At 41.5% G+C, this 72,089-nt stretch overlaps 2 protein-coding genes and 2 long non-coding RNA genes across 7 annotated transcripts; 3 read left to right on the top strand and 1 right to left on the bottom strand.

The window, feature by feature from the left end:
* Window positions 1-15,631: 15,631 nt before the first annotated feature.
* LOC134226058 (uncharacterized) lies at window positions 15,632-17,123 on the bottom strand. Its single transcript, XM_062706571.1, has 2 exons — window positions 16,759-17,123; window positions 15,632-16,559 (listed from the first exon to the last, which is right to left on the bottom strand). The coding sequence occupies exons 1-2, from the start codon at window positions 16,935-16,937 to the stop codon at window positions 15,689-15,691; spliced, it is 1,050 nt and encodes a 349-aa protein (XP_062562555.1). The 5' UTR covers window positions 16,938-17,123; the 3' UTR covers window positions 15,632-15,688.
* Window positions 17,124-17,890: 767 nt separating this feature from the next.
* Window positions 17,891-19,117, top strand: LOC134226798 (uncharacterized). The gene is made up of 3 exons (XR_009983559.1): window positions 17,891-18,023; window positions 18,118-18,424; window positions 18,955-19,117. It is a non-coding gene; the product is annotated as an uncharacterized LOC134226798 (long non-coding RNA).
* A 10,387-nt stretch (window positions 19,118-29,504) lies between these two features.
* LOC134220314 (probable helicase with zinc finger domain) lies at window positions 29,505-50,121 on the top strand. Of its 4 annotated transcripts, XM_062699338.1 has the most exons (7): window positions 29,505-29,662; window positions 29,979-30,385; window positions 43,058-44,170; window positions 44,305-46,115; window positions 46,313-48,461; window positions 48,540-48,640; window positions 48,800-50,121. In XM_062699338.1, the coding sequence occupies exons 2-7, from the start codon at window positions 30,325-30,327 to the stop codon at window positions 49,778-49,780; spliced, it is 6,216 nt and encodes a 2,071-aa protein (XP_062555322.1). In that variant the 5' UTR covers window positions 29,505-29,662; window positions 29,979-30,324; the 3' UTR covers window positions 49,781-50,121. The 4 variants fall into 4 exon arrangements, with proteins under 4 accessions (XP_062555322.1, XP_062555321.1, XP_062555320.1 ...); XM_062699337.1 differs by having other exon boundaries at window positions 46,313-48,640; XM_062699336.1 differs by having other exon boundaries at window positions 46,313-49,815; window positions 49,890-50,121.
* Window positions 50,122-60,493: 10,372 nt separating this feature from the next.
* On the top strand, window positions 60,494-69,103 carry LOC134220312 (uncharacterized). The gene is made up of 2 exons (XR_009981856.1): window positions 60,494-60,657; window positions 61,915-69,103. It is a non-coding gene; the product is annotated as an uncharacterized LOC134220312 (long non-coding RNA).
* Window positions 69,104-72,089: the final 2,986 nt, after the last annotated feature.

The following is a 72,089-nucleotide window of genomic DNA, read 5'->3' as shown; positions in this document are numbered from 1 at the left end:
TTTCTGACACCATCTACTCGTCTCTTCCTTTGGACGATCAAGGTAGCTCCGACTCCGAGGTTGGAAATGGGGTTCCCTTTGTTTTCAATGGCTCAACGAGGAAGAGAATAAAACAGAGCCAGTGACCCTCGAAAAAGCCTAGAAAACAGCCTCAAAGGGAGCCCCAATCCAACATGGTCAAAGCGGATGGAAATACTCAAAAACGTTCAACTTTTGTGGTTTCACATCGGGATGATCGAGAGTTTCCACCGCTTCCGGGAACATCTAAAATCCCAGATGCCCCAATTTTTGCGATTTCTCAGCCAGAAAGAGAGCATAGAGAGCGAGCAGAAGAGCTCCCGAGCGCTCCAATGTTCACCCTTTCTGGCATCGTGGAGCTCATCCTCAACTTCTTTGATGCTTCCGACTCCGTGAAGAACATGGTCAAAACTGTTCGTCCTATTCTGACTCCTCTCCTGAAGCAGCTGGCTTCAAAAATGCCCCTCCTCGAGTCATTTGTATCCTTCGATGGCTAACTTAGTCAATAAGGGTAACACGATTTCGATTCTACAGTGGAACTGTCGAAGTATTCTTCCAAAATTAGATATTTTTAAATTTTTAGTTAACAAATTACAATGCGATGCTTTTGCTTTATGTGAAACATGGCTAACATCAGATGTGAACCTTCAATTTCCTGATTTCAACATAATCCGCCGCGATAGGGCAAATCGATATGGAGGGGTGCTTTTAGGGATCAAAAAACAGCACTCCTTCTATAGAGTCGATCTTGCGCCGATGTCAGGCACCGAAGCTGTCGCATGTCAGGTGACTATCCGAGGAAAAGTCCTCAGTATCGCCTCGATATATCTTCCTTCAAAAACCGCGATATCTCGTAGAGATCTCTCGCACATCTGCTCGGATATGCCCAAGCCACGGTTGCTCTTGGGAGATTTTGACACCCACGGAACAGGCTGGGGGAACTGTACCACGATAACCTCTGCGACAACTTTAACATGTCAATTTTTAATACAGGAGAAGTTACACGAGTGACTCGTCCAGCAAGAGATAGCCGTCTAGATCTTTCCATTTGTCCGAGCTCATTATCGTTGGACTGTACTTGGGAGGTGGTCCAAGATCCCCATGGTAGTGATCATTTGCCGATCGAAGTCTCGATTTCCAATGGACGTAATCAATCTGTTTCTATCGACCTCTCATATGACCTCACGAAGCACATCGATTGGGGCACATATGCGGAGGCCATCATTGATGGCGTAATGTCGATAGAAGCACTTCCACCGCGAGAAGAGTACGAGTTTCTATCCCAGTTGATCCTTGACAGTGCTCTTCAGGCACAAAGCCGGCCAGTGCCAGGAGCTTCGGTTCGTAGGAAACCACCCAGTCCGTGGTGGGATGTCGAGTGTACACAACTTTATCGCAAGAAATCCGCCGCTTTCAAAGAATTTCGGAAACACGGTTCGATCGTTCTTCACAAACGGTACATCGCGCTCGAGATCCAGTTCAAGAAACTGGTCAAAGTGAAGAAACGTGGATATTGGCGCACTTTCGTTGAAGGTTTATCGCGCGAGACTTCAATGAAAACTCTGTGGACCGTCGGGAGAAGAATGCGCAACGCGTCATCCGTAAACGAAGATCGTGAAAGCTCGTCGCGGTGGATACTTGACTTCGCAAAGAAAGTTTGTCCGGATTCGGTGCCGGTGAAACAAGAGCTACGTGATGCTTTTGCTGACACGGATGAAATGGATCGCCCCTTTCGATGATTGAATTCTCGCTTGCTCTCCTTTCATGTAACAATTCCGCTCCAGGGATGGATAGAATCAGGTTCAATTTGCTTAAAACCTCCCAGACGTCGCGAAGAGGCGCTTATTGAGCCTGTTCAACCAGTTTCTGGAGTGCAACATTGTTCCGGATGATTGGAGGCAAGTGAGGGTGATAGCCATCCAGAAGCCCGGAAAACCCGCGTCGGATTATAACTCGTATCGCCCCATCGCGATGCTGTCATGTCTTCGGAAGTTGTTGGAGAAGATGATTCTCTTCCGGCTAGACAAATGGGTTGAATCGAATAGTTTTTTGTCAGATACACAATTTGGTTTCCGCAGGGGCAAGGGAACGAACGACTGTCTTGCGTTGCTTTCTTCAGAAATTCAGCTTACTTCCGCTAAAAAAGAACAAATAGGCTCAGTTTTTTGGACATTAAGGGGGCTTTTGATTTAGTTTGCGTTGATGTCGTATCCGACAAGCTCCACTCGTGTGGACTTTCACCAATGATTTGTACAATTTGTTGTCAGAGAAGCGTATGAGTTTTTCTTATGGTGACTCGGCAACTTCACGAATTAGCTTGATTGTGTTGTATCCTTTTCGGGGCCAACCGCAGTTGATCTGCAAGGACCGTTGCAAGATACTCTGGACAATTTGTCCACTTGGGCTACGAAGCAGGGTATCGAATTCTCTCCGGAGAAAACTGAGATGGCTGTCTTTTCAAAAAAACATAAGCCGGCAAAGTTCCAGCTCCAACTGATGGGTGAGACAATCACTCATAGCATGTCTTCTAAATACCTCGGGGTCTGGTTCGACTCGAAATGTACCTTCGGGAAGCACATTGTGTATCTGACACAAAAATGCCAGAAACGGATCAACTTCATGCGATCAATAACCGGAACATGGTGGGGAGCGCATCCCGAAGATCTTATGACGTTGTATAGAACAACCACCGTTGTATAGGACCGACAAGGTTCTCGAATACGGTAGTTTCTGCTTCCAGTCCGCGGCTAAAACACACATGCTGAAGCTTCAACGGATTCAGTACCGCTGTCTTCGTATCGCGTTGGGATGTATGAATTCGACACATACGATGAGCTTGGAAGTACTTGCGGGAGTACTGCCACTAACAGATCGTTTCGCGGAATTATCGCTCCGGTTCCTCATCCGCTGTGAGGTTCTCAATCCATTGGTCATTGACAACTTCGAGAAGCTGCTCGAACAAAACCCTCAATCTCGATTCATGAGTATTTACCACTGGTACATAACGCTGGAGGTAAGCCCATCTTTGGTTGACACCAATCGTGATAACTTCTTAGACTCTTACAGTTCCTCTGTTACTTTTGATCTGTCCATGAAGCAGGAGGTTCATGGAATACCAGACTTTCTGTGTGCGGAGGTCATACCTCCATTATTTTTAAGCAAATACGGGCACGCTAGCGAGGAGAGAAGCTTTTCCACTGACGGGTAAAAAATGGATGACTCCACTGGTTTCGGTGTTTTCAACGTTTTTCATAGCGTCAAATTTAAGTTCAAAGAGCCTTGTTCCGTGTATAATGCTGAACTAGCAGATATACACTATTCACTCGAGCAAATCGCATCCCCAGCTCCTGACCACTTCTTCATCTTCACCGACAGTCTAAGTTCATTGGAGGCTGTTCGATCAATGAAACCGGTTAAGCACTCAGCGTATCTACTGAATGGGATACGGAAAGCTTTGAGTGCCTTATCACAACGGTCTTACACAATCACCATGGCTTGGGTCCCTTCTCATTGCTCGATCCCGGGAAATGAGAAAGCGGACTCTTTGGCTAAGGTGGGCGCTATGGAAGGTGATATTTACGATCGGAAAATCACCTTCGATGAATTTTTCACATTAGTTCGTCAGGAAACCTTGAACAGCTGGCAACAGAAATGGACAAATGGGGAGTTGAGTAGATGGCTGTATTCAATTCGCCCGCAGGTGTCGAAGCGTCCATGGTTCAAAAAATTGAATATGGGACGAGACTTCATTCGAACCATGTGTCGTCTAATGTCCAATCACTACACTCTAAATGCACATCTTTTCAGAGTGGGGCTCTCGGAAGGAAATCTCTGTGTTTGCGGCGAGGATTATCAGGACATCGATCATGTCGTGTGGGCGTGCGAGGAGCATCGTGGCCCCAGATCTGCGCTAACTGAACATCTCCGGGTCCGAGGAAAATAACCAAAGCCTATTAGGGAAGTGTTGTCGGGCCTTGATCTAGAGTACATGTCCCTGGTCCACCAATTTTTTAAAGTTGCTGATGTAAAACTGTAATCATTGTCTGCCCATTCCCTTGTCTGTCGTACCCCATATCGATTGTCTTCCTCTTGTTGTACATTTCCATGTCTGTCGTTAATCCCTTCCGTATGTCCTCCTCTTGTCGTTGTCTCCCAAAAAAAGTTTGTTTGTCCCGTTACAGATGTAAAAATGCGAGGAATGTCAACTTTGTGAACATCAGCATCGTAATTACTTAAGCACCCTTAAATCCTTTCCTTTCCTACTGTATTATTGTATTCCCTAACCTCGACTAAACCGCGAGTCTTTCGGTTCCCCAAAACTAACACTATGTATAAGAATCAAGAAATGTATTGTTAAACTTGATTTCGGCTCCGTAACGCTTCACGGCAAATGAGCCTTCCAAATAAACGAAAGATTAAAAAAAAAAAATGTGCCGTTCCCCAGAAAACAGAATATATTAATAAACATGATTTTATTTTTTTTGTTTTCTTACAAACATCATCGCAACCATAATTAAAATTTGTCTTGATGAGTTGAATGTGCAAGGGCCATTGTGGTAATTATTAGAAACTATAATTTCAAATACAATGTGCCTTTTGGCATAATGACCATAAGTAGGGTGACCATATGGTATCCTAAAGGAGGACATGTCCTCCTTTTTCATTAAAAATCAGATGTCCTCCTTTCGCGCTAAATTGTCCTCTTTTTTGGATATCTAAAAAAACTTAATTAACTTTTTCTGTAAAAATTCTAGTTTAACAAACAATACTGGAACAGAAATCGATTCGTTGCAGAGATTAATCGTTGCACACATTTGCGTTTTTTGATTTCTAATATAAAATATTTTCTCTTGAGCTTGCGAATAAAATCAACGTAAATATCGAAAATTAAATGCGCGATTTACAGTAACACAGTTGTCAAAGATATCAGAAGAATCGGAATTGTGAAAAATTAATTACTTTAGCAAAAATGCAAATCCTCCTCAATTTTCTACAAGTAAACATCCATCGAGTTGGCTTTGGAACGCATCGCATGGTACGTTTCTTGAATATGTGAGGCAAAGAGCAGCCGCCATGCCTTCAGAACGTCGGCTCCAGTTTTGAATTTCTTCAGTTACAAACTTGGTGATACAATTAATTGAATATTATTCGGCAACTCGACCGTTGGGGGCATAGAGTGTGATCATCTTGTTTAATAAACAATGTGCACTCGCTTGACTGTGGATATACAAAGGTAAAGCACATGTAAAGATTGGACAAATCAAGCATCCGAAAGATATTCAATTTGCGAAAAAGAGCTAACCGCGCTGGAGGTTGGTACTCGGATTTTGATGGCTTTTCCGCAAACGTGACCTTTAAGTGGTCTTGTTGTGTAGGGGTTATCACGCCTATCTAGAGAGTAAGAGGTTGAGGGTTCGAGTCCCTCCAAGACACGTTGATTCTTTTTCGCAAATTTCATACCAATTTGTCCATTTGGTGATACAGACCGTCATTATCATTTACATGCCTTAAATTGTGATTCTCAATGGCCTTCAAGAATAAAATCTTTACTGGTCTTTTAATCAATGTTCTCTATTGCTAATCAGAATTGTTTTTGATGATCTTTTCTGGTTAAAACTCTGTGGAATATCGCTGAAAGAGCCAACAAATAATATTTAACACTAGCTGACCCGACGAACTTCGTTTCGTCTAAAATTGATTAACACCCCCATTCTTGTTTACGGACGAACGAAACTTTCGAACAAATGCAGTTCGTTCGAATCGTTTCCCCATTTGATTTTGCTGGCCTAAACGAGAATGCGCAGCAGCTTTCGTTCGAAAGCGCGTTTGTACGTAAACAAGAATAAGGGTTAGGGTGTCCCAAAAAAATGGATGTTCGAAAAGTCATGGTGCCAAGTCAACCCTGAAATGAAAGATATACTTGTCTGGATAATTTTTGTAGAACAAACCGAATTTCTAAAAAAAAATTTTTTTCATATACCACACATTTTATTTAATAATTCACGAGATTTCTTGATAGATTAATACGTAACACACCTGCGTAACGCATACAAAGTGAAATTATAGACACTTCCGAAGGAAGGGTCAAAACCGTTTAGAAGTCGCGCCAGATCGATTTTCGATTTTTTCGAAAATGAGCTTTTTTTTAGGTGCAAAATCAAATATTACGCATTGCAAGAAAAATTTGGAATCCAGGAAAATTCAAAGCGCCTCCAATCAATATTCCGCTGGCAAATGATCAAAGGCAGTTTTTGTGAAATTTCCAATGTTTTGTTTACATTTATATTCATGACATTTCGCCCTGAATCGTTCGGCGCGTAAAAACAATTCCAAAATAAGAATATTTTACTGCACAAGAAACGATGCCTTGCCGAATAGAAAAGAGAAATTCAGTTATAATATTTAAAGTTACACATATTTAAAATTTGCGAGTTTTAGGGAGCAGTCGGAATGTCCAAAAGCTTAACGAACCGTCCTCTGGTTGATTGCAAGTGTGGGGATTGTTTGGGGTGGGAATGGGTTTGAAAATGAGCTATGATCAACTTTTTTCAAAACCTACATGCATCCACAAGTAGGATCTATATACTAAAGCGACCGAGTGCAGCTTAAAGTACGTTAGCCCAAATGTTGGTGTTGGGTGGGACCTGACTCGATAGCCCCTCAGCCTCGGTAAGAGGTGGCAGGTCCAGTAAGCTGCATGTAAAACCAACCGATACGAACTGAGGTACAGCAGCACCTCAAAAGCAAAACCCAATGCGTTTCGGGTTAGTTGCCTCCTCGGCCAGGTAATGATATTGTTAAATCTTTCCATGACTGTGTACATCAAATAATTGGACCTCACGGCAGCTGATTTGTTGTTATGTTTAAACTCAATTCAACGCACACTATGTGTGATTTGTTCTATGCGGGGATTTCTGCCTGCGCGTTATTTCCGCGAAGCTATCCAAATTTTTCTTTTTCTCCGTAATATTGGGGCCTTTCACAATTTTTTTTCAGGGTCACCCATTTGTTTTATCCAGCTTTCCACGCTCGCCATAATGGCGGCTGCTATAATCTTTCTGACAGTAACTGCTTCCGACGCCGAGCTGTGTTCGACGCTTTCGTATCTAGGCAACAATTTTCACTTTGTTTATTTATTCATCTCAGAGGAAGAAAATTATCCACCTACAAAAACGAGTTTAAACAATTTCTTAATTTTCAGGAAATTTCTTATTATATATTTGAGTTTTGTAGGATTTGGCGATCATTGATGTCACTTTTACGAATGCCTGGTGCAGCAATTCTCAGATTGAACGGGAAAATAATCTAATTTCATGAAAAGTTACTCAGACTGAAAAAGGCGAACAGGTGTCGATTGCAGGTGGCTGAAAACTCATACAGATACCCATCACACAAATACGTTTTGTGTCTTATTTGCTATTCAAAATAGATCCAAGTCGTGGCCATTGAGGAGAACTAGGAGAATCGCGTAAATTGCTTTAGAGACCGGCGTCAGTTTGAACGGATCTCGGTGGCCGCATAATTCTTTCTTCTGAATGTACGAGTCCAACCAAAACAGGACCATCGCCACTGACTGTGTTATCAAGGTCACGAGGGGGGGGGGGGGATTTTACTTCGACGATAACAGTGTGTCCTTTCGTAAACCGCTTAAAGTTTTTGAATTTCTATTAAATAATAGATCATCCAATGATTATTTTGATACAATAAGCCCCACCATTTTGAGAGTTTTATGTTGTTAAAATTTCTGTTTGGTTATCCTTCACTAGTTTTGTTATACTATGAGATAAGTTTAATAGAGTATGAATAATTTCTGAAGAGCTACGAATCTGCATAAAAAAGTTGTTACTTATTAAAATGACTCAAGAAATTTCCAAAAAAAACTCTAATACATATTTCCAGATTGTATTTGAAATAATTTTTTATAGCTATAAATATAAAACATTATTTTCTTTTATAACTTTATATTATTATAACAATCCCCTATGAGTAAGTCCCATGATTTTTTCCGGTAATAAATACATCAGAATATTGCATAAATTGCATTAGAAAATAATAAATTTATGCTATTTGTTTCTTCTTCTATTTAAGATTTCTCGCTTAATTTTTCAAAAGGACCTAAGTAACATTTTTTTCATGAAATAATTTGAATAGCGCAATCAACACAAAAACATTAAAGCTTTTGATTGCAGTACTCAAATTAATTCATGAAAAAATGTTACTTAGGACCTTTTGAAAAGTTAAGCGAGATTTCTCCAGAAATTACAAACCGTTCGTATCGCAAAACAGATTCTACAGATAGTTTTTCTCTGAGATTAATAAATAAACAAAGTGAAAATAGTTGCTTAGATACGAGAGCGTCGAATACAAATCGGCGTCGGAAGCAGTTACTGTCAGAAATATTTCTTGGGTACTTATTCAAAAGGACGTATGTGATTTTGTAAACAAAGATTCAAACGTCGAATTGTCCAATCTGATAGCCCTCCCACGCAAACCATCACCACAGACAGGTAGGGGAAGCCTTCGTCTATCTGTTGGTGGTGTTGGTTTGAGTGGGAGTGCCGTCAGATCGGATAAATCGACGTTTCAATCTTTGTTTACAAAATCACATACGTCCTTTTGAATAAGTACCCGAGATTTATAGCAGCCGCCATTATGGTGAGCGTGGAAAGCTGGATATTTTTTTATTTTTCTGTGGATCTTTGCCCTTATTCTCCATGAATTATTTTTTGGTATTATGCGTTTTTACAGTCTGCAAAACCTTTTAAAGCTTAGTATGCAGTTCTCAAGGAAAATGGTCAAGGAAAATTCGATCTAATTACCAAAGTAATTTTGATTAGCTAACGTAATTCATAAAGTAGGCGGAAAACAAATAGTTTTCTATCCTCTTTCGTAAGTCAATGTAGCAGAATACCACCAAGCAGATAATTGTAAATAATAAATTTACGTAATCATATACCATACATTTTTATAAATGTTTTACAGTTTGGATCGACGGTTGCATGTTTCTAAAAGCTGCAGCAAATGAAGCGGAAAAAGATGAATGTGAATGCAGATGGAATTCTGGAACATCTGATTTGCTACCGAGCCTTTGGTTAGACTTCAGCTGGAGATATTGGGATAAATGAAGAAGCTCTAATAGATCTCTTGTGAATAGCCACTAATGTATTTTTTATTTGTAGTTCGAAGATTTGGCCGAAGATTTGCAACAAACCGAACATTTCAAACACCTCCATATTCGTGACGTATCATCCAAAAATTAAAATGTATCAGAAAAGATAAATGTTTAGTTTCCTGTGTAGCGATGGTCACCGGGGTTCATATATTCTCGATACCAAAAACCTTGTAGCAATTCAAAAATTCGTTCATCCTAGAAAGATGCGATATTTTCATAACTCTTTGTTATATAAGTCTGTGCAAGGACCATTAATTGTTCCCGTGCTACCAACAAGCGGCCCAATTCTGACAATTTGACTTAGAAAACTGCAAATTTTCTCCTAAACCGTTTGTTGCTGCTGTGTGCCAGAAACCTGCCACTTTTTTTAAATAATCAATGTAATGCATTTTGCTCGACCCAATGGTCGATTTATTAAATAATACTTTTTACAATATTTTTCTCATTCATGATAGCATTAAAAACGGCCTCCATTCTAATGGAAGAAATTGTACTCCCCAACACAGTTCCACAGGTCTATTTACTATTTACGACTATTTACGATATCAGGTTTTTTTTTCAGATAATTGAATTTAATCAAAGATAGTTTATTGATATATTATATTTGATTTAATGTTATCGCATGCCGTATAAAAAAATATTTGATGAAAGATGAGACATTGATAGTTCCAGCGTTCAGAAGTCTGGTTAAGCAACCGGTGTCAGAGAAAGTTTCTCTAAATATTATGTTGGATATCCATCGATTGGAGTATTCTTCACTCTGTGTCACCACACATTTTTTTGACTAATTTTTGAAGTTACTTCATCCTCAAACAATAAATTTTTTTTTTCTCGTGCAGAAAAACTTACATACTACAAAGCGCTATTTATAAGGAGTATTTTCATAAATAAAGATCCAAGAAATGTTGCTCTGGGGCTGAGATATTGCAGTTTTAGTAAATAGTCAAAAAGTGTACAAATTCGGTACTTTTTATTTACATGTTATAATTTCATCAAGATTACACCAATATTTTTATTTAAATTAAAAACAATTCAAAAGCAAATAAATGGGAATATTTTCTAGGTAACATAGCTTTGGAGATCGCAGTAGTCAACGATCCCTAGTTGACGTGTTATTTTTTCGCTGCTGTTTTTTCTCCTTGAAGTCTTGTAAGTCTTTTTGAAGTGGTTAATACTTATCAGTGTGGGACTTTGGAAATCAAACCGGCCAAACCCCGAAGAAGAAGACGAAGAAATTGAAAAGAGGAATATTTAATCCACTCTCTTGGAACCATGGAATACGAGGGATTTTCTGGAACCAGCGAGCGGTGAACATGGTTTTGGCGAGTTTCTCCGAAGAGGAACAACGTAGTGGTTCACTGGAGACCGAAACAATTATCGTTTGAGTTTAGGATGATTACTGTTGGACGGAAAAGGTACCTATGGATGGAAAAAGGTTTGATACGAAAGGGATTTGTGAGTGACTTCTTCGGTAAGTGTTTTTTTTTTTTTTTTTTTTTTTTGGTGGTGGCTGGCCCAATTATTACTTCCGGTCTTTTACTATACTTAGTATAGTAATAGTCAAGCATTCGTTCTACATATTACTAATATGGGGGTAAGCGTGGTGAATTGTTATAGAATTTAAAAAGAAAACGAATGCTAAGACCAAGTGCCACTGGATGACTCCAAACGGGCCAGTATAATGTGGGGTAGTCAGGGTTTAACTAAATTAGCTAATAGTATAACTTATTTTTCCACGCACCAATTTCAGTATAATTTGTTTCTACGAATCAAATTCCAAGAAGTTAGGTTTTCAGCATTATTTAGCGCAAGAGAGGGTTTAAACTCTGCGTTAAACTGAATTTTATTCGCCGATTCGGGGCGTTATCATGAGTGATCAGCACTCATGGAACACATTGTTTAACGCGAATGTCAGCCGGGTTCGATCAAAAGTGTAAGATTTAGTGTAATTAGTTTAATTATTTTTATTTTTAGGCATCAAACGTTAGGAGCATGTTTTCAGCGTCGCACAGCCCAGGAGAGGGTGTAAGCTCACAACGGTATAGTGTAGGCCGTCCTCGATTGGGGTCCTGTGGGTCGCGTGTAGTGGCTGTGCTCGGGGCAGTTATGTGTTGAAAGCGGTTTCGGGGCAGTTAGGATTGAGTTTTAATATAAACAGATGTAGGATTGAACAAAGTTATAACCTTTAAGGTTCATATTGTGGAGACTATTGACAGCCAAAGCGTTGAGGATAAGCTTTTAGTTAGCAACTGAATTAATTTATCCGATTTGGAATCCTAGATTGAATAGTAGGTATATATGGACAATAATAGAAACTATATACAGTTATCATTTTATTAAGTATTGAGGATATGTTTTTGGTTAAGTTGAGTATCAGATGGGCATGTGTGATATCCATTAATAAGACAGAATTATTAGAACTGTATTTTTGTCTTTGTAGTAAGATTAATTGCTTACTAATGTTTTGCGGGCCGGCGAGTGAAAGCGGCCCAATTCTTTTATCTACCTCTTTCCAGACGACCAGTGATGAAGAAAATCTTATTGTTCCGGTATCAGCAGTGGTATTCATATTCATAACAACTACCGCCAATACAGGAAGTCTGTGTTCACAACGTGATTACTTCAAGGACAATCCCAACATCTTCTGTGAATTGCAGATAAGTATTGCGTTTATATTTCAATTCAAGACAAAATTTTCAAAACGACTTATCTGCTTTTGTAAACAAATATTCAAATGACGATTTGACGAATCTGATAACTCTCCCACGCAAATCAACACCATCAACAGGTAGCGGAATCCTTCACCTACCTATTGATGGTGTTGGTTTGCGTGGGAGAGCTATCAGATTCGTCAAATCGTCGTTTGAATCTTTGTTTACAAAAGCAGATAAGTCGTTTTGAAAATTTTGTCTTGAATTGCACTGAGCTCGTTCTAATCTGATCGATGAATGAATTTACTTGTCACTAATCAATATCATTAGTAAATTTAAATATTCCCGTAGATTAGAAAAGCAAGTGCATATATTTCTATTTTATGGCAACATATCACAACGAAACGGACCCTTGGGAGCCTTAAGTAAGATCTCGGTCCGGTTGCATCTAAGGAGATCTTAGTGCAGTGCACACCGGACGTGTTGCCCAGTAGACGTATCGCTCAGCGGTATTTAAATACAACGCAGATAGGCTATGGTCAGAGGGTGCGTTGATATTACAAGATTACAAGATTATAAGACTTCTTCGGTAAGTGTTTTCCTCCATCGAATCCTACTTTAGCAACATTTCACATCTTTTCTCTCTACCCAACTATGTGTATCGAAATTGAACAACAGTCGATCGCGTTTGAATCACAAACATGTGCTTCTGCCTGTCGTATTGAGGCGGGTTTGCTTCTGCTACGACAATAGAGGCTTGTTTGCAGCCGTTTGATCATTTATTCATCCACTTAGAATTCATTTGTTGATCAAAATCATGATAATCAGGGGGGAAGGGGAATTTAATTTCTTTTTGCTCTTTTTTCGTTTCAGAGAGCGAGCAAAGGCGCTTAAACCTAGGCTATTAGCCAGGGCAAGGCTAATACCTTCGCCCCATCCGAGGAAAATCATCGGCAAGGATAATGGAGTGACATAAATTTCTTAGCAGAGTCACTCCCAACGTATTTCCACAAATTTTCTATCATTTGCTTATAATGATACTCCTAAACCACATACCCTACCCACCATCCAATTCCTTGACATCTATGAAGGCGTCGGTGAGTCGCTGGCCTCTCGTTAAGTAGATGTCATATCATCATTTCCTTCCCTTTCCTAGTAACGGAGAAGATGGGCGTGGCCGGCAATGATAGCTTTCATGTTTTATCATTTTGGATCTCCAATTGGATTTCCTTTGAATCCCAAATGGAAATCCATAAGCAATTGGGGTAAGAAAGGTAAAAAATATACATGACAACTATCAGTATGCAATCTACGAAATACTCCGTTACAACGCAACGCAACGCAACAACGCATATTTTCTAGGTAACATAGCTTTTCTTTTCGATGGAGTTGGTTACCTGAATTACAGGATTTGGTCAGAGTGTATGGATGGAACCAGGTATGAAATGATATCACACCCATTAATTAATATGTAGCCATATACAAGTAATCAGGTTTACTATGATCTCTCTATTAGTTTTGATTCAATCATAGGATGCTTTTCACGGCATTCAGAAAACAAGGCAGGCTGAGCACGTATGTAAACATTCAGTTTGAACGTATAAACATGTGTCGTCACTACTATCTTCGCACAAGCTAAACTGAGACGATGCTTTACGGTTTCAGCATGCTTACTTTTGTACTCTAACATGTGGCGTTAAAATATGCGTCACTCTTGCTTGACGTTTCACCCATTTCGAATATACTCGGGTAGAAAGCCGATGATTCAAATAAAGAGAGAAACTGTATGTGAGAGATTATCAGATCCATATGAATAAACGTTCGAGGCACACTGCCTCCTATTCTTTGATATTCAAGCCTAACAGTTGTGTTTATTAGTTGATCCTAAAGAAAAAAACCCAAGTCTAGACATACCTAAACGCGACGTGCGATGTGACGCGACTCACGCAAAGTAATAACAATTATTATCAATGAACTGTCAAACTGCACTGTCGCGTCACGTCGCATCGCATGGTCACGTCTATGCTGGCTTAGCATAGCATAGATTATGGTCACGTCTATTCTGTCTGGATTCACCCCAAAACAGAAAAAAACCCACGCATTTGCCCGGAATAAGGCAACTAAGTAAATGATTCCTTCTTTTAAAACGCGCATTTTCTCTGTATGTGGAGTTTTTAATATGTTTGTGCCACGCACGCGTTTGTCCATAATATAAAAATGAGTAAATAATTCCTTCTTGAAAGGCACGAATTTGCCCGAAATAAGATAATGATTCCTTCTTCTAAAATGCGCATTTGCTCCGAAAAAGGCAAATGAGTGATACATTCTTTTGACTCACACATTTGCCTGACATACGCCTTCCTTCAAAAAAAAATATGAATTTACCCGCACTGATAAAAATCTACAGTTTCATTGAACAAAACTTTGAACAAAAATACAAATACTGTCGTTACACGCATAACTGTCCCATGTACATAGGAATCCCAGATTACTATAAGCATTTGCCGGGAATAAGGTGAATCATAATTGAACGCTTCTAGAAAAACACACATTTCAATATAATAAGGTCAGTTTTTTCAAACACTGATTTAGGCTTATAACGCAACTGGTGGGTGGCAACTAAAACATTGGAATGACTTCAATAGTTTTCTATCACAATAATAATGCTTTCACAGAAATATGACTTTATGTAAATGAATCCTTACAATATGCCGCCGAAACAGGAAGTATTGCGGCGCGCATGGTACACTTTATCAAGCGAACCAAGACCATGGTTAAGTACACGGTCGAACATTTGAAGCGTTTCGAAAACTGTCATAGAATTTTTTGCTCAACTAAGCTCCATTGTATGCAAAGGTGATTGTAAGGCCAGAATCACGAAGCAACTCATAAGCAGGATCAGAAGCAGTATTCCGAAAATCGATATGGCAGAGCCTTCCAGCGGTCAAGTCATACCAGCAAGACTAAGCTGCGCCGCACGGCGAACCATAGACCATATGTTATTTAATACTCATTAGTCTAAGTTTGAAGACTAAGGACAACTCGTTGTATAACATAATATATTTATATCAGTTTAAACTGTACTTATTGGTAGTTTTTTCCCGAGCCGTTCTTTTCATTCCAGTTTTTTTAGTTGCCAAAGTCTTTTTTCATCATTGCAGAAATCTTTTTAAGGGCATGAAAAAAAAATTCTGGAATATTAATTTGTAAAATTTTCACCTAAAACTAAATCCGCGCGAAGTTACAAAAACGAGATGCAAATCCGCGCTAAATCCGCAAAAACCGCGAAATTCGCGAAAATCGCAAAAATCGCGAAATCCGCGTAATCGTAACAACCCTGGAAACGGCCACGAAGCCGGAAAATTCAATATTTCCCAACCGATTTTAAGATCAACAGTGTAAGGCATCCGAGGGCTTTTAAGCAAAGATGGGACAGTTATGTTTGCAGCGGGAGTATAAGGGAATCTACGTCATAGGATAAGACATCTAAAAGTTTTTATGCAACCATCTGGTATACCAATACCACAAGGGAGGGAGTCATCAAGGATCACTATTTCTACGATGCTTGCTTGGTTATTAATAATAAAACCAGTTCAGGAGAATGTCACTTTCTCCAAATCTTTGCGATTCATCTTGTTTTGCGGTTTTGTGATTCATCATGTAAAAAGCTGCAGATAGGTCAATATCCAAGTAACTATTAGCACTATATTACACCAAACCGCCATATAGGCCAAAGGGGTAACTTTTTTTCTTGGAAGTTCAGATTGTTTTAGGAAAATATACACCGAAATTATTGATATACTAAACCATATTATTTTATGTACATACCTTTGGTGCAAGCTCAAGTTTATCGCCGGAAAACTTGCAAGCTATCTTCGCATTTAAAAACACAGAGTCTTAAGAACGACAGACCCAATAACATCGATTGTCCTAAAAATTCCCGTTCAGCACTATCGTTCTCTTCATAAACCACTTTCAAACCGGATGGAATATCTACTTTTGACTGTTCGTGTCGAACGCTTTCTTCATTAGGACCAATCTGTCGTTCCATCAAGGATCGAACCACACTATCGGCAGATACTCGTTCATTGCCGACGAAGATTCCAAACAGACGCGCCGACGTATACTGTTTCAAGAAGTATACACTGGGCACGATATCCGGACATTCCGGAACGCGATTAGCCAACATCAGCATAATCATGGCAATCAGTTGAGACTTTTGGACATTTATGTTGGTTTGCACTGCACTTCCCATGGCCACCATCTGCGCCACAGCCGGATTTTCTACTACGTACACATCTGCCTCCGGAATCAACTGGTTGATCTGAGTCACATTGTGGATCAGTTCGCTCACGTGCAACTTGCGGTCGCTTATCTGGAAACTGCTCCACCCGGTCAAAACTGTTGGTTGATCTTTTGCTACCTTAAACTTGGCCCAAGTTACGAAGTCTAAGCCCACGTACAGGGAAACGCAGCTCTGAACCTTCGGGATAGCAGTAACCGGAAAGATAGGGGTGGTAAATTTAGGATCCTTCTTTATGGCTTTCTGTGCAACCGCTTCTTCATTTTTGGGGCTCTGTACTATGGAGTCGTAAAATTTGCGTAGAACCGTTATTCCAAACCCGTCTAGTTCGAGGACTTGTTCAAGGGAGATAAATGAGCCAAACTTGTTCCGCCATCCTTCTATTTTCTTAAGGCGATACTTTGATATATTATACCTGTGGAAAAAATAGACGCAAACATTTTAGGTTGATTGTAATTGTATTGTCTTATTAAATTAACGTAAGCCTGTCGGTAACAATCATTGTTCAGGATAAGAAAACTGAGAAAAACTAAACAAAATCAAATTTAGAATCTCAGTGGACCAATCTGTAGATGGGATCCCAGATCTGTAGTATTGAAGGCCAATGTACTCACTTATAGAGTTGTTCCACGTCCTCCTCGTTGAGCGTGTTGAGAATTTTCTGAGTTTCTTCCTCGGAGTATGTGCAAGGAAACCCAAGGCGTGGAGTACTTTTCACATTGAAATTACGTAACCCAGCTACTCTAAAACTTTTTCGCTGCAGTAAACCGAAGTAAAAACGCGGCAGCGACATGGTAATACACTAATTAATATACTTTTTGGACAAAATGAAGCAGCTCTGAAAAATCAATTACCGAACCAGGCCGAAGAAAACTCCAAATAAAATCTAGTTTTAGACTGAGAAGAACTCATTAACGAAGGTAAGTACGATTATTGATATGCAAAATTTTATCAAGATAGACCAATCACAGTTAACAAGCCCGTAGCCTAAACACAGTATTAACTACAGAAAATCGAAACAAAACAAAATATTAAAAACAAACTTTTTTGTTGTGGTCGTTTTGACAGTTGGATGAAATAAAAAAAGACAAAAACCAGCATAACCCCTGGAACTGACATTTCTAGTGTGATCTACCGATTTGACGAATCTGATACCACTCCCATGGTCAATATTTAAATAAATTAAATATTGCGCACTTCCCACCTCGTTGGACTCCGCACTTCAGAAGTGCGAGATATTCATAAGTGCGATATGTCAAAATCCTTTGTTCTCCCGGTTGGCGGGCTGATGAACCGGGTGAATCGGGTTGGCGCCAACGAAAGTTGTTTATGTTTTCGAATGAACACGTGGGTTCAGCAGGGTTGCCGGTATACACAGCAAAAAAAAATGTAATGTCCATCAACGTAATTTGAGCAATGTACCAAAAATTCGATGTAAAGACAAAATTCGAATGTATAATGACATCCATTCGGATGTAATCCTACGTCTCCTTCAAATTACACAGGTTTAAACTATCAGTTACCATTTACGTTGCAAGTGCGTGATATTCGCATGTCAATTCGATGAATATTACACTCAATCATATGCAACCCATTAATTCAAAAGTTGTTGTGCGAAATTACACAACTCTGTATGTGATATCACAATCATTTACTACTCAATATTGCATATTGGCAACACTGACCTTTCTCTTTTCGGCATCGATTGTCATCAATGCGCCATTTTTGTTTTTGGTGTTTGCTGCGGCCGCTGCGGCTTGATTTTTTTTATTAAAACAGGATAGATATCCGTGTAAATTAATTATAAATAAAATAAACTGGGGCATGACCAGATAGTGAAAACTCCCTTGTGTATATGGACAAACGGTACCCCGCAAGTGTAAGTATTACAATCATCCGGTCTGCAATATCGTGCGAAATGTATACATCGGAATTCCATTCAATTTCACTCCAAAAGAATTTTCAAATTTCAGCGCGATCACGGAATTCCGGAACATCGATAGATGACACGCCGCCCAGCCAGGAGTGGAATAAAATAAAATGTTCAATACTCGCAATGAGCAGCTTCATCGTTTGGAATTCCCGATATGATAATCCGATTTACAAAAAAGCCCATCAGATAAAAAACCGGATGTCGATCCGGGTTTTGACTCAACGATGGGAACATATTTGCCGAGGACTCTCATAGGGATGGAACAAAAACAGGATAGTCGAAACGGAATAAAAACAACGAGCGGTTGTTTTGCAGCAGAAAGGAACGCTAAATGTAACGAAAAGTTGGTGAGTACTTACGGAAGCTGGTCTGGAAACAGTTTGTATGGTTGCTATACTCATTTCTTGATTTCGACCTTGGGCCCATCCACAAAGCACGTCACGCTCTTAGGGAGAGGGGGATTCCGAGCAGCGTGACGATCATATAAAAATTCTAGAGGTTTAATACCAAAAGTGTGACGAAGGGGGTAGAGGGTCTAAAATCGCCAATTTATGCGCTACCGTCATGTTTGTCCCATGTTTGCTTGGATTTCCTATGTACATGGGACAGTTTTGCGTATAACGGCAGTGCGTGACGTACCTACTTTAGGTGAAGATCCATCTTATTTGTGGGTATTAAATAATCGTATATCAAGCTTTCAAGTGAGTTCTATTGATTAATCGATTTTCTGAGCCCTGTTCGAAAATATCTTTGAAATAACTATACTGCGGTTATACGCATAACTGTCCCATGTATATAGGGAATCCCAGCAAACATGGGACAAATATGCGTATGACGGCAGTATAGCACTTCCTAAAACTGGAACTCTTTTTTTCAGACGAGAAAGCGGTTCAACTCGATCAGCTAGTCCAGTCAAACTTTCAGCTATGCGAGATTCTCACGTACAAGAATAATTTGTGGCTCGCTGTCAGACGATCGGTTACTGTAATTAGTTACTATAGATGTCCAAGCATAAGGAGCTGTAGATGTAGTTGTCGACTAGTTTGGTGAGTTAATGATTATCTTAAGTATGTACATAATACATATAGTATATACGTAATCTATCGGAGTATCATACTTCTGATAAGTCCTTGGGGGATTCTCAATTGAATCCTTCGGTGATATTCGAGGGAGCCCTTTGGGGGATTCTCAACGGAATTCTTTAATGATATTCAAAAGTCATTCGGGAATTTTCAAAGCAGTCTTTCGGAGATTCTATTCTATCGCCATCGACGATCCTCAATGTAATGTAATAAAGATTCTCAAGGGAGTCATTCAGTAATATTCAATGAAGTCTTTCAGCGACTCCTAAAGAATCGTTCGGCTTTTATTAATGAAATCCTTCAGATTCCGATTCGGTATATGTTGGCGATGCTCAAATGAAATCCTTCGGTAAGAGTCAATGGAGTTCCGGGCTAAGGTCAAAACTACGTCACAGAAGGTATTATTTTAAATTCAATCGTTTTGTTGCTATTCTTGGATAATCTATGCAAGGCTATTTTATATTTGAGATTTTTAAGACCAAGCTGTTGGTTCCGGGCACCTAGTTGTTTGAAATAGTTTTCGGTATAGGGACCTAAAGTGGACACTTAAAAAAAATGGACATATTAGGGCCGTTCAGATTCATAAACACCTTGGGGGCCGTACACTAATTAGGTAAGCAATTTTTCTGGGTTTCTCAATACAATTTTTGTTTATTTATATGAAGCGTGAGAAATTTACAGACTCCCCCTCCCCCCATAAGTGCTTACGTAATTAGTGAACGACCCTCTTACATTCACTCAAAAAAGTAAATAAAACTTATATCGAATTCTTCCAAGTGTATTCGGTCACTTTTATGTGGCCAACCTGGAGCAATCCTCCAATGAGGATGAGTAATGAGATTGAGCATATCCATGCATTGCGATGGCTAAAAAATCGAGATTTTCCACTCAGATGTGATTGCAGCACTTGATGTATACTTCAAGTGTGTCTGGTCACCTTCAGGTGGCCAAACTAGAACTGGTTCCGGTGAGAACTCAACGAGATTGAGCGTATGTATGCCATTCGAAAGTCGCATACTTCCAAATGTGTATGGTCACTTTCAGGTGGCCAACCTGTAGCAGGTTCTGAAAGGAACCCAAAGAGGACATTTTTGCAATATTGTCTATCCGGAATACATTTATAACGCTTTTTCTACCGAAGTTGGATTTTTCTCCAGATACAGGCAAATTTCCCAACTTCAGAAGTAGTGCGCTGGATTCGCCTAAAGATGCGCTAAACAACGCATCAATTAGTTTGACAAATAAAACTTCGAAAGAAAGTTCGGTTCGGAAGTCCCGACGTAGCACCACGCCGACAATAACAATAATTCTTTGAAGCGAATGAAACTCATGCCGCATATAAATACTTTGATGTAAGTTCAGTCATCTGGTAAAACTGTACGCCGATAGAAATTTTATCGGCGATGGCGGGATAGATAATGGAATCGCTTTTTTAGCGATCGGCAATTTGGGTCCGCGTGAACATATTTGATGCAGAAAAAGTTCTCTGAGTTTGATGTGTAATAAGTTTTCCGGTAGCTCCTTCAGCCTTCAGGAACATATTAAAAAAATCTCCAATAGTTCTCCTGGAACTTCCTCTGAATGTTCCTAGAAAAAATTCCTCTGGAAGTACTTCCAGAAATATCTACGGAAGTCCCTCCAAATATTCTTTTGGAAGTTCCTCTAGGAATTCCTTTGAAAGTCCCTTCAAGAATTCCTCCGATGTTTCATACAGATATTCCTAAATTACCTAGAGAAAATGCTTCGGAAGATCCTCCAGAAAATTCGCCTAGAATTTCTTCAGAAATTCCACGTGATGTTCCTCCAGGAATTTGTCCGGAAGTTCCTCCAGGAATTCCTCCGGAAGTTCCTCCAGGAATTCCTCCGGAAGTTCCTCCAGGAATTCCTCCGCAAGTTCCTCCAGGAATTCCTCCGGAAGTTCCTCCAGGAATTCCTCCGGAAGTTCCTCCAGGAATTCCTCCGGAAGTTCCTCCAGGAATTCCTCCGGAAGTTCCTCCAGAAATTCCTCGGAAGTTCCTCCAGGAATTCCTCCGGAAGTTCCTCCAGGAATTCCTCCGGAAGTTCCTCCAGGAATTCCTCCGGAAGTTCCTCCAGGGATTCCTCCGGAAGTTCCTCCAGGAATTCCTCCGGAAGTTCCTCCAGAATTCCTCGGAAGTTCCTCCAGGAATTCCTCCGGAAGTTCCTCCAGAATTCCTCGGAAGTTCCTCCAGGAATTCCTCCGGAAGTTCCTCCAGGAATTCCTCGGAAGTTCCTCCAGGAATTCCTCGGAAGTTCCTCCAGGAATTCCTCCGGAAGTTCCTCAGGAATTCCTCCGGAAGTTCCTCCAGGAATTCCTCCGGAAGTTCCTCCAGGAATTCCTCGGAAGTTCCTCCAGGAATTCCTCCGGAAGTTCCTCCAGGAATTCCTCCGGAAGTTCCTCCAGGAATTCCTCCGGAAGTTCCTCCAGGAATTCCTCCGGAAGTTCCTCCAGGAATTCCTCCGGAAGTTCCTCCAGGAATTCCTCCGGAAGTTCCTCCAGGAATTCCTCCGGAAGTTCCTCCAGGAATTCCTCCGGAAGTTCCTCCAGGAATTCCTCCGGAAGTTCCTCCAGGAATTCCTCCGGAAGTTCCTCCAGGAATTCCTCGGAAGTTCCTCCAGGAATTCCTCCGGAAGTTGCTCCAGGAATTCCTCCGAGTTGCTCAGGAATTCCTCCGGAAGTTCCTCCAGGAATTCCTCCGGAAGTTCCTCCAGGAATTCCTGGAGCAGTTCCTCAGGAATTCCTCCGGAACTTCCGATGGAATTTCTGGAGGATTTTCTGAAGAAATTCCTGGAAGATTTTCGAGGAATTCCTCCGGAGGATTTTCCGGAGAATTTCCTGGAGGACCTTCCGGAGGAATTCCTCAGACTTCTGGAGGAATTCCTGGAGGGATTTCTGGAGGAATTCCTGGAGGGAATTCCTGGAGGGATTTCTGGAGGAATTCCTGGAGCAACTTCCGGAGGAACTCCTGGAGCAACTTCCGGAAGAATTCCTGGAGCAACTTTCGAAGGAATTCCTGGAGCAACTTCCGGAGGAATTCCTGGAGCAACTTCCAGAGGAACTCCTAGAGCAACTTTCGGAGAAATTCCTGGAGCAACTTTCGGAGGAATTCCTGGAGCAACTTTCGGAGAAATTCCTGGAGCAACTTCCGGAGGAATTCCTGGAGGAACTTCCGGAGAAATTCCTCGAGCAATTTCTGGAGAAATTCCTGGAGCAACTTTCGGTGGAATTCCTGGAGCAACTTCCAGAGGAATTCCTGGAGCAACTTCATGAAGAATTCCTGGAGCAACTTCCGGAGGAATTCCTGGAGCAACTTCCGGAGGAACTCCTGGAGCTACTTCCGGAAGAATTCCTGGAGCAACTTTCATAGGAACTCCTGGAGCAACTTTCGGAGGAATTCCTGGAGCAACTTCCGGAGGAATGCCTGGAGGAACTTCCGAGGAATTCCTGGAGGAACTTCCGGAGGAATTCCTGGAGGAACTTCGGAGGAATTCCTGGAGGAACTTCCGGAGGAATTCCTGGAGGAACTTCCGGAGGAATTCCTGGAGGAACTTCCGGAGGAATTCCTGGAGGAACTTCCGGAGGAATTCCTGGAGGAACTTCCGGAGGAATTCCTGGAGGAACTTCCGGAGGAATTCCTGGAGGAACTTCCGGAGGAATTCCTGGAGGAACTTCCGGAGGAATTCCTGGAGGAACTTCCGGAGGAATTCCTGGAGGAACTTCCGGAGGAATTCCTGGAGGAACTTCCGGAGGAATTCCTGGAGGAACTTCCGGAGGAATTCCTGGAGGAACTTCCGGAGGAATTCCTGGAGGAACTTCCGGAGGAATTCCTGGAGGAACTTCCGGAGGAATTCCTGGAGGAACTTCCGGAGGAATTCCTGGAGGAACTTCCGGAGGAATTCCTGGAGGAACTTCCGGAGGAATTCCTGGAGGAACTTCCGGAGGAATTCCTGGAAGAACTTCCGGAGGAATTCCTGGAGGAACTTCCGGAGGAATTCCTGGAGGAACTTCCGTAGGAATTCCTGGAGGAACTTCCGGAGGAATTCCTGGAGGAACTTCCGGAGGAATTCCTGGAGGAACTTCCGGAGGAATTCCTGGAGGAACTTCCGGAGGAATTCCTGGAGGAACTTCCGGAGGAATTCCTGGAGGAACTTCCGGAGGAATTCCTGGAGGAACTTCCGGAGGAATTCCTGGAGGAACTTCCGGAGGAATTCCTGGAGGAACTTCCGGAGGAATTCCTGGAGGAACTTCCGGAGCAATTCCTGGAGGAACTTCCGGAGCAATTCCTGGAGCAACTTCCGGAGGAATTCCTGGAGGAACTTCCGGGGGAATTCCTGGAGGAACTTCCGGACGAATTCCTGGAGGAACTTCCGGACGAATTCCTGGAGGAACTTCCGGACGAATTCCTGGAGCAACTTCCGGAGGAATTCCTGGAGCAACTTCCGGAGGAATTCCTGAAGGAACTTCCGGAGGAATTCCTGAAGGAACTTCCGGAGGAATTCCTGGATGTTTCTGATGGAATTCCTCCGAATTCCTGGATGTTTCTGATGGAATTCCTTCGGAAGTTCCTGATGGAACTTCTTCGAAAGTTCCTGATGGAACTCCTTCGGAAGGATATCCTGGAGGATTTTCCGGAGGAATTCCTGGAGGAACTTCCGGAGGAATTCCTGTAGACTTCTGGAGGAATTCCTGGAGGGACTTCCAACTTCCGGAGGAATTCCTGGAGCAACTTCCGGAGGAATTCCTGGAGCAACTTCCGGAGGAATTCCTGGAGCAACTTCCGGAAGAATTCCTGGAGCAACTTTCGGAGGAATTCCTGGAGCAACTTCCGGAGGAATTCCTGGAGCAACTTCCGGAGGAATTCCTGGAGCAACTTCCGGAGGAATTCCTGGAGCAACTTCCGGAGGAATTCCTGGAGCAACTTTCGGAGGAATTCCTGGAGCAACTTCCGGAGGAATTCCTGGAGCAACTTGCGGAGGAATTCCTAGAGCAACTTTCAGAGGAACTCCTGGAGTAACTTCCGGAGGAATTCCTGGAGCAACTTCCGGAGGAATTCCTGGAGCAACTTCCGGAGGAATTCCTAGAGGAACTTCCGGAGGAATTCCTGGAGGAACTTCCGGACGAATTCATGGAGGGACTTCCGGACGAATTCCTGGAGGAACTTCCGGACGAATTCCTGGAGGAATTCCTGGAGCAACTTCCGGAGGTATTCCTGGAGCATCTTCCGGAGGAATTCCTGGAGGAACTTCCGGGGGAATTCCTGGAGGAACTTCCGGATGAATTCCTGGAGTAACTTCCGGACGAATTCCTGGAGGAACTTCCGGACGAATTCCTGGAGGAACTCCCGGACGAATTCCTGGAGGAACTTCCGGACGAATTCCTGGAGGAACTTCCGGACGAATTCCTGGAGGAATTCCTGGAGCAACTTCCGGAGGAATTCCTGGAGCAACTTCCGGAGGAATTCCTGGAGCAACTTCCGGAGGAATTCCTGGATGTTTCTGATGGAATTCCTTCGGAAGCTCCTGATGGAACTTCTTCGAAAGTTCCTGATGGAACTCCTTCAGAAGTTCCTGATGGAATTCCTTCTGAAGTTCCTGATGGAACTCCTTCGGAAGTTCCTGATGGAACTCCTTCGGAAGTTCCTGATGGAACTCCTTCGGAAGTTCCTGATGGAACTCCTTCGGAAGTTCCCAATGGAATTCCTTTGGTAGCTCCTCTTGGAATTCATCTGGAAGTTCCTCCAGGAATTCCTCCGAAGAACTTCAGGAATTCTTGCAGAAGGTTCTGTAGGAATTCCTCTGAAGAACTTCCAGGAGTTTGTCCGGAAGTTCCTCTAGAAATTTCTAAAGAAATTCCCTCGGAAGTCACATAAGAATTTCTTCAGAAGTTCCTCCAGAGGTTCCGCCATGAATCCCTCCGGCTGCTCCTTAATAAATTCCTGAAATAGTTACTCCATTTTTTCCTCCGGAACTTCTGGAGGAATATATGAGGGAATTCCTGGAGCAGCTTCTGGAGGAATTCTTAGTGAACTTTCGGAGGAATTCCTGAAGAAACTTACGGGGAAATTCCTGGAGGATCTTTCAGAGGAATTTCTAGAGAAACTTCCGGAGAAATTCCTAAAGAGCCTTCTAGAGAAATTTCTAGATGACCTTCCGGAAGAATTCCTAGAGAAACTCCCGGAGGAATTTCTAGAGAAACTTTCGGAGCAATTCCTGAAGGAACTACTTAAGGAATTCCTGGAGGAACTTCCGGAGGAATTGCTAGAGGAACTTCCAGACAAATTCATTGAGGAACTTCCGGAGGAATTTCTGGAGTAACTTTCAGAGGAACTTCAGAAGGAATTCTTAACAAACTCTAGAAAATTAATAATGTTTTATACTGAAAGTTAATCCTTTCGCTACTTTTTAATGAGTTATAATTTGAGTTAATTGCGGAAACATATTATGATGATTGCAGTAGTGGTTCAACAGAAGGTTTTACCAATTTTCTTACATTTAGCTTAAACTTGGAACAGTAATAAATTATGAAAATCATTTGACATCACTGCTCAAAGTGCGATCTATAATATTCCCAAAAATCCATCGAGAGCTGGAATTGGCAATACTTTAAATAACTCCAAAATGAGCAGCTGAATTCGGGTATACCACCCAGAAACTGGGTACCAAAAACAGAAGTACCAAAAACAATGTTGAGTAGAGTGCCATTGTACCGCGGATATCGCTCGACGTAAACTATATACGTAAAACCAAATATAGTACACTGAACCAAGTATACAGTCGGGATTCGCTGGTTGGAATTTTAATACTTGGGTCACTTTTTAGTTGGGCCTCCCCTGGTTGGGTCATGGCCCAACTAAAAAGCAACCGTACGTCAAAATTCAATGTAAACATGGAAAACGGAAATGGGCGTCACTGGACATCATTTTGTATTCCGTGTATAGTAGAAAATCGAAAATTTGTTTTCAATAAAATGAAATATCTGCAGTTATCAGACGTCGCAACTCATTTCTGATTAGTGCGCATGATAGTACATCCATGCGTGCATGATGCGCACTACTAATGAAATATTTCAAATTGTCGCGACTCGCGTCGCAGCGCGAGTGCTGAATCGCGCGGTCCGGTTTGGTGGCGGCCCGACAATAATGTTCAAGTCGAAATACACGTGTTCAAATGGCTGTCAGTTGGCCCAACTAAAAAACCGAATTCGTTAGTTGGGTCGAGGTCGTGGCCCAACCAGCGAATCGTGACTGTATTCCGCCCTATGTAGATAAGAAGAAACTATCCCGCCGACACTACTACCCAGCTTTAGCAGCATCTCCCACTCCGTGAGGGAGTAGGGACCCCACTTTCTAGCAGCTGGGCCACCCCATTCATACACCCCAGTTCAACAATTGTTATTACCCTAGAAGTAGGCAATCACCAAGAATTGGAACGCGCTGCATAGAAGATACTTGATGCATGAAAGAACTAAAATTTTTAATAGTTTAGCGTTGATACTAAAATGTTTCAATACTACTAGCAAATTGGTGGAGAGTTTGCAAGTCGATTGATATATAAATCTTTCAGATCCATTGAAAGATAAAGGACCTATTAATGTTACAAATCTTACATGATTTCGTGACGGTCCCCAATTTTGAAATTTTCATTTTACACCCTGTATCCGCGTCTTCCCCTTAAGCCCCAAACGCAATACAACGGAACGGCGACGGAAACGGAAAATTTGACAGTTAGCCCATATATTTTCTGTCAAATTTGCCGTTTCCGTCGCCGTTCCGTTGTATTGCGTTTGGGGCTTTAGGGTGCGGCCAGAGTAGACGCGAAGTGCGAAGCGAAGCGAAGCGTCCATACGATTTGACAGCTCCTTATTATTGATTGTTATTCCTTCGCGTGTAGTTTTCGCGCGACGTCGCGTAGACGCGCAAAACATGCAAAAGATCTTGCATACAGTGTTGCTGATTAATTTATCTTTCAAGAGGATTATGTTATAATCGAAGTCGCAATGATTTGTCATTCTATTTAAGCAATACAGTGGACGTTCGCTAATTGGGGTTATTTCTAGTTGGGGCGCTTTTTAGTTGGGGGTTCGCTAATTGGGGCGAAACCCAATTATTCTCAATCCAGTTGAAACCCGGAATTTGGGGGATAGCGAAGTTGGATATTTATCACAATCCGTACGTTAAACCTAACTTCGGAAGTGGTGCGCTGTTTTCATATCGCGAAGCGCTATTCAGCGCACCACTTCCGAAGTTAGGTTTAACGTACGGATTGTGAGAAAAATCCAACTTCGCTAGCACCCAATTTCGGGTTTCAACTGGATTGAGTATAAAAAGCAGCTAAACGTCAGAATGTGATGTCAAAAACGCGTTGACGTTTTGTTTCCGTGTTTGGCGGGATCGATATTTTCTGGCGCGTAAAATTTTCCTTTGTTCAATGCAAAAAGTAAACAACATTGACGCTCGTCAAAACGCCCCAATTAGCGAACGGCATTCGCTAGTTGGGGTGAGGTCGTGCTCCAATTAGCGAACGCTCACTGTATATAATGAGCTCTTACTCCACATTTAAAATATTGTGATAGAAAGTTATTTTTTTACAGGAAACTATGATAAAACTAATAAACAAAGTGCCAATGTTTGACATACTTCCCCTGAAAAGTAAGTAAAACATGTTAGCACCACTGCTCCGATGTACACATCAAACTAAAACTAACGTAAATCCAATGAATACCACGCCTAAAATAGACGAATCAGCATGAATTTTGACAGCTCGTTCCTGTGCAAGTTGTTTGCAGGTTGTCTGCAATGCTAATTTTATTTGCAAATCGCAATAAAGAGACGGCAATCCAGATTTCCTCGCTCGGTAATGGGGATTTTTCGGTGTGTAAAAATCAATCGGTCACTGTACTGTTTGAGACTATATACAGTATCCCCCCGCTTATCCGGACCTCGCTAGTCCGACGACTCGTTAGTCCAGATCTCGCTAATTCGGAATTTTCCGGATTAAAAAGTATCAACACCCATTTAAACACATTATGCTGTCAGTTTTCAGATTTCTGCTGTGATTTTGTTTTGGTTCATTTGTATGGATTTGACAGTCGGATTAACGAGAGAAACCCCGATAATCCGGCCATACATTTGTCAGATCAGCGGGGGTATACTGTATAGCTGGAGGAAAGCTCACTGGTGAAAAGGCCTTTTTTCCCTTCCCCTCATCCAAGAATGCCTCCAGCTAGTGTCAAACAGTACAGTGACCGATTAATGTTTACACACCGAAAAGCCGCCATTACCGAGCGTGGAAAGCTGGATATACCTAATTTTCCCACACGCAAAAAAATGTTGCGGTCGAAACTACCATTCCGAGGGTTAATTTAAGAATACGCACCGACGATTTTCAGCAGACAACAAACCCGTTTGATTTTACCATGCGCGCAGTAAAAATCAACTGTGGTCCTGGTGGAATGTTGTTGCATGAACTGAATCAGTGGTGAATTTGTCCGAATTCGTGGTTAATTTAACTGAAAATTTGTGGTTGTTTTAAAAACATGGCGTAGTCTACAAAATAGTAACCGTTACCATGGAATTTTTTTCTGTGCAAGAATTTTACTCGGTCGTTGATTTATGATTTGAATAAAACGGGCGTGGAAAAGCCATAGAAGAAGAAAAGGCCTGTTTGAAGGAAATCAAGCATAATTTTTCATAACGACGTATGTAACAAATATGAGGATTCGAGAAATCCTTTGCTGAAAGTTGGCAAAACTTTTTCTAAAACTGTTTTAAAACTAAATCTTTTTTCAATACTTTTTTCCGCTGGCATGCATCATTACAAGACACGTAATAAGCGTGCTTCACAGTAAAGCTCAGTTCATTCAAATTCATTGTGAAAAACGATAAAATTATACATACACCGGTATGCTACACGTACGTCGGTGTACATTGGTCAGTTTTCCATAGTGCACAATTGACGCAACTGCAGTTTTGTTTTGTTTTGATTTTTTGTTACATAGGTCGCTCTTAGTTCCCATATGTTAAAGCGACGTATGTAACAGTGAGACTTCAAAAATAGAAATTTTTACATACGTCGATTCGCAAAAAGTTTAAATTAAAGAATTTTAAGATCTGAAATCAGTAAAATCGATGCGTATTATATAAAGCCGCGTGTGATTGTCACGTTGTATTAAAAACCCCGTTTTGTTTACTTTTGTTACATACGTCGTTATGAAAAATTATGCTTGAAATATTGACAGTAAAATTATCAATATTATGCCGTGTTTCTTTCAATATTAATTTCTGTCACAGGGGCAAAGCAGAACACCGCCAAATGCCAAAATCCATCCGCGGTGGTGTGCGTGTTTCCTTTTCTGTCTCTCGCCATCAAGTCGTCCATTGTCAAAGGTGTAAAAAACGACGTCTTTTCAATTTCGCGTAGAATATTGGGTTGCACAAAATGTAACTTTTCTCGGCAAAAATCTATTTTTTAGTTGCTTTTCGAACGGTAAGTACATTGCTCCCGGTATGTGGTTCACGATGCGCACATTTTTTGGTAAAGGGAAGCGATTTCCACGCGAAAAACTCGAATTCTTCGAGGTGACCATATTTTCCTCTATCGTCACCATTGCTGTCATGAAAAAGCAATGAAGAAAGTGCAAATTCCCTGTCGGTCCCGTTGCAGTGCCGATTGCCAAAATCACAGATTATTTCCTTGTTTAGTTTTTATTACAGAGCTTAATAGAAAAATTGAGTTGCATTTTATACCCTTCATAGATAGTAATTTCTCTCCCTTCCTAATAGTTTGTTGTCCATCTCCACAGGAATCGCTCAAAGAGTTTCCGGTTCAAGAAATTAACATCCCGCATACAAACTGTGAATTATATCGGACAATCTGTGTTTTCTTGAACAAATTAGAACGGAACGCCTGTGGCGTTGGATTTTAGGTGGCAGTGATATTAACCAAATCAAAAACTTGCCCAAAAAGTGCCATCAAACGGTGAAAATAATTGGAACAGGATTCTGCCGGGAGATTGTTTCCGGAGGGACCCTAATACTGGTAATACCGGATGTGTATAAAACAAGAAGCACTGGCCAACGCACGTTTCCAACGTTTTCGTGGTCGCAGTCGCCGCGAGAAAACTAACCAACATTTGCGGCAGCTTTACAATGACCGAGGAGAGCCTGGCCAGTGAGCATCTTCGAAACCGGCAGTGGCAGAAAGCAAAAGGTATGCAAGAATTCTTATACTTTCTGCTGTAGAATAGACGGATAAATATGGTTCAAGCCAATTTATTTTTGTGCCTGAAGGATTGTACTAGGGAATTATTCCGTGTACTATGTTTTTTCCCGGCATGGACACTGGATGATATTTCAAACAGCGAACTCATCGACCACCTCGATTTTGTATCGATACATACTCGTGGTGGGCGGTTCACCTCAATTATCAAAAAATGTGTCAAAACCAAATTAAGCGTTGATGGTCATATGGCTACCGCTTCTGCTTCATACGCAGGAAGCCGTGGGTTCAGTTCGTTCCATTCTCCTGCTTTGTATGTTTCCCTTTTATACTACATATCATGTTCTAGCAATCGTTACAACTGGAAGAGTCCATACCGTTTCAATCTTCTTTCAATATTCTACTAACTTGGTCCCAGACATGGCGTCTGGGGAAATGAACATTTCCTTCGTTCGTTATGCTCAGCTCTACTAGCTGCTCTTCACAGAGTCGTCCTATTGTCAAAAAAAAATCAATCGGCCAGGTCCAGCGACCGATAAAACGGGGTTTCGACAATGAACTGGATCAGTGGCGTAGCCACGGGGGTGGTTTTGGGCGTAAAACCCTCCCAGAGACAACATTTTTGGAAGAAATTTTTCTTTTCGAAAAAAAAATGTTCAAAAAACCCCCGCCAGACCAATTTTCTGGCTACGCCACTGAACTGGATAATAGTATACCGCTTGACTGATTTGATGACACACCCCTGAAGAGATGGTTTAGGGTAGGTGCTTCTGCCTCGTTGTTCTGTTGCGACACGTAAGTGAGGAGACGTGAAATGACGAATCTCGTCTGCAGAATCTCTTCCGTCAATCGTCTTTCATCGGCCCTGATAATCGATTCGGTGTGATGCGCTGCCTTGGTAGTGGAGCCTTCCGCGGAGGAGGTGGAATACAGCGATACACCTGCGATACACCACTGCATTTACGTGCGGAATGTAGTATAGCTGCGGAAGGCGTTTTGTACCTCCTGGCGGCACCTCGTGAACTCCAGAACTTCTGTAGCGCGTTTTTCGGTTCGAGAATAGCTCTTCTCATCTAGCACATACTGCTCATTCATTGAACCATGGAGTTCCTGATTGCTCACCGACGCGAAAGAGTGAAGATTCAGCTGGGAGCATCCATAAATTACTTAACGCTTAGAGGGAGAGGGGGATTGATTTATGACCGCTGGCCCTCTGTCTCTCGGACCAATATATCGCCCAGTCCATCTACGGTCGCACGGCTATCGATTCGTTTGGTCTGCCAACACGCAACTCCAGCGGCGCTAATAGTTGCAGGTCATCCAAACCGACTAGGATGGTAGGCAATCCGGACGGAAAATCCTTCACTGGTACGTCCGCAATATGCATATACCGCTTTCAGGATTTGCAGAAATCGTTCTCAATAGATAACGAACAACGATAAAAGAGAGAGGCAAAAACTGTTCCGAATCATAACAAGCCATGATAACAAATTTATCAAACTTGTATACAAGTGCGAAAGAACAGAATCGGATAGGCAGCCCCCACAGAAAAATGGTGATTCTCGGTTTGTTTTCACTCATTTCGTGTTGGTTACTGCACCGCCGTGTAGAACAAGTTGAAATGCATCATCAGAGCCAGTGCTCCCCGCATTTGGAGCTTTCTAAAAGAAATTTATTATGGGGTATAGCCTCCCGAATCAGTTCTCTATCATGACAGCTTGCGAAAAAGTTTCTCGCGGTATGTTACATATCGTATATGTATACAGAGCTGATAAGTGAGAGACTTGTTCATTCTCTTTAGGATTCAATCCCTGACCGCTTTACTACCTCCGCGCATCGACCATTCTGTTTGGGTAGCTGCAACTTCGATACAGTCCAAGTGTTGAACAGCGGAAACTTTTCCTTTGTGCCCTTTGCTAACATCAACATCTTTACGCAACGAGACTCGGAGCGGTTGATGCTCCAGGTCCACGTTATTATCAACGGCTCCAGTGAGCCTTCAACCGTTTGGCTACCACATCACCAATCGAAGTCGCAGACGACCCTTCGCCCAGGAACGCGACGGTGCACAGTGATGCCAAGGCGGAAAAAAGTGAAGAAAATTGAGTTGAGCGTGCAGCTTCGAAAGTATTTTTATAATTTTTCATAATGTTTGAAATGTCTTTACTCAAAATTTCACGAAGATTGGATGAAAATTGCACGGGGTGCATCATGTAGATCCAATGGTAAATCAAAGATGTTTTTTAACATTGCTTGTAACATGTATGGCGAAGACATGATGTTGTTCAACTTGATTTTTAACTATGAGCACGCAATCGCACGCATGCCGAATAGGGCTTATTTCAAAGCTTATTTATTCAGCTTTTCGGGGATACGATGATTGTTTTTCTTGATTCTTGAAGTAAACATAAGCATTAACACGCTGAATACAGTGATCAGAAAATCGTGGGAACTAAATTTTCAAACAGTTGTATCTCAAGCGTCTTTCGACCGATTTTCACAATTCTTTCACGGATGTCTTACCTATCTCATCTAGATTCTTCATACTGTTGAGATATGTTTCTAGGGATGCTCAATTTGTCCCTAGAAGGGCGTGAGTAAGGATGTTTTTAATTCAAAATATAGTAAATTTCGATTTACATGGCATTCTTCAGTGTTCTTCAGGTTCAAAAAATGTTTTATAACACTATTCTAGCATCGACTAAACTATGTGTCAACAAAATGTTTCTTCTGTACATCCCTAGCGACTCCAAAATGACCTCTATAGTAATGAAAGATTATATGCAAATATTGACAATGAAAACTACGAAAACCCGAGCTAATAGGAACCCATCATGTCCATGTAGGTCAATAGTGGCCAGGATGTTCAGATGTTCTAGGATCTCCAAACTGTTTAGGAGTTTGGATCAATTGGTTTACCAAGTCAACTGAGCTCGATAGCTATCTGAAATCGACTAATCATGTCCATACAAGTCCTTAGAGCCCACCCATATGATTTACAGCACAGTCATACTATGACTGTGCTGTAAATCATATGTGTGGGCTCTAAGGACTGTGTATGATGTTTCAGGTTCTACAAACTGTTCTTGAGTTTGGATAAATCGGTCTACCTGGTCAACTGCGCTCGATAGCTATCTGAAATTGACAAGTCGTGTCTACACACATCCGAAGAGCCCACGTGTATAGTTTTCAATTCAGTTATACCCCAATCAGATGTTCTAGGTTCTCCAAACTGTTCTGGAGTTTGGATCAATTGGTCTACCAGGTCAACTGCGCTCGGTACAAATCTGACAGCAATAAGATGTCCATACAAATCAGTAGAGCCCATGCATACGATTTGGAACTCAGTTATACCAATATCATATGTTCGAAGTACTCCATACTGCTCTGGAGTCTATCAAGTCTATATGTGTGATTTGCAACTCTGTTATATCCAAACCAGATGCTATGAGCTACCCAAAATGTTCTGGAATCAATCGGTCTACAAGGTCAACTGCGCTCGATACAAACATGATATCATACATTCTTCAGATTTTCCGAAGCAACTTCCGCAGGAATTAAAAAAAAAACTTCCGGATGAGTTCTAGAAAGAACTTTCGGAGGAGTTCCAAGAGGAACTTTCAGATGAATTCCAGAAGGAACTTCCAAAGATATTCCAGAAATAACTGCCAAAGCTTTCCAAAAAGCAACTTCCGGAGGAATTTCATAAGGAACCTCCTGAGGAATTCCAAAAGAAACCTTCGGAGGAATTCCGAAATGAACTTTCGCAAGAATTTTAAAATAAACTTCCGTAGAAATTCTGGAAAGAACTTCCGGCGGAATTTCAGAAGGAGTTTCCGGGGAAATTCCAGAAGAAACTTCCGTAGGAATTCCATCAGAAACTTTCGGAGAAATTCCAGAAGGAACTTCCGGAGGAAATCCAGAAGGAACTTCCGGAGGAAATTCAGAATGCATCTCCAGAAGAACTTCAGAAGGAACCTGGAGAATTCCTGGAAGTGTTTTCGGAGGAATTATTCCAAATATTCCTCCAAGAACTCCTCCGGATATTCCTCTAGGAATTTTTCCGGATATTCCTCCAAATCTTGCTCTGGGATTCTTCCAGAACTACAGGAACTCCTCCGGATAGTCCTCCAGGAATTCCTCCATGCATTCTTCTTAATATTTCCACAGAAACTCATCAGGAACTTATCAGGAATTCCTCCAGAGGAACTTCCAGAGCAATTCCTGGAGAAACTAATTTTATTTGTCTTATTTATTATGGCTACCTTATTTGTCTTATTTGTCTCATTTGTCTTGTTTGTCTTATTTTTCTTATTTACATCAGCACTACTGTTATTACACAACTCCTTTTCATGGCTTATGTTTTCATGCTCCAAAACCAGCTGGAGCTTGATTATTTTGATCTGCTCATTGCGTGATTAGTCGGCGTTGCTGCTGTTCTCTCGCCGAACCACTGGATGCATGCATGCATGAGTAATAAATTTCTTCCCCATAGTTGCCAATTCCTTTTGTTCTCCGTTCATGGCAAATTCAAAAGCAATTGTAAACTGCATAATGATGAAATAATTTTGGCGACACTGACAACGTCATTCTGGCGGGCTGAATTGGGCAATTTTCTCTCTCAGAGAGGCATGCCACGTGCTTTTTTAACGGAAAACCCTTTCCTCAGACCTTAAGGCTTATTTCATGGTAATAAAATCGTCATATGTGTATGATAAGTTTTATATAGGGGGAATGACGGCTTTGGCAGGTTTTGTTCTATTATTGGCAGGGGGGTTTTTTAGGACTGACTAGGCTCAAATTTGGCCTATTCATTCTTTGCATATCAAAGAATATTGTGGCCAAATTTAATAAAATTTGGTCGACAAAAACCCCCTGCCAATAATAGAACAAAACCTGCAAAAGCCGTCTTTCCCCCTATCACTGTCTTAAAAAAGCTTCTTAGCAATCTCAAGCACTAAAACCCTAAATAATCCACCTATCGGTGATGGTGCCTTTCTCGTTCGTTCAAAAGAATTAAGAAATATGTAAGAAAAGGTAAAAATACCAAAAATATGTGGATAGGTCTTATTTTTCATATTTGTTGATATTATTTTATTCTATATATATAAAAACCAATCTATGTATGTATGTTCGCTAACTACTTCTGAACCACTTGGCCGATTTCAACCAAATTTGGTACAGACATTCTCTATCCTCAGAGGAAGTTAACAAAGGGGTGGGATGGTCATGTAGAAAAGGGGAGGGTGGTGGGAGGGGTTTTGTTCAGAAAACGAACAATTCTGTGTAACTTTCAACTCCCAGGACCGATTTCAACCAAATTTGGTACAGACATTCTCTATCCTCAGAGGAAGTTAACAAAGGGGTGGGATGGTCATGTAGAAAAGGGGAGGGTGGTGGGAGGGGTTTTGTTCAGAAAACGAACAATTCTGCGTAACTTCCAACCCAGGACCGATATCAACCAAATTTGGTACAGAAATTCTCTATCGTCAGAGGAAGTTAACAAAGGGGTGGGATGGTCATGTAGAAAAGGGGAGGGGTGGTGGGAGGGTTTTGTTCAGAGAACGAACAATTCTGTGTAACTTTCAGCTCCCAGGACCGATTTCAACCAAATTTGGTACAGACATTCTCTATCCTCAGAGGAAGTTAACAAAGGGGTGGGATGGTCATGTAGAAAAGGGGAGGGTGGTGGGAGGGGTTTTGTTCAGAAAACGAACAATTCTGTGTAACTTTCAACTCCCAGGACCGATTTCAACCAAATTTTGTACACATATTCACTACGAGGAGGTAATCATATGGGAGGGATTTGGGAAAGGGGAGGGTCTGGAGGAGGGGTTTTGTTTAGAAAACGGGCAATTCAAAGTAAATCATGAACCCCTGTACCGATTTCAACCAAATTTGGTACACACATTCTACATCATAAGGAATAGATAACCAAAGGGATGGGATGGTCATGGGACAAAAGGGGAGGGTATAGGGGGAGGTGTTGTCTTTGGAAAACGAGCAACTCAGTGTAACTCCCAACCCCCAGGACCGATTTCAATCAAATTTTGTACACATATTCACTATGAGGAGCCGATCGTATGGGAGGGTAATTTGGACAAGGGGGGAGGGGTATTGTTCAGAAAGCGGACAATTTAGTGTAACTTCTGAGCTCTGGAGCGATTTCAACCAAATTTGGTACACATTTTCTATCCCTAGGAGAAGATAACAAAGGGGTGAAATGGCCGTTGAGAAAAGAGGAAGGGTAAAGGGAAAGCGGTTGTCTTTAGAAAACGGGCAATTCAGTGTAACTCCTGACCCCCAGGACCAATTCTAAGCAGATTAAATGATTAAATCATTCAACTCTATGATTAAAGATTATGATTAATGAATTATAATTTTTGAAAATGATGACTGATAATGATTAATGATTAAATTCATTTTTGACAATAATTAACGATTATGAATAATAGATGAAAAAACCGTTGGATTATGATTAACGATTACCGATCGTGATTAAATGTTGACACACTATGTGTATGGTTAATGATTAACGATCGATATGATTAATGATTGATGATTATGAATGATCAAATTGCATAGTGATCCATAATCGAGTAACCTTTATTCCAAATTTTAAAAGGTATGATAATTATATGATAATGATTCAAGATTAATAAATAAAAGCAAGGTATGCAATGATCCAATGTTCCAGCATAACTTCTGTACCCTTGCCCGATTTCAACCAAATTTGGAACAAACATTCTTTTCTTAAGAAGGCGAAGATGACAGGGATCGATCAACTCAACACTTCATCGAAATCATGGTTTGCCCAGAGAAAAGCAATGATTAAAGTGTTTCCTTCTGGACGGTAAATGTGATCATTTCTTTAAAAATAGACGTTTTTCCGGAATAAGGCATCGGTGTATGTTTTTCCTTCTTTAGAAATAGACGTTTGCCCGGAATAAAGCGATTTTGGGTTTGATCCCATTTTCAAAATCAGTCAATGTTTTCAAATGTAATCTACCTTCTTTTAATCAAATGATGAAATATCAATAAGAAAACACAATTATCCTTTTGACCTATTCCAATTCCGATGGTGAAAAAAACTGCGAATTAAACTGGCAACTCCGAGCAAGGCCGGGTACATAAAGCTAGTACATTATACAATTTCTCGCCGAACGCAACTTTTTGCAAGCAAATCGAATGGACATAAGCAGGCTACTGTCATGCTATTGTTTAGCCCATCGCCAAATCGTAGCCAGGATGTCCCGGGCACAATTTTTTTTTCATACTACTTTTCAATGATGACAGCGGTCTATGTCTATTGATGATGATGACACCGCGCTTGTCACAGGGTCGGACATAAGTGCCAAAACAAAGTGATTTTGTATTGTAAAAATGAAATTAGTGATCCCATTGTTCGATCTGACCAAATTTTCAATAAGAAACAATGGAACAGGATTCTGCTTTGAATGCAGTTTGTTGCGAGCGAATCGGTTGAGGATAAGCGCAAAAAAAAATGAGTGATGGTGTTTTGCCCGTTTTTTGTGTGAAAAAAAAATGTATTTTGGCCACAGCTTTTTAGCCCATAGTCCTATCCGGCCAATTTTCAATAGGAAACAATGGGACAATATTCCGCATCGAATGCAACCTGTTGCGACAAAATCGGTTGACAAAAAGTGATTGAAAAGACTTTTTTCCGTGTTTTGTATGGAGTGGCATCACTGTGCGGTGTAGTATCTGACGCTAGCCAACGTGTAGCGTTACCGGCATCATCTGGGAAGTTACCGTGCGGTCAGATGTCGTATTTTACAATTCCACAGATCCGCCCTCGTGATTTAATAGAAGATGATGGTTTCCTAGTCGTTCCATGTACCGGATCTTCGACGAGTAGCAACTACTGCCGTGTTTGTTTAGTCTGCCTAACACAGTTTCTGCCTCTCTATCTCTTTAAGCCAGAGGTTTTTAATCTTTTTGAATATGCGACCCACCTAGCAGAGTCTCATGTTGCTCGCGACCCACCAGGTACAATATAAATTTGATTTTTAGAAATTGTATAAAAATGAGTTTACTTTAGATTGAGCAAACTGTAATCATTGCTTTATACTCCTTCATTGTAATTGCAAAAATCTCAGAAATATTTTGATACTTTTTCGATTGGATTTGTAATGGATTTAGATTAGATTGGATTTAGATTAAATTTGAATTGGATTCGAATTGGATAGGATTTAGATTGACTTTGAATTATATTTAAAATTAATTTGGATTAGAATTGGATTGGATTTGGATTAAATTTGAATTGGATTTAGATTAGCTTTGGATCTGATTAGAATTAGGGACGGACTGGGCTTCAGGTTCTTACTGGCGTGGGAGACGAGACATGAGGAAATTGGAGGAAGACTGTGACTGCTACAGACTTCGAAGAACGATTGGAGCTCTCAAGATTGCGAGAGACGATTCGATGCGGACGTGGCAGTTGGATTGGAACAGTAGTTTGAGTAAAAACGCCGCAATGTTATCTCCCCATAAGAATCGAGTATACGGGCAGCAAAAAACGCGGTGCGTCTTTTCCTTTAGGGAGCGCCGCATGTACTTTTGGGCAAATGCGTTAATATAAGTACCATTTACATTGAACACATTTTCTCTCTTATTATAGCACCAATGATACAGCGCAATGTCGCTATAAATGAACTAACGCACCTTTTACACAACTTCTGTATCCTTGAGAGTTGCATAACGTTTAAATAAACCTTATCTTCTTCTTATTACTATTATATCCCCCACTGGGACATTGTCGCCTCGCAGCTAAGTGTTCATTAAGCACTTTCACAGTTATAAACTGCGAGCTTTTTTAAGCCAAGTTACCATTTTTGCATTTGTATATCATAAATAGGGAAGTAGAGACAATTTGCAATCCGAACTGGACCGGGAATTGAACCTAGCTACCCTCAGTATGGTCTTGCTTTGTAGCCGCGCGTCTTACCACACGGCTAAGGAGGAAACCTTATACTGCTTCTTTTGGAACGTCAAAACCGCAATGTTTCCATTTGATTTTTGTTGCCGGACCTGTGTACGAGCTATTGATTTCTGTAAAGCAGTAAATGGCAAAATACTGTCATTGATGCTAACAGATAGTGTAAGAAAACAAGCCATTTGGAAGCAATATTTCTGTTGGCAAATACTTTTAAACAGTTAGCAGCGGATGCTACTGATATGCAGGTCGAAAAAATGTTGCCTAAAAACAATTTCAGTGATTGATTATGGGTCTCCAGTAGCCTTGCGAGCAAAGGCGTAGGATTGCCAATACGAAGATGGCGAGTTCGCTTCTCGGTCCGGTCTAGGGTGTTTTGGGGCCATTCACAAAGTACGTCACGCCTCTAGGGGCAGGGGGATTCCGAGCAGCGTTACGATCCGTGACGGGGTTTGAAAATTGCCAATTTGTGCGTGACGTACTTTATGGATCTTCCCTTTCTTTACTCTCCGGAGGTGCAAATCTTACTGAGCGTCTGTTCCCATGTCATGATCGGCTCACAACAGAGTCTGTTCTCCATGTTAGGGGCGGCTGATCATCGTCCGAATGCCAGCGAGGAATTCTAAGTGAAACTGTGCACCATGGTCCACCGGAAACAAGGAGGAATGGTCCTACGGAAATTTAGGTGATTTGGTGTCAGGCCCTGCAAGCCTGCCAAAACAAAACTCACGCAACGAACAATCAACAAGAGAGTACGGACCGGAACCATCGTCGAAGACCAATGCAACGAAAAGGGACTAGCGATTGGAAACTCGGTTCGTGGAACTGCAAATCTCTCAACTTCATCGGGACCACACGCATACTCGCCGATGTGCTCAAGGACCGTGGATTCGGCATCGTAGCGCTGCAGTAGGTTTGTTGGAAGGGATCAATGGTACGAACGTTTAGAGGTAACCATACCATCTACCAGAGCTGCGGCAACACACACGAGCTGGGTTGTGGGCGATCTATGAGAGAATGTGCAGGTTGAGGATCAAAGGCCGCTTCTTCAACGTCCGTAGCCCACGCTCCGGAAGCACTGATGATGATAAGGACGTATTCTACGCGCACCTGGAACGTGAGTACGATAGCTGCCCAAGCCACTACGTCAAAATCAGCATAGGAGATTTGAACGCTCAGGTTGGCCAAGAGGAGGAGTTTAAACCGACTATTGAGAAGTTCAGCGCTCACCGGCTGACGAACGAAAACGGCCTACGACAAATTGATTTCGCTGCCTCCAAGAATATGGCCATTCGCAGTACCTACTTCCAACACAGCCTCCCGTATCGGTACACCTGGAGATCACCACTGCATGCAGACAGAATCACAAATCGACCACGTTCTGATTGATGGACGGCACTTTTCCGACATTATCGACGTCAGGACATATCGTCAAAGTCAAAGGTCCTGGAGCGAGGGAACCCCATCAAGCATACTCCAGCTGCCTTCAGTCGAGAGGTGCTATCGATGTTTAGAGTTCAGGCATAAGTCCTGGGAATGGAGGAGCCCAGATCGTAGCAATATGTATCTTCGCTGTGGTGAGAAAGGGAACAAGGCATATAAGTGCCTCATCTGTGCTAGCAAGAAGTGATCCCGGAATCACGTTATGGGTGGACCTTCGTGTCCTATCAGAGAAGTCAATGAAAGGAAGCCTTTCAAGTAACATAGCTGAATCTTAGTCACTGTGCATCTGCCCAGCAGCTTCTGTGGCAGTCGGTTTCGGAGTCGAGAATCGATGTCGCTCTCCTGGCCGATTCGTACAACGTCCCTGCCGATAAGCACAACTGGGTGGCGGACGAGCCTAGTATGGCGGCTGTTGTATTTTCTTCGCTCTGAATAAATGCTTTTCACATTAGAATTTAACAATCAACTCAACTTTATTCTACTCTCGTGTACAGTCAATCAGAAGGTGGTACACTCCTCTGCTGAGGGTGCTCGGAAACCGGTCGTCATAGCGGGAGATATCAACGCTTGGGCAGTGGAGTGGAACAGCTGCTGTACAAATCTCAGGGGTCACGCGTTGCTAGATGCGCTAGCGAAGCTTGATGCTGTGCTAATCAATGATGGTTTCACTAGCACATTTCGTAGGAATGGGGTCGAGTTTGAGGGATCCCTGTCAGGTCCGTGGGTGCAAGACCAATCACTTTGACAGCGAAGTTTTCACCGATGCCCTTAGACACTGACAGTCTAAGCGGGGATGCACTGATAGCCTTCCCACCACGCTCGTGCGACGCCGCCATGCCTAGAAATGGCAGACGCCTGGTATACTGCTGGAGTGGCAAGATTGCAGCCCTTCAATCAACCTGCCTTAAGGGGCCTTTCACAAATTACGTAACGCTGTAGGGGGAGGGAGGGGGTCAAGTCGAGTGTTACGATCCATACAAAAAAATAAACCTTTCATACAAAAAGTGTTACGAGGGGGAGGGTGGGGGTCCAAAATCACCAAATTTAGCGTTACGTAATTTTAATGTCAAGTGTTTCGAGCTGCAAAACTGATTCTTAATAAGGCAATTAAAAAACAGCATTGCATCTTTACAAATACGTAAATGGAATAGTACCAAACTCGTCTTAGCGATAAGTGAGTTCAAAGGTTTACGCCAGTAGACGTAGGCGTTGCCGAAGGCGTGGCCGTATCTATCCTCAGTGCGCTGGGGGTCGCCAGTTATCTGCGGAAGCTGGAGAGCACGCACCGCTTGATGTGTCTCAGAGTGATATTTGCCAACTGCACGGTATCACGTGATGCATCAGGCGTGATAGCGAGCTAGATGCCAGTCGGGCTGGTCATCCGGGAAGACGAAGAGTGTTTCGAGCTACGTGGCACCAGATGGCTACGCGAGTGGGATAACTCCTCGAAAGGGTGGGGAGACCCATGGGGAAGTTCACTTCCATCTGACACAATTCCTGTCAGGCCGTGGCTGCTTCCGACAGTACCTTCACAGGTTGCCTGACTACCCAGGTGTTAACGAGACTACAGAGCACATACTGTTCGTATGCTCTCGGTTCGACGTCGAAAGAAAAGCAATGCTAGACGTTTGCGGTCGGGAACAACCCCGGACACCCTTATCCAGAGGGATCAAGCGGTTGAGGAGTGAAACGCAGTTTTCACTGCCATCACTCAGATTGCCTGCAGTATGCGTGCCGAGCAGCAGTTGACAAGCATGACTAACTTGACTTGAGTGAGTGCGTAAGTTTGAGTTCGGACTGCTCATGTCGTGGCAGGAGGGTCGAATCGAAGCGTAGAATTGTTGGTACTTAACGCTATTGACACCTCGAGGCATGGCAGTGCAGTGTCAGAGTGAGCATCCAAGTATTGTATTGTAAGCATTCTCTCTTGTTAATAAAGCACAGTATGTTGGCAACTATCGTGCGTGAATGAGTCAGCGCGTAAATGCATTCCACCTTGTAAGAAATACAAGCAGACGTTACCCAAACTTGTCGAACTAAATCATTTGTTGATTAACACTAATGGGTTTCTGGCTTTTTATGAAAAGTTTGCTTTGGGAACGAACATTTACTGCCCATAAATGCATAACTGTCTCATATAAATAGAAAATAAAGTAAAGAGAGGATTGTTATGCTTGCAGCGGTAGTGTATTAGTCTTCTCATAAAAACAATTAATATTATGTGTTTTATTTAATTAATCCTATTTTTTGTAATTTGTCTACAGATATATATGATCAAATCCTGAATACACCCCCAAATGACTCAAGACTATCGAAGGAGCGCATCATCGCGTGTCTCTATGGAAGAACTGAATGTTGTCTAGAACTTAAGCAGTACGACATCGTCGCGGAAGATTGCCATCGTCTACTAAGACTGCTGAATAGTTCAGATCGTGTCACCGATTCGGCGAGTCCGATCCCGTCATCGGCATCGTCGTCTTCCTCGACTTCGTCTAGTTCTTCAACGCAAAACAATGCAACCGCTACAACAGAATCAAAAGTAAGGAAACGGCTTATCCACTCTTTGTTTAAACAGCAAAAGTTTGTTGAAGCCGAGAGCATCCTTAAGGAATGGTCTGACAACACCACCCACCACCAGGACATCAATCGGTATCTGGAGCGTCTGAAGTCGGTGCTGAAGATGGCATCCGCTAATTCTTCACCCACTCCAGCGGCAGGCGGAGTAGATCAAGCATCAAACTCCTCTGTGCAGCCGACGACAACAGACGGGACAACACCCGATTCGCCGGTAGATTCCTCCACTACACCAACTTCAACCATTTCCTCGCTTTCATCCATAAACGATGAATATGAGCAGATAGAAACCAAATTAGAGCACCTTATCATCAATAACCTCCCTCCAGATCGGTACACCAAACAGTTGGATCAGATCGAAAGTAATCTACGCGCAACGTTTGGAAACCACGAACAATCTAATGGCGACAGTAATGGGGACAGTGGCAGAATTGACTCATCTGGGTCTAGGGACGTCCACTCCAGCGAGAAAGAATCTGCATCTGAGGATGGCAATGACATGGTGGACAACAAGTCCACCTATAATGGCAGCGACGAAATCAACAACAGCGCCCAAAGTAACCGAAGCGACAATGAAGACACGTCAAAGGAATCCAGCGGAAGTGAAAATCTATCGTCGAATATGACTGCTAATTCGAAGTCATCGCCAACAAGCTCGTCCAGCGTGAACAGCTTCCAAAAACAGCTCGATAAGATCACCAACATCAGCTGCGTTTACTGTACGCTCACCTTCGCGGACCGTTCGGAGCTGCGAGCACATTGTCAAACGGAAAGCCATCAGAACATTATTATGTCGGATGAAGGTACGTTAATTAAAATTTGATTTTTTTTTTATTTTGGATGTTGTGCCTTCGAAAATTGTTGAATTGTGACAGTTTATTACGGATAGATTTCACTCTAAAATACCAATTATTAATCGTTGCTTTTCTATCGACAGGACGTGACTGGAAATGGCGTCCACCTCCACGAGGCTACACAGCGGAATCATACGCATTGTGTGAAAATTATCTGGAAAACCAAATTTGCCACTACGGCAATCAGTGCGTCGAAGCGCATGGAACAGACGAACTGAATGAGTGGAAGGAACGTTTCCAGTATCGCACGAAAAAACTGGAAAGAGCGCGTGACAAAGAACTGTATGGGAAAAGTTACACCGAACAGCTGCTGGAACGGTGGGTTCAGGCACCTAGTCCCGATAAAGTGATGAAAGAGAGAATAGAAGGCGTGGATGAGTCTTGCTCCCAGGATCTCGTAACCACGGTGAGCTCTAAAGTGAGCAAACGGGAGTGGACATTTGTGTTGAAAACACGGAAGTTGTTGAAAGCGGTAGCACTGCTCCAAGATGCTCACCGGAATCACTTTATTATCAAGCAGATTTATCCCGGCGTGAGTAAGAAGATGGGTCAATCCTCTCCTAGTAATAGGGTGATTGAAGCAGAACTGACGTCCGATCAAGAATGGGTTGCAGCTTTGGAAAACAAACTCAGCGATCAAACGAACGAGAGCGGTGTCATGTTGGAACATAGAGTGAAAGTTGTCTTCAGCACGGATATCTACGGAACGTTCCGACAGGCGGTAGTATTCGATTTGGGAAGTGAGCCGGTACTTGTGAAACACCTGTGCGTGGACGTGGTTCCTGTTACAGAGGTAGACAAGATACAAGAAATCCGGAAAGATATTGTAATGTCTACTTCGGAACGATGGGACGAGACCAATTCGGAGATGATAGAGTTCACAACAACCATCATCCCTCATATGTATACTCCGGCCTATGCTGCGGATGCTGAACGTGAGAAGGACTTGCTGGCAAGGTATCCTCTGCCGAAGGCAACATCTTTTGTACTGACGCAATCTACCATCACAGAGAAAAAGCTGACTAAGAACAACTACAGAAACCGCATTCATGAGCTTTTGTACGTGGAAGAAATCGCCCGGTATGAACAAATAGCTCGGTACAATCTCACCACTAGATTAACAATAGCAACTAACTATCTGTTGACACCGAGTGGCATGGCCACCAGCACAGCCAAATATTCCCATTCGGGTGAATTATTCGCGCTCATGAAACTCGGAAAAGATGTGTCGGAAGACACCTCCGCTGGCCGTTTGATTTTGAACAATTGCCAGGCTGTACTGATCGCGTCGAAAGACCCCGTTCCTTCAGGAGAGAAGCGCAAAGTTTATGAAGCCGTTATTGAGGACAAGGGCAAAAATATGATTTACCTTAAAGTATCGGCTAAAGCTGTTGCAGGTCTCGGACTGAAAGCGGACACCGAATTCGTAGCCGATATTCAGTTTCAGCCCAATCGTCTCACATACTGTGAGTGGCATCATGCGATTGACAAAATTGCCGATTTCCGAATAATTTTTCCGGACATCTACCTTGAACCGAGTATTCCCTGGACACCGCAGCGCCAATGGGACGCATCTTTGGATCCGAAGCTGAACTCCAAACAAAAAGAAGCTGTAGTTGCAGTGACAACACCCATCAATATCGCCTTACCGCCGATTCTGCTGATTGGGCCTTTCGGAACTGGTAAAACGTACACACTGGCACAGGCAATCAAACAGCTGCTGCTGCAGCCGGAGTCGAAGATTCTCATCTGCACCCACTCCAACTCGGCAGCGGATTTGTACATCAAGGATTATCTGCATCCGTGGGTTGAGGAAGGCATGGAAGAGGCCAAACCGTTGCGGGTCTACTACCACAAACGATGGGTTGCTACGGTCAACAGCATTGTGCAGAAGGTATGTTTTTGACTTATTTTGAAAAGCTTATTGTTAAAAGGTCTATTTGCTCAAATGTGGTCTAAATTTTTTTCCATATGTTTGTGCATCTTATAGCAAAATATCAAAGAGTTTGATTAATAGAAGGCCCTACCAAATCCTATGTTACTTTAACCGGTATCAATTAAAATTTCTTTCTTTTTTTTGTCCAACTACAGTATTGCCTAATAGACCTGAACATCAATGTGCGCAACTTTCGCCGACCAACGGTGGAGGATATTCTGAAACATCGCATCGTCGTTGTAACGTTGAACATTTCGATGGAACTGGCGTCCCTGGATTTGCCGAAGGGACATTTTACCCACATATTCCTCGATGAAGCCGCACAGGCGATGGAGTGTGAAGCGATCATGCCGCTGGCGCTTGCCACCGAAAAAACTCGCATCGTTCTCGCTGGCGACCACATGCAGATGTCACCGGAACTGTTTTCCAACTTTGCCAAAGAGCGAAAGTTGCACATTTCTCTGTTGGAGCGTCTGTACGATCACTATCCGAATGATTTTCCTTGCAAGATCCTGCTGTGCGAAAACTATCGAGCACACGAAGCTATTACCAAGTTTACGTCGGAACTGTTCTATGAACAGAAGCTGATTGCATCGGGTAAGCAACCGCGGCATGAGAAGTTTTATCCACTGACATTTTTCACAACGCGCGGTGAGGATGTGCAGGACAAGAACTCGACGGCTTTTTACAATAACTCGGAAGTGTACGAGGTAGTCGAGAGGGTTTGCGAGTTACGTAAAAAATGGCCGAGCTCGTGGGGGAAAATCAACGATCAAAGCATAGGCATAATGACACCATATGCAGATCAAGTTTTTCGTATTCGTTCGGAGTTGAGAAAGCGTAGAATGGGAGGGATAAGCGTGGAACGTGTTTTGAACGTTCAGGGTAAACAGTTCCGAGCGATATTTTTGTCCACCGTGAGAACGAGAAGAACTTGCAATACTTCTTCTAATGAGGGCAGCAAATCCTCCGAGGACGTTGATTATGGATTTCTGAGCAATTCGAAACTGTTAAATACAGCGATAACGCGTGCCCAGAGTTTGGTAGCCGTGGTTGGAGATCCGGTAGCGCTGTGCTCGATAGGACGCTGTAGGAAGGTTTGGGAACGTTTTATAGAGATATGCTATCAAAATAAGAGTTTATTTGGAATTACTTGGTCCTTGTTGCGCTCGCAGTTGGATGGGGTAGAGTTGAAGAAAACTTATGTTCTGAATCCACTTGCACCAGAATTCATACCGCGTGCATTGCAGGCCGAAGCATACCTACGAGAACAGGCAGCTAATGTAACTGGACAGTTTCATCAGCAATCAACACACCATGCCCAGCATGCCAATAACTACCATACGCAAGTGAATCAAAATTTCCCGGCCGGACATAGTGCTGGTAGTGGAGGGGGAGGAGGCGGTCCAACCAACAGCATGATGCGACAGATCGTTCCACAACAACCATTACAACAACCGCAACCTCCTTACATAGGTCACGGTCCAACTCACGGAGGACATCCACCTATTCAGCAGCAAAACCAGCAGCAGTTTTCATATCAGAATCCAATGTTCTTCTACCAACAACAGCAGCAACAACCGCAACAACAGCCACTGCGAGGTCCACCACCTCATCCTAATTCTCTGGGACCTCCTGTGCCACCCAATATCCCCCAAGGACCTGCCGCATTTCAGCCAAACACTCCCGCAAATCTGTGGAGTGCCCCTGGGTCTGGTGGACATTTTCCGATGGTACCTTCCCCTGGTGGTCGTAATACCCCGCCTGGCTGGCGAATGCAACAAAAAAATTCTGCTCAACCGATTCGCCCACAGTTGGCCCATAATCAGCACATGCAACTAACGGCAAGCGGCAGGCCACTTATTCAACCGCCATTAAGGAGTCCTGTATCTCAACAGCAACCGCTACCTGCTGTTCCACAGATGCCTTATCTTCAGCAACCTCAAAACAAAAATTTGCAGAACTTTGCTCCATTTACCCATCATCAGGCTCACCCCTCTACTCTTGGCCACCATCAACAACAGCAGCAGCAGCAGCAACAACAACAACAGGTCCAACAACAACAGCAACCCCATCAACTGCATCAAAATCACATACGACCTATCCTTGGCGGTCCCATAAGCCCTAGTTCCTACCAACAACAGCAGCAGCAACAACAACAAACCCATCAGGCATCTATCTACACTCAGCAAGATCCATATCTGTCGAATCTTTCGAATGATCTGATGGCTTCAATAACAGCGAGAGCCACCCAGCTACAAATACCTTCGGCACACGCTCCGCAAAGTTTGCTACATCAACAAGGTCAGAAATTAAACCCACTGCGGATAGATGACCGCCTCGACAAAGACATACAATTTCTTCAGAATGTACATTTTCCAGAAAAGTACGGTCAGACGTCTCAATCTTTGCAACAACAACAACAACAGCTTCAGTCCCAACAACACCACATTCAACAGCAACATCAATCTCATTCTAATGTGGTAAGTTCAGGTTCAGATTTTAATCATTTGCTACCGCCCAACATGAGCTTCCTGGATGTAGCTCTCCAGAGCAAAGAATACCAATACATCTGGTTTATCAAGCTGACAGAAACCCATGGGCTTGATGCTGCAAACAAGTTTATCGACATCCTTCGACAGGTTCCAACAATGGCATCTACATCAGGGCACCCCAACCAACAACCGCAGAAGAAGCTCAACACGATGGTACCATCCCAAGCTGACCAGTTTCTCGATAACTTATTGAACCCCAACAAAGACGTACTGGCACCGACGAACCTTCAACAGCCGACCATTCTGCACCAACCCCAGAACGCGTCCATTACAAATGGAAATGCTCTGCTAGCAGGAACAGGCGGCACCGGGAAAAGCTTGCTCGAGAACGTGGACTTGTTTGGAAATCTTTCATCGTCGTTGCAGAACGACATCCCACTGATTGGTTCAAACTCGTCGGCGTCGTCTTCGCAGCAGTCCGTTCCCTTGTACCGTCGACAAGCCGGTCAAAACTACCAGAACAGCACCGCATCTTCGTCCAACAACCAATCAATAGCATCATCTACACCGGATCTGTTGGATAATCATCTGCAACAGTCCCTTTTCGAAGCTTTGGATACCAAGCTACATTCTAATAATGGCAGTATGATGTTCAACAATCAAAATCCGTCTCAATATGGAGTCGGGGATCAAACAAGTGGTTTCCAGGGGTTTCCATCAATACATAATCTGGCGGCAGGACTGATGCAGCATCAGCACCAACAACAGCAACAGCAGCAGCAACAACAGCACAGCCTCAGCAGCCGTGAGTTCTGGCATCAACTACAACAACAGCAGCAGCAGCAACAACAGCAACAACAACATCACCATCAACAGCAGCAGCAGCAGCATTTGCTTGACAATCGCGGCGCTTCTGTCGCCAGCACGGTTGAAGAGCTGTTGAACCGTCAAAATCAAACGTACGCTAGTGTGCTGAGCCAGGCTGCAGGTGGAGGCAAACAGCTGTCGGGTCTCCCGAAAGATGGTAACGGAGCGAGCGACGGCAGCGGCGGATCGGGTCCTGTCCCGTTCGCCGCCCTGCGAGATCTAGGCCGGAAGAGCAACGGTTTTTACAACTACTTTCAGTAGGATGGTCAGAGCGCGGTACGACGGCGACACTCGAGGTAAGTGATATTTTTTTTGCGACAGATGTGAAGCGTGTGGTCGCAAGGTATGATGATTCTCTTTTAAACTATAGACGATGTAATTTGAATCGAACGGGGTGATAAATGCGAAGGAGAGTATATTGTAGGAATACAAACAACAATGATTGTTGAAATAGGAGGTAATCATCAAAATCAAGACTGGAGAGAAAACCGGACAAGTCTGGTAGTATTGAATAACAAATTTCATTTAATTTTATCATTTTGAGTTAGGATTAAATTATATTGTAAGAAAAAATTAAAACTTGTATACCTACTAATTAACAATTGCGACTTTTGATTGCTTAAGCATAAAGCTTTAAAGAAATTTAAGCAGTTGTCGTAAACTTTGAAGTCCATCAAATGGGTAATTTATTTTCGTATTTTCTTTCCAACCGATTAGGCGCACATAGGCCGAGAATGGCAAATTTTACTTGGAATCTTGTTTGTGATGATTTCCTCTAAGTTTCGAATTCTGTCAGCGTGATGTGTTTGAAGTGATGTAATGATCGTTGAAACACGATTAGAGGACAATTCTTTGGTTTAGAAAACGAGAATTGCAAGTTCTTAAAATAAAATAAAAAGAAAAACACAAATGTTACAAAAAAATTAAAAAATAATACAAAAATCCAAAAAGTTTCGTCTACTTATATATACACTTATATAACACATTAAATATTGGTAAAATCTAATAAAATTATAACAAAAAAACAATTCTGATAATGCATCCGTTCCGATATTTAGTCATATTTTAGTTTGTTTCGTGGAGTGTTTCGTTTGATTTCTACAAAAATCTACTAGTTTGAGTCTACTTATATATTTGAACCCAACCCGATTTGATTATGTCCGTTGCTTAACCTCAGATTTGCCTTTGAGCAAACATTGAATGCCAAGGGCTTCGCAATATTCCTGCTCCGAACGTTTGATCGTTCAGCTAACAAACAAGAGATATGCATATAAGAATTTCTTTTATATTTGTATTTGTCTTCGATATAAAAATTTCACAATAATGCTGCAGTTTTCGAAGCTACGAAATTCACGGATTATGTATTCTCTATTGTGATAAGCAGCTCTTTTAGTTTGTAGAAGTAGGGCATAACTTTATGAGAGAGAAAAAGCCAATAAAAGTGGTCTCAAAAGCCGCTGTTAATAAGCAAAAACAGATTCCTACGCTGCTGTAGAACAGAGACAGACGTATACGTATAGAGGCGCTTTTCAAGCAACTTAGGCGTGTAGCCGCTGCGCAGAAGCAGTAAGAAGGCGTGCAGCTGCTGCATTGAGCAGGAAAAAAAGCTTATCTACTGCGAGATAACATTCCGGACAACTAGTAAGGTAAAACTAGGTGTTTGGTACAATTCCATTTGGAATAACGAGTTGAATAACCAGGGGCCATTTGGCATAATAAAAAAAATAGTCATAATGATTTTAGGGCCATTTGGCATAAAAATCAAAAGAATTATAAAAACTCTAGGCAGAAGCTCGCTTTACAAGAGTCATCTGTATTATTGCCTTATTCTGGGCATATGCGTGTTTTAAGGAGTGATTTACTTTTTCGCCTAATTCCGGGTAAATTTTAATTTAAATGGATTTAAATGAAGAAATAATGTACTAATTTGCCTTATTCCTGAAAAATGTGATTTTTTTAAGATTTTTTTTCAAATGCGTGCTTTGAATGGAGGAATGATCTACTCATTAGAATTCTTCCAGGCAAATGCATGCATGCTTTCTCGATATAAGGAGCAATCGTGTGCTTTAAAAGATGGAATCATCTGCTCATTCGTCTTATTCCGATCGTATGCGCTTCGACTTTTCCGGATGAATGCGTTCTTTTGAAGAATAAGAAATCTAGTCTTTTGCCTTCTTCCGGAAAAAGGCGTACTTTTGAAGACGGGGCCATCTACTCGTTTGCCTTTTTCCCGTCAAATGCATACTTTTAAAGAAGGAGTCATTTACTCTTTTGCCTTATTCCGGGCAAATGCATACTTCTAAAAATGGAAATCATATATTCATGCGATTAACTTTTGTTTTGTTTTGGGCATTGTGCCAAATGGTCATTATGCCAAACGGCCCATTGTATTTGATACATCTTTTCAACGATTATGCCAAATGGTCGTTATGTCAAATGGCCTCGAGGTATCCAATAAATTATGACAAATGGTCGTTACTATAAATGTTCTTTATGCCATATGTGCTTCCCCCGTGCCCATGTGGGTACGTCAACATGTGTTTCAGCTGTCGTCAAAGTCAGTTTCTTTTCTACTAAGAATGAAAAAAATGGAGCATCTGTTTTTTCAAATTTAACGATCTTCTTGAAACTGTTGCGTACGTTGCGTTGGAACAGAAACTTCGAAGTGATCGTTGCTGTCAGTGAGGAGAAAAACACTACAAAATTGAGAAACATTCTACTGACAAAGGGTGGTCTGGAGCTTCAAGACCTGTTCTATTCGATAGAGGTAGCAGATTTTCAAGAATAATAGCTTATAGAGATTGATTCCTACAAAACAGCAATCGACAAATTAAACAATCATGTTTGCCCGAAGCGGCACGATTCTCTGCTGGCTTTGTTAACGGATGTGCAGCAAATAGCCGAGATTTCAGAATCATTGAATAAATAATATATTATGCTTCTACCGAGTTGGGGGAAAACTACTACACATAGAAGCACAAAAACTACCACAAGTAACACGCATGGTTTACTAATTCGATTTCATAAAGCACCAGGTCCAAGTAATTGCAGGAAATGTAAATTCTTTTGATTTGAAAGGCAACGGTAATTGTTTGGATAGTAGCAAATGCGGAAGCGGTTCTCGCTACAGATGTGGACAAACGACTCATTATGGAAATAATTGTCAGTGTGAGAAATGCAAGAAAGTTCGGTGACTTTGCGCGCGTTTGTCGATCTATGACAAAACGCAAATATGGCGAAAATTCTTTATTCTCATTTATAGTTGAGAATAAAGAATTTTCGCCAAAGGCAAAAGTGGACCACGTGAGGAAGGTTATCTCCTAAAATCTACAGTATCGGGAAAAGTCACAAATCGCAACATAGGCGATGACGACGAAATACTTTGGGCCGAAGTAGGAAACGTCCTAATTCAAATGCGGATTAATTCTGGTAGCTGCAAGAATAGGTGTCCAATGCTGACAACCAAGCAAGGTCCCGAATACCGTCTTGCGAGGTTATGGTCAAGAATCTTAACAAGACGGTAAAATGTCATTTGCATTCGTTTGTATAATTTTCCCAGAACTTTTTTCTGAAGGTAGCCATCATTCCTGAGGTATGACGAACTTATAGCGCTTAAATGTGCCTACAACTTTGTCTAACAGGACATTGCTGTAAATATGTAATCTGAGGCGTGGGAGGCAAAATGTCATTCAAATGACATTATGTCAAATGACACGTGACATTTTGGAGAGTTTTCACTATCCAGTCTCATATGTTATATTTAGAGCAATGTACCCTTGGACAAAAATATAGCCCTACTCAAGCGTTATGAGTACATCTAAAATTATGGAATAAATTTGACTTCTGAAGAAAGTTATGAACAAATTAGTCAAATGACATGCATATGACATTTTACAAGCCTGGTCAAGATGCGAAGCCGTTGGACGTGTCTGATATTTTGAATCAGTGATCGCTGTTGGCGATGGAGGAGTTCGGAAGCATTTTTTATGTCGTCGAAGGGGGTTTTAACCATTATATGGGATTGATACTGCGAAGCTCTTGGGTGTGTTGAAAATTGGATTTATTGCTGTGGACACATCGATCAACCTTATCCCAAGATCAACAAGTTAGACGTCCGCCAATTGCACTCCTTACCCGAATTGAAGTGTAATTGGAACCAGTTCTGATTTCTGATATCATCTAACCTGTTTCATGAACAGCAGTATGAGTTTTTCCATTGGTAATCACTGCCGAAGATAATGAAGATCTGCGTTTTGTGTGTCGATATGCGACACTCTTATCAGGCCATCATAAGAGAACTTCATATGATGCCAACCTTCGAGAATTTTCTTCCAGGGCTAAGGGCTAAGGACTAAGTTTTCAGTCGTCTGGATATTAAATACGCGTTCCATCAGGCTTCAAACAAAGTTCTTTCAACACTAGAAGACCGTAATATACTTCTTAACCAAGAGAAATGCATCTTCAAAGCACTACAGTTAGAATTTTTGGGACATATTCTCTCTTCGGACGGAATTCGGACTATATCTCCCTTAACCTCCACGTATTGTTATCGATCAGCGCATCAAACTCCTCCTGCATCGCTTGTTTCTAGCAGTCTCTATCATTCCGTCGCAGCTCTTCATGATGCGTTGATGGGTCCTCTCCATATTTGTCCTTCACGCTAGACGGTCACCACTGGACAAGTATTGGAAGCTTGAATCATAAGAGATATCCTGTGTAATTTTATTACCAGGATGGCCAAATCGATCAAGGAAATTCTTTATGCTTGCCTGGCAGAGCGTGCCTACGTTCACTTTGCTTCAACACCTGCGACCAAGGTGGTTCTGAAACTGTTCGCGGTATGGCCTCTAGGTAACTACCGCAGTGACGCTCCACCAAATGTTGTGCCTTACATCTATCATCACGAACAGCGTGACAAAAAAAGCTCAAACAGATGTCATCTACACAGATCTGTCAGCTGCTTTTGATAAGTTAAACCACTGTATCACTTTCGCCAAATTAGACAAGTTGGGAGTGAATGGCACTCCATTGGAATGGTTCCGATCATATCTCTCCGGTCGCCAACTAACGGTTGCTATCGGCGACTGCCAGTGGCGTAGCCACGGGGGTGGTTTTGGGTATAAAACACCCCCCCCCCTCAAAGACAAAATTTTTGGAAGAAAGTTTTTTTTCGAAAAAATAAATGTTCAGAAAACCCCCCCCCCAGAACAATTTTCTGGCTACGCCACTGGCGACTGCAAATCGGGAATATCCCAAGAAAGTCATTTGGGTCCCGTTAGTCTTCCTATATTTCAATGATGTGAATTTTGTACTCGAAGTACTACCGTATGCTGATAACCTGAATATTTTCATGCAAATACAATCCATCGAAGATTGCTATTTCCTCCAACGTCAGTTAGAATCCTTTACCAATTGGTGCAACATCAACTGTATGATAGTCAATCTGGCCAAATGCTCGGTGATCACTTTTTCTCGGATTAAAAATATCGTTAGATTCGACTACCTACAAGCTTTTGAATACCAGCATAGAACGTCTGACTCATGTCAAAAACTTGGGCGCAATTTTCAATTCCCAGCTGACGTACAAGATGCATATTTCGTACGTTGCAGGTAAGGCTTCCAAAACCCTGGGCATTATCCTCCGGAAGGCTAAATAATTTTCTGACATTTACTGTCTGAAGTCTTTGTATTGCTCACTGGTGCGGTCGATAAATATTGGAGTAATGCTCCGCCGTTTGGAGTCCAAATTATATGAACGGTGCCGAACGAATTGAGTCCGTACAACGACGCTTCCTACGATTTACACTGCGTAGACTACCGTGGAAAGATCCATTACCCCTGCCAAGTTATGAAAGCCGCTGTCGGCTTATCGATCTGGAGCCGCTAAGAGAACGCCGTAACACCGCTCGGGCTGTACTTGTTGCAGACGTTTTGCAAGGCCGAATAGATTGTAGTGACATTTTGGAACAGATTATTATTAATGTACAGCCGAGAGCACTTCGAAATAACGCTATGTTAAGAATGCCATTTCGTCGGACTAACTACAGTATTAACGGTAGTATTGAAGGATTACAGCGTATATTCGACAGGGATTCTACAATATTCGACTTCAACCTGCCTCGTCAGACGCTGCGTCGAAGATTCAAAGAATTTTTCACATCGCAATAGATAGCTGTTTTAGTGTTTGTGTCCATTTTTCAAAAGTTTTCTTGCGATATTCTAACTTATATTTTTTTACCATCATTAGGACATAAGTAGTCTGTTGATGTAGACCTTAAATAAATAAATAAATAAGCCAGATGCTTTCAAGCGCCATGATAATTGGCCGGTATTCGTCATGATCCGACCCAAAGATGAGGGAAGCTTGAATCCAACGTCAGTCAATGCGATGTTTGGCCAATCAGTCTTTCAATCGACTGCATACTTAAGAACCCAAATCGAGGATTTTCAGCACTTCTACCCCCATAATCTAACAGCAGAGCTAAATAAGTACGTCTGTTCTAAACAGTGATTGAAAACAAATTGAATTATATGAATCGGTTGATTCCACGATTGATTCATAATTCATCTTATCAAGGCTTACTGTGACTTTTTTGTTGATATTGGCACAGCATACAACATGGCAGGTCTAAAAATTTGTTTGTAAATCAAAAGTTTGTTCTTAAGACAAAGTTTTGATTTTCTGTTTATAAGTGAATATAGGCACTTAATATATTTGTTACATTTGGCTTGAAGGCCTTCAATGTGATTTTTAAAAGTTAATTTTTGATCTAGCAGAAGTCCTAAATATTTAGCTTCGCTAGACCAATTAATTGGAACCCCATTCATAGTGACAATATGTCTGCTAGAAGGTTTCAAATAAGAAGCTCTCGGCTTATGTGGGAAAATTATAAGCTGAGTTTTGGAAGCATTCGGGGAAATTTTCCATTTTGCAAGTAAGTGGAGAAAATATCCAAACTTTTTTGCAATCTACTACAAATGACACGAAGGCTTCGCCCTTTGGCTGAAAGGCCCGTGTCATCTGCAAACAAAGATTTTTGACACCCTGGTGGTAAATCAGGTAAGTCAGAAGTAAAAATGTTATACAATATGGGCCCCAGTATGCTGCCTTGCGGGACACCAGCCCTTACAGGTAATCTATCAGATTTAGTATTCTGATAGTTTACCTGCAGTGAGCGATCTGATAAATAATTTTGGATCAGTTTAATGATGTACAGAGGAAAATTAAAATTCATCAATTTTACAATCAAACCTTCATGCCAAACACTGTCAAATGCTTTCTCTATATCAAGAAGAGCAACTCCAGTCGAATATCCTTCAGATTTGTTGAGCCGAATTAAGTTCGTAACTCTTAATAACTGATGGGTGGTTGAATGCCCATGGCGAAAACCAAATTGCTCATCAGCAAAAATAGAATTGTCATTAATATGAACCATCATTCTATTTAAAATAATCATGTCAAACAGTCTGCTCATTGAAGAAAGCAAACTGATTGAGCGATAACTAGAAGCCTCAGCTGGATTTTTCCGGCTTCAAAATAGGAACAACTTTGGCGTTTTTCCAATTATCTGAGAAGTATGCCAATTGAAAACTTTTTAAATAAATTAACCAAAAAGGATAAAGAGCTCTCAGGAAGTTTTTGATAAGTATGTAGAAAATACCATCATCACCCGGGGCTTTCATATTTTTAAATATTCTAGTAATAGATCTCACTTCATCCAAATTAGTTCCCAACGAAAATATTCTCTTGATTGAGAATGTCTTCGAAGCTCCGTGTAACCTGATCCTCAATTGGACTAGTGAGACCTAGACTAAAATTATGGGCACTCTCGAACTGCTGAGAAAGTTTTTGAGCCTTTTCGCCATTTGGTAATAACATTTTATTTCCTTTTTATGCGCTGGAGTTGGCTTTTGAGCTTTTTAAGATTTGTTGTTAATTTCCAAAAGGGTTTCGAACTGGGATCCAACTTTGAGACATTATTCTCAAAGTTGGTATTTCTCAGAATAGCGAAACGTTTTTTAATTTCATTTTGCAAATCTCGCCAAATAACTTTCAACGCGGGATCGCGAGTTCTTTGGTATTGCCTTCTTCTCAAATTTTTAAGACGGATCAGTAGCTGAAGATCGTCGTCAATAATAATGGAGTTGAATTTAATTTCACATTAAGGAATTGCAATGCCTCTGGCTTCGACAATTAAATTTGTCAAAGATACGAGAGCATTATCAATATCACTTTTGGTATCGAGAGGAATATCAACATCAAAATTCCTATCGATATACGTTTTGAGAGAATCCCAATCAGCTCTATGATAATTAAAAGTAGAGCTGATTGGATTATAAATGGCTTCTTGTAAGATTTCAAATGTCACAGGAAGATGATCAGAGTCAAAGTCAGCATGAGTTACCAATTGGCCACACAGCTGACTTGAATCCGTTAAAACTAAATCAATTGTAGAAGGATTTCGACTGGAAGAAAAACAAGTTGGTCCATTGGGATATTGAATAGTATAATATCCCGCAGAACAATCTTCAAATAAAATTTTACCATTGGAATTGCTTTGAGCATTATTCCATGAACGGTGTTTGGCATTGAAGTCACCAATTACGAAGAATTTTGATTTGTTGCGAGTCAGAATTTGAAGATCAGCTTTCAACAATTTCTTTTGCTGCCCATTGCATTGAAAAGGCAAGTAGGTTGCAATGAAGGAAAATTGTCCAAAATTTGTTTCAACAGAAACTCCCAAGGTTTCAAAAACTTTGGTTTCAAACGAAGAAAATAATTTATGTTTGATACGTCTATTAATGACAATGGCGACCCCACCACAGGCGCTGTCAAGACGATCATTTCTGTAGATAAAATAGTTTGGATTTCTTTTAATGGAGAGTCCTGGTTTTAAATACGTTTCAGTTATAATGGCAATATGCACATTATGAACTGAGAGGAAGTTGAATAATTCATCTTCCTTACCCTTTAGAGAGCGGGCATTCCAATTTAGAATTTTCACACAATTATTTGGATCCATTGAAACGGAGTCCGATAACAATTTTTGTGTGTACTTTATACCAACCTGAACAGCTTCAGGAATGGTATTTGCTTTGAACATTGCATCAATCATGTGATGCAATTGTTCAGTTAAAAAATCAAAATCGGAAGCAGTCATGTACCTGAATCGGCAACATGACCATTATTTTCCGTTGGGACATGGGTATAAACCTCATTTTGAGAAGAGAAATTTTGTCTACCAGCAGCGATGTTTGCATACGTAGGTACATTGGAAAAATTGGAATTTACTGAAGTGCTTGCTACCCGTTGACGAACGGCAAAATTTGTTTGTGAATTGTGGTGGGTATGAATTGCTCGACCGGTAACCGGTTTCGAAATTTGAGCGTTTGAAAAATTTCTACCCGTCGAATCTGGGATCCGATTGGAATTTCCCGTCATCAATTTTGCACGGGAATTCAAAACTTTTTGCGTGAAGGGCATTCCCAGAAATTGGATTTATGATTGCCCCCACAATTTGCACATTTAAATTTATTGAATCTTCTCTCACAGGACATGCGTCCTTGGCGTGAGAAGCTCCACCACAAATCATGCATTTAGCATCCATGTGACAATGTTTGGTTCCATGACCCCACTTTTGGCACTTACGGCACTGGGTGGGTTTTGTAATTTCCCCAGGCCTGCGGAAATGTTCCCATGTATCACGGACATGAGACATAATACAGGCCTTTTCCAAACTTTTCATATTATTTAGTTCACTTTTGTTAAAATGAACTAAATAAAATTCTTGAGAAATGCCCCTCTGGGAAGTACCAGGGTGGGATTTCTTTTTCATCTTAATTACTTGGACTGGTGAAAATCCAAGTAATTGAGAAATTTCATTTTTAATCTCATCCAGTGTCTTCCATCTCTGGGAAGACCTTTCAAGACGACTTTGAACAATCGCTCGGTTTTGTCTTCGTATGTGAAGAATTTATGGCGCTTCTCAGTTAAATACTGAAGAAGACGTTTGCGATCGTCAAAGGATCCCGGCAAAACGCGGCAGTCACCCTTCCTAGCAATCTGAAATGAAACCTTGATCCCCTGAAGGTTACTCAAGATCTCATTCTTAAAGCCAGAAAACTCGGCAACAGATACCACAATCGGCGGAATCCTTTGCTTTTTCGCATGAATCGAATCACCTGGGCTAGATTCGATTTGCTCAATATCATCATTAATCAAATCGAACTGATTGCTCAGTTCGATAGGAGAAAAATTATTTCCGACATTAGAGTTTGAAGGAATATCTGAATTCTCCAGCTTCCTTCTATTTTTTCCGCGCTTTGGCAGGACGGTCTTGAAACCTTGTTTCTTTGAAGGAAGTGGAGAATTCAAAGACTCCCCCTTCCTCTTGTTTTTATTAATACTCATTGCTGAGCGTGGAGACGTGACCTTCTAAGAGGTTTTTTCCCAGAACGGTGTCCCTGCAGGATTACCACCGCTTGTCGGAATTTTACTTCCGCAAACGGGTCCAACGTAAAACGAAGGCACGGGTCCTTGCAAAGATCGTAACGGGATCAGTGGGTACAAATTGCGCTGAGAAGCACTGTTGAAATTAAAATAGCTTCGGGTAGTATTAAAACCTTCCTTCCGCAAAGAGAGAAAGAACCGCACAGCACGAAAGCACGATGCGGTCTGAGCTTAATTTCAGTTTTTTTTTTTACGATTACTCAACCTAACTCGTGATTTTCGCATGAGAAAATATAAAAGGAACAAGGAAATATAAACGATAAAGAACATAAATCTGCTGAAGGAATGAAGATAATCCATCCAGACGTTTTCGAGCTGAGCTGAGATTTATTTTTATATAGATAGATACTAGATACTGTTCAAATTTACCGATCAATAATAAGGTTTACATTGAAATTGTCCGTAATTATTATGGGATAAACATCCCGTTCAACACGAGAGTCATATAATTATTATATGGCATTACACCACCGACGAACCGACGTTTTAACTTAACGGAAAATAATTCAAATTTGCTGCCCACGACACCATGACGAAAAATCATCGAACACTACCGCTACCTCCATAATGGCTCGCGAAGTTTTCATAGCTCAGGCACCAACCTACGTGTATTAACATTGCAGCGGAGGTGTTTTTTTTTTACAAGGGAGAATGCATTTACACACTAACCCAGTACACGTGCATTGTAGTTGCCAAACTACCCCACGGAAGTGTACTGGAGTGTCGGACTCGACCATACCGGTAATACCGACTAAACTCCCTTGTGCTCCACCATCGTTTCCCCCAGGAACTACCTCGCAGTACTACTTCTGGGGGGATGGCGGTACTAAGCGTACTCGCTCATTATCGCTCACACAGGCACTCGTTCCATGCGAGACTGACTTGGGTGCTCGCACACCATTCACTCCATTTGAGTCTTACTTGGATGCTCTCCCGGGCGCTCCGCTGCCATGCCTCGAGGTGTCAATAGCGGTAACTGCCTGGGCCTACAGATATTACGCTACGACACTCCTGCCTCAGCACGAGCAGATCAATCACACCACTGCCGAAGCAGGCCACACGCTACCTGCCAGGGACACTCCCCATGCACCACATGTGCACCACTGTAGGTGTGTGGGTACAACCCACTGCTACCCTGCCGCCGAAGCAGCTTCTCCGAAGACCATTCGCTCCATGTGACCCTTTTTCGGGTGCTCACTCTAACACTCCACTGCAATGCCTCGAGGTGTCGATGGATACCTCGACTCCTACCTCAGCATGTGCAGTCCATACACAGACTTCTGCTGCGCTTCGAGGTGACAATAGCGGCGACACGCTATGACACTCCTGCCTCAGCACAACCAGATCACTCACTCCCTGCCGAAGCATCTCACGCGCTACCCTACCGAAGTAGGGACACTCCCCAACTCACTCTAACACTCCACTGCCATGCCTCGAGATGTCGATAGCGGTATGTAGGGACAAATCAACGATACAACGCTACGACACTCCTACCTTAGCATGTGCAGTCCATACTCAGACTTCTGCTGCGCTTCGAGCTGACAATAGCGGTGACGCGCTATGACACTCCTGCCTCAGCACAAACAGATCACTCACTCCCTGCCGAAGCAGCTCACGCGCTACCCTACCGAAGTAGGGACACTCCCCATGCCAATTGGCACTCCCTGGGCTTGTGCTTTTGAAGCGGCACACAGTCGCTTTGATAGAGTCTGATTACGGGCACTTGTGGTTTTTTGGGATGGATTTTAGCAGAGCCCACTGCTAAATCCCACCACGCCCTAGGCAGTTCTCCCTGACTCGCAGACAGCTGGGGAGGGGTCGTCAAGCCCTTGGACATGGTCCATGCTGTCCCTGCTGTCCCTGCTGCCCCCGAGGTGCAGCGGAGTTGTGTCTTAGCTCATTTGACAGGAGTGTTCGCCCGCAAAAGCGAATGACCGTTAAAAAGTGTGATCAAACAATCAGAGAGCGCAGGTGACACGTCGGTTCGTCGGTGATTACACCGTGTCCTTAGCTTCCATTGTTTGAAATACAGAGATCACAGAGCAGCAAACCTTGATCGATTTTTTAAACTTCAAGAGATCTTTTCATCTGTGGTACAATAAGTCCCATTTTTTATCCAGGAAGCGAAAGCTATATAATACGCAGCGCAGAACTTGATTTTTTGATGACTGAATAGCTTACATCAGTAGTCAATTGATTATGCCCAGCTTTCTATTGGATTAAACACTGTCAAATGTATGAAATTTTGAATCATCTGGAGCGATGTTCGCAAATATCTCCGGTAAAATACAAACTTTTGAGACTGTTGAACATAAATTGGTATATCCAGCCAGGGACGGAGACTGTGGGTGCCCAACATTTGAAAACCAATAAAACAGTTGCATAAATTGTTAAGACATGCATGGAAGAATTCGCTCAACACCAAAAACTCGTCCTCGGTCGATTGGGGTAGTGAACATCTAAAAAGATGTGGTAAGCAATTCTTAGTTTTTATATATTTAAACAGGCCGGAACAAATTTTATCTGCTTCTTCTTCTGTCTTCTCAAATATTCGTGGCTAAATTTAATTATTTGAAAAATAATGAAAGTTTGAGCTTTCATATAAAATGCTTTAAGAAAACTGATAAGTTTTTTATTTCTAGATTGCTTTGAGAATAGGTCGTATGTGCAAAAGAGAGATTCTCTTTGATCACGCTCTCTTTCGCTAATATATCGGCTAGTTTGGCATGTTTTGCTACATTTCCACTTCAGCATGATAGACAAAGCTATTGTCTTTGTATACATGCCAAGAAATTCGAAGTAAACTGTTGTATAGTTTCGTAATAATCGAAAGAGAATAGATCCAAAGAGAGACTCTCTTTTGCACATACGACCTATTTTCAAAGCACTCTAGATTTCAGCAATTTATGGCTTATTTTTTTTTTATTTCCTAGCCACTTCATTACTGGAAGACCGGCCTAATTGGAGACTTCATAAAATATAAGCTCAGTGGGAAAGTTTAAAGCTCACTCGCCGCATCCAGCTTAACAGAGCCGATGTTCATCTAATACTACTTAGTATTACAACCCTTCCCATTTTTATTTCCCAAATTTTTTTTAACCTTCTCAAAAATTTCCATCTGATTCGCGTTGAGGAAACACTGATCCGTACAAGCTTTTTTTGCATCCATCTCTCTACTTCGCTTTGACTGACTGACGGTGTTTTTTCGTTACTTCATTATATTCGGACGATGAATTAGATACATTAATGCTGTCCAATGAGCAGCTCGAAGTAGCTCGAAGTTGTTCCCGTCCTGCTCGTTCTTTTTTGTCAACAAATGGGCATGAGCAGGACAGAGAGAAACTTCGAGCTACTTCAAGCTCTCATTGGACAGCACTATTGTCTTCGATGTCAATCCACTCGTCATCGTTTTGCGGTCGTTCTTCTGCTGCTGATTTAGGAGGCGTTGATGGTTTTTAATTTGTGTTTAACGTTGGGAATTCGGCCTGGTCGAACACCTCGTCTTGTGAGGAAATTGTTGATGAAATTGCCGCAATATTTCTATTTGACTGTTCACAGGTTTTGTTTGGATGCGCTGGTTTATCACACCGGCGACATATTTTCGGCTGGTTACAGTAAGGTACCATACAGGTGTACTCGCCAGTTGATATGAAAGACGGAATGTGTTGGAGTAAGTTCATACGCAGAACTAGTACACCGTTCGGAATCCCCGGAAAGTTATGCTTCCATGACTCGTTCCGAATAGAAATAACTTCTCCATAAGCATATGCTCGCGTAAAGTAGCATGGCTTATCGAACCGGGTAAGTCGTGAACTCTAACGATTACCGCATCCCTATCCATATAAATTGGTATCTTGTATGACTTTCCTTCACACACAATTGATCGCTTGCAATTGTGTTCTGATTGATAGCGCAAAGCGACTTCTTTGTCTATCAACCCTATAAGAACACAATTGCGGGTGTTATGCAATTGGATGCTTTTGACATCCGCATATTCGATCTTTAGCTGATCATCCAGAAAACGCTTCACTTTTCCGGCATATGGACGAATTGGGAGGACACCGAAATCCACTACTATTGTTGATTCCTGCGTATTGTTCATTGTTTTCACGTTAGCGAGAGACAACAAACCAGAACGCGTCCGCCGTGTGCGATAGCAGAATAAAAACTGAAACATCTTATGATGTTTTTACATAAAAATCCGGGTTCTTATGATCTACTGCCAAAAATTTGTGATTAGTATGTGACAGTAATTTGATAAAACTTTACTCTAAACACTTCAAAGTTTGAGATTCTGAACCACAAGTTTTAATGTGAAATATTTAAATATAAAATGCACTAATTTCAGCAAATCTCATATTTCAACTATTGTCCATCTGGCGGTCACAAATTCATTTTATCTCTAATGCAACATTTCATCGCAAGTGAAGAAAATCTAATATATATTTTTCATACATTTCGTTATGATAGGATAAAAGCGTATGCAATTCCACCCCGGGCCCCCTAATTTACGCCAATGGACATATAGCGTCGTAAAAATGATTAAGCGAGATATTTCCTCAATTTTAGAAGAGGGAATAGAAAATACGGGCAAAGGATATAAAAGCCAGTAATATTCTATAGCACCAGTGGATGATACACGCTCTGATACACGGCTCCAACGTGCCAGCAGAGAAAGCACCATCTTGGTCAGTAGTTTTACGTGTCACAGTCTTTCTTATTGATGCGGAATTGAAGCAATTCCTTGACCTTTTTTGATCCTCAGAATACCTAAAATGCAGTTTTCCTACCTACCTACATTGAGCATAAACGTTCACATTTACCCACTGCGGCTGAAGATAGCTTTATATTTAGAAGCCACTGCCGTTCTACGCATGTTGTATATAATCTTTTTTTTAACCAAAAAGAAGTAATGCTATGGCTTGCAGGGAAACGTCTACATAAAGTATGACCATGTAGTATGTTCTAAGGAATTATTGTCTGCTCTCACAGGATTAAAAAAAAACAATGGAAACATTTTCAAATCATTTTTTTAATAAAATGACAAAATTATTCGAGTTTGGATTTTTGACAAAGGTTGCATTATCAACCGAAAAATATTGAAAAATACTATTGTGGATTGCTAAATGACAACCTCACACAACCGGTCCTGGATTTAACTAAAGAAAGTCAATACAAAGCCTTCAGATACAATTCGAGAAAGTAGTTAACACAAATATTGAATTGTATCGCCAGTTTCTTTATACAGTCAAACCTCCATGAGTCTATATTGAAGGGACCGTCGACTAATAAAAATATCAAGATGTGGAACAAAAAATCGTTGGGAAACTGTTTGAAGGGATCATCCCAGCTTCCATCAGTCTATACCGAGTCATAGAATATCGACTCATGGACGTTTGACTGTAATTAGAACAACATTCATGATCTGATATTTAGTTCCGCATCTTCCATCTTATGGTACCGTGACCTGCCCTAATTCCGCGCATCGCCTAATACCGTGGTTTTCATCAAAAATCAGAACCTGGCTATCATGGACATCGTATTATTTGGTGAAATGTTCAAACATATTATTTGTGAACATTTCACCAAATAATGTGATGTCCATGATAGCCAGGTTCTGACTTTTTATGAAAACCACGGTATTAGGCGATGCGCGGAATTAGGGCAGGTCACGGTAGTATATTATGCTGGTAGTAATGTCTAAATATGCAGAAATCTATGAAAAACATCATTGCAAATGTTTATTGTTCAAGTCCTCTCGAAACAACCCGAATTCTTTATGCATATCTCAACGTAAAAGAACAAAATGTCATCCTAAAGAAGCAAAAAGAAAAGACGATCAAATCGTCACAAAAAAATGCCCCAACTATTTTTTTATTACTAGGCCTTATTATCCAGTGTCAATTCGTTAATCAATTATTATGATTATACTATTTTGCTTAGTTAGAAGTAAACGATTGTGAAAACAGCTCTCATTTTTATAACAAAATTAAGATTTATTATGGTAATATTGGAATATGTAAAAATATTTTAAAAATACAAAAAAAAACAAAAAAAAAGAAAACTACAAAAAATTTGAATGTAACACATAGAAAATATTACGAGCAGCGTTATTTGTTTCATTATTGTTTCACAATGTAGACATTTTAGAACCATTGTGGCGCCATAGTGAAACGTTCAGCGCAGCGATTATACGTAGACATTAACATGTATTAATAATTTATATTGTGAGAAAACAAAAAAAAACAAAAGAAACAAAAAAAATTAAAAAATCAAAAAGCCGAAAAAACTATTATTGATGAAACCTAGTGATTAATGTTTAACTATATATGTATGATATAAAAATATAAACTATTACACAAAAACTGAAAGGAAATAATAGAAGCAAAGCATATATTTAAAAAAAGAACTTATGTGGAAAATCTATAAATGTACTTTTTACTAGAACAAAAATAAAAGAAAACACATGATAAGAAGTGAAACAACATAGTGGTATGCCTACACAACTAAATTGGTTTTGCTGATATTAGCAATCAGTTATGTCGGAAAACTTGAATCAGCATAAATTCAACTAGAAACTAAGGCAATGAAGAATTTTGCTTTCCTCAATGCTTTATTTCCTGTTCCGTATTAGGATTTGCACTTGATCAACTTACTGATTGCTAACTCTCGTAAAACATGACTGGAACAGCGAATCCACTGTGACCGCATCTAATTCTGCGCATATTTTGTAAACTGAAATATTCTTGAAATATATAATTCTTGCTTGATATAGTGATATTTACTCACCTATGGCGGCTGTTTGAATTTTTGAATTACCTATGTCTAACTTTTGTGAAGACATAAAATGTACACATTATTGTGCGCAGAATGTAATATTCCTAAATTTAAATTTCTTTTTTTTATGTCAGTGGAATCAGGCTTCAGAGTTTAAATAATCTTCAAATAAATGTCTGTGATTTTGATACACATGCCAAATTTTGTTTCAGTATCTTTTACAATCCATAAACTGTGAACCACAAAATGTTTTGATATTGTTATGTAACCAGAGTTTCCATTCTACATCAGAAGTATACAGGAGTGTACAATGAACCATGTTGAAACAAAAAGTAGAAGGTGGATTCTAATCAAAATTTCCGTTACGGTATCTGGATGGTAATTTTCAGGCATGAATTTAGTTAGTCTCCCATTAAAACATATTATAGACACGAGTCTTGGATAAAAAAGAAGTTTCACTCGATGTTACTTAAATATTGAAGTGTGTTGCATTCTCAAATTCGCAAGAAGTTGTTTTCTCTATTTCTACTTTCGTTGAATGTATGTTGTAGCTAGCGATTGTAATGTAATACGTTTTATTAAAAGTTATTTTTGGCGGTCTATCGAAACGTTGGTTTAGAATTACCGTTGCTTTCAATTTCGTTAGGTTGTTTCATATTCTGCATCATTTATTTGACGAAAAAATAACTAGGAAAGAAAAGCATGGAAAATTGAATAAATTTTAGGTTGCTAAGCCTTTGAAAAATCATCTGAAGCAATTTTTTATAAGAAACTATTCTGATGGAATTTGATTCAGGTGCCAACATGCTGAACTCTGACCGAATTTCTAAAAGATTCCATTCTTTGGCGGAGTTCATTGAAACGATTAAGAAAAATACGGATTGTTTGGAGGAGTTCTGCTACATTATGATGCAACTTATGAACGACTACATTGAGCAACTCCTGATAATATCTATGAAAATCTTTTAGATAGTTCTTCAAAAACCTCTTGTGGGTGTTTCTAGGGAAACACTTTCGTGAGAAGTCTGCAAATTATTGTGTAGGATTTTTAGAAGTTTTGGAAGTATTTTCTGATAAATGTGATGAAATTTAAAAAAAAATCTATACGGAATATAAGAACAAAGCCTTGAATTCCTAGGGTATAGACATATGCCTACACGAAATTACTATTTTAAAATAAATGCCCATAATTTTTCCATAAAACACGTAGTTCATAGAGGGACTTCTGGAAAAAAAATCCTCTGCATACAACTAGAGAAACGTTTGAAAAAATATCTGATAAAGAAATCTCACGGAAAAAAAATCTAAAAACATTTTTTTAGGGTTTTAGAAAACAAATCTATAAAAAAAAATGATTAGAAATGAAAATTGGGCACCAACACACAGCGAATTTTGAGGGATAATAAAAAAGACAAACTGCAGATACTGATTTATTGAGAATGCTTTTTCTCTCGTTATTTTTTTCTTGCAGCTATGCGGTTTATTGAATACCTAAAATCGTATATCTACACCATAACAACCTAATTTAGCTTTGAGTTGTATATGAGCTTTGAGTAATTAAACTTTAAAGTTTAAGATGTTAGCATTGCATGATATTACAGTACACATTGCTTTATGTGGCCATAATTGTATCGAATTGATCAACATTTAAACAATCATTGTAAAATGTTTTTCGTTATATTACTACCAACTATGTTGTTTCCTCCACTCATTTGTTGCACTATTGCTGACAAAACATGGGTCTTAGTAAAAAAAAACTATGGATGGATACTGAGAAAACGTAAAAATCAATGATAATGTTTGATGGTTTATGAACTGCAGAGCTTGTTTGACTTAACTCCAGCACTACTTGGCTCAATGGCTCAATCATCGCAGAAAGAACTAAAGCAGTATTAATCGATATGGACAAGATTAGGAAACCACTGAAGGAATATCACGGTAAGAAAAAATCGATTAAATACAACTAATTTTTTTTCGAATCTAACCCAAAAAATTAAGCCCAATTCCATAAAAAAAAAGATAATACTTTGGATTAATCGTTAGAGATCTTATTCAGGCATAATAAATCATATGCAAGTTAAAATACAGCGAATCAATCCTACAACCAACAAAAATCGTTCAATAAATATATGCCACATTAAGTTCGAAAAAACAACAAGTTTTGAGTTTTTGTGTAATTTTTATAACTACTGCTATATGTTGATAATTTATTTTATTGCACGCATAACAACCCGCATGGAACAGAATGAATCCAGAATCAAATTTAAAAAATAAAACTATCACAAATCATTGAAAAATATGCCAAATACGTTATTAAAGATAATAATATCACCTTCTCGACTATTAATATAATAATATCAATGAGGATCACGGGTTTATCAAAATCGGATTATTCTACACAAAGTTATGCTGATTTGAATTTTGCCTATCTCAACCTTTTTGTCTGACCTCTTTATTCATATTCGGCTGTGCACTGTTAGTTTCCGAATAAATAAGCTAGGGAGTATTTGAAATGAGAGAAATGAGCGGAGAAATGAGCGAAAACGGAGAGCTGTTCGCAGAATTTTGTGGTAATAACGACATGGTGATCGGGGGATCGCTCTTCACTCATCGACCGGTTCACAAGGTCACGTGGGTCTCCCGTGACGGCTTTACAGAAAATCAAATCGACCACATCTGCATCAGCCGAAAATGGAAACGGAGCCTTCTTGATGTACGGAATAAACGTAGTGCCGATATCGCGTCTGATCATCACCTCCTCATCGGCGAAATACGCCTGCGCATTGCGCGGATTCGTCGGCAGGAGGAAAGAGTTGGACGACGATTCAACACACGCCGAATGGAAGATGCCACGGTGAAACGGTCCTTCGTTGAAGAACAGGAGACGCGTGCTGCAGATATTCCGGAAGGTGGCAGCGTGGAAGACCAATGGACCGCCATCAAGAATGCCTTCATCACCACCAGCGAGAACAATCTGGGCGAACTACGCACCCAGAGAAAACAATGGATCACTGATGAGACCTGGAGAAAGATAGAGGAGCGAAGAGAAGCCAAAGCCGCGATAGAGCGATCGAAAACCAGAGGAGCCAAAGTCTTAGCCCGTCAACGATACGCGGCTCTTGAGAAGGAAGTAAAACGCTCATGTCGACGGGACAAGCGAGCGTAAGCAGACTCTCTGGCCGACGAAGGAGAGAGAGCCGCCGCTACCGGGGACATTCGCCTCCTCTACGATATCTCACGACGCTTAAGCGGGGCGAAGATGAATGCAACGATGCCTGTGAAAGACGCGAATGATCAGTTATTGACCGACCCAACTGACCAGCTGAAACGCTGGTTCGAGCACTTCGAACAACTTTTTCAAGTGCCAGCCAGGCCATCACCACCTCGGCATGACCTGCCTAGGATCCGACGTATAACACGCGTCAATACCGAAGCTCCATCACTGCTAGAGATTCAAACAGCCATCCAAAGCATGAAATCGAATAAAGCCCCAGGGGTCGACCGCATATCAGCCGAGATGCTCAAAGCTGACCCCATGACATCCGCTCAACTAGTGCATCGTTTATTTCGTAATATCTGGGACACCGCAACTTTCCCGGTCGACTGGATGCAAGGTATCTTAGTGAAGGTGCCCAAAAAGGGTGACCTGACTGTATGCGATAACTGGCGAGGCATTATGTTGCTGTGTACCGTTCTCAAAGTTCTGTGCAAAATTATCCTAGCCCGGATTCAGGAGAAGATCGATGCGACTCTCCGGCGGCAGCAAGCCGGATTCCGTGCCGGAAGATCCTGTGTGGACCATATTGTCACGCTCCGCATAATTCTGGAGCAGGTCAACGAATTCCAAGAGTCCCTTTACTTGGTATTCATTGACTACGAAAAAGCTTTCGACCGTCTCAATCACGAGAATATGTGGGGCGCCCTGAGACGCAAGGGAGTTCCTGAGAAAATCATCGGCCTCATCGAGGCACAGTACGAGGCCTTCTCGTGTAGAGTGCTGCACAATGGGGTCTTGTCCGACCCTATCCGGGTCGTAGCTGGTGTGAGGCAAGGATGTATTCTATCATCGTTACTGTTCCTCATCGTAATCGACGAGATTCTGGTAGATGCGATTGACCGTGAACCAAACCGCGGGCTGTTATGGCAGCCTATAACCATGGAGCACCTAAATGACTTCGAATTGGCGGATGATGTTGCACTCCTCGCGCAACGGCGCTCTGATATGCAGAGTAAGCTCAACGATCTTGCCGAGCGCTCCTCTTCGGCAGGTTTAGTCATCAACGTCAACAAAACCAAATCGTTGGATGTAAACACGGTGACTCCTTCCAGTTTCACAGTAGCCGGGCAACCAGTGGAGAATGTTGAAAGCTTCCAATATCTTGGTAGCCAAATGGCGTCAGACGGGGTACCAAGATCGACATAGGCGCACGGATAAAGAAAGCAAGGGCTGCCTTTGCGAGTTTAAGAAATATCTGGAAAAACAGGCAGATAAGTGAACGCACCAAAATACGAATTTTCAACTCTAACGTGAAATCTGTGCTGTTATACGCTAGCGAAACATGGTGTGTATCAGTGGAGAACACTCAACGGCTGCAGGTGTTCATTAACAGATGCCTGCGGTATATAATTCGGGCCTGGTGGCCTTACAACTGGATCTTAAACAACGAGCTCCATCGTCGTTGTCACCAGAGGCCGATAGCAACAGAAATTCGGGATCGGAAGTGAGCTGGCTCGGCGACACTCTACGTAGGGGCGGAAACGAAATCTGTAAACAAGCATTAGACTGGAACCCAGCGGGACATCGCAGCAGAGGCAGACCCAGAGGCTCATGGCGGCGAAGCCTCAATAAAGGAATAAAAGAAGTCGACCGAAATCTAACCTGGCAACAGGTTAAAGCGATAGCCAGGCAACGCTCAGGATGGAGATCTTTCAAGTCGGCCCTTTGCACCACCGGAGGTGTACAGGACCCATAAGTAAGGAGTATTTTAGATTTTGTATACATTTCTGTAAAATAATTTAACCCACATAGATCCGATACCGACGTTCAATATAATCCAGGCAAATTAAGTTTTTTTAACGCACTGGGCATTCTAATTACCAATCATTTAAGATTAAGGCGGTTCTATGAAGAAGAAAACTTAGTAAGCCATTTTATGTTTTGAATCATCATGCGATGTTTGATATAGAAAATTGAAGACGGCCTTACTGTTGAGGTCGAAATACGCATCTGTTGAGTTACAATCAAGTGATGGAATTATTTTAATGAGATTGTACTAACTCGTC

Source organism: Armigeres subalbatus, chromosome 3, assembly GCF_024139115.2.
Source record: "Armigeres subalbatus isolate Guangzhou_Male chromosome 3, GZ_Asu_2, whole genome shotgun sequence".
NCBI lineage: Eukaryota > Metazoa > Arthropoda > Insecta > Diptera > Culicidae > Armigeres > Armigeres subalbatus.
The sequence above is the reverse complement of the archived record's forward strand: the minus strand, read 5'-3'. Positions and strand labels throughout refer to the sequence as shown.

Excerpts from the sequence above, each read along its gene's own strand:
- LOC134226058 (XM_062706571.1), bottom strand. The coding sequence starts at position 16,937 with ATGTCGCTGCCGCGTTTTTACTTCGGTTTACTGCAGCGAAAAAGTTTT. Across the intron at positions 16,560-16,758 it reads GACGTGGAACAACTCTATAA|GTATAATATATCAAAGTATC; the intron begins GTGAGTACATTG and ends TTTTTTCCACAG.
- LOC134220314 (XM_062699336.1), top strand. The coding sequence starts at position 30,325 with ATGACCGAGGAGAGCCTGGCCAGTGAGCATCTTCGAAACCGGCAGTGG. Across the intron at positions 44,171-44,304 it reads CATTATTATGTCGGATGAAG|GACGTGACTGGAAATGGCGT; the intron begins GTACGTTAATTA and ends TTCTATCGACAG. Across the intron at positions 46,116-46,312 it reads TCAACAGCATTGTGCAGAAG|TATTGCCTAATAGACCTGAA; the intron begins GTATGTTTTTGA and ends GTCCAACTACAG.